A 72,089-nucleotide genomic window follows, 5' to 3' on the forward strand; every position below is an offset into this window, starting at 1 on the left:
ATTTAGAAACTTTGGTCTAGAAAAGCCATTGAGTGTTGAGAGCTCAGTGAACTGTTCTGTAGGAGCTTGAAAGATAAAAATATTTTAAAGTGGGGCAAACAATGGAGGCCTGATCTGTGAAGTTTAAGAAGGAAGCAAAGATTCTAGTAGGCCATTTGTGTGAAGAATCTCTGGCATCTGGTCCTTTGGAGCTGAAGAATTGACTGTGATCAACAAGAGACCAGAGCCACTAAAGCAAACCCTTTGCTTTTCTAGGACAATGGATGCTGCTCAGCTAGGGCTGAAGAATCAGCTATGTTTTAGAAGAGACCAGCATCATTGGCTGAAGTCTTGTGGGAAGTGCTTTCTCTTGGACAGCACACAGAGGTTGTGTCCTGGAAGCAGTCAAAATTGGACTGGCAGCCAAACTTAGTTGTATAAGAGTCATCCAGGTGATGCTGGCCTTGAGGGAGTAAAGGAGTCATGGAGAGCAATGGAGACTTGGCACTGTGAGAGGGTATTGGTGGAAGTGCAGCCCAGTTGCAGAGAAGACCTCATCATTCTGGAGATATTGGTACTATGGATGGGGTCATAAGTATTGTGTGTTCTGCAGAGGGCAAGGTTGGAGAAGTGACCTCAGCCCTTGGAGGAACCCAGAAAACCATGAATAAATCCCAGATATTGAACAACGAATAATTTACAATGTTAGGAGGGTGGTTTTGTTTTGTTCAGATTGTGACTGTGCCCTGGTTCTTCCTTCATAAAGTGAGAAAGTATTTAATGTATTTTTCTTTTTACTGAAGCCCGCAATTGAGACATGTTAAATTTTTAAAAGAAATTTGGGATCTTAAAAGAGACTATGGATTTTTACAGAGATGTAAATTTTTAACTGTTTGAATTGGTAAAGACTGTGGGACTTTTAAGTTTACAATGTTTTATATTTATGGTATTTATTAATCTGATATTTTGGGGATGAACCAAAAAAGGGAAAGATTATACCTTTAAAAAGCATTATGTGTCAAGTTGAGAAGAAGTCAATTGTGTTGGATAATTTTATGCTAATTTGACACAAGCTAGAATCGTCTAAGAGGAGGGAACCCCAGTTGAGAAAACACCTCCATAAGACTGGGCTGTAGGAAAACCTGTAGAGCATTTTCTTAATTAGTGATTGATGGCATAAGGTGGGTGGGGTCATCCCTGGGCTGGTGGTCCTGGTTTCCATAAGAAAACAGGCTGAGTTGGCCATAAGGAGAAAGATAGAACACAGGACACCTCTGTGGCCTCTGCTTCAGCTCCTGCCTCCAGGTTCCTGCCCTGTTTGAGATCTTGTCCTGACTTCCTTTGATGATGAACAGCAATATGGAAGCATAAGCCAAATAAACACTTACTTCCCCAAGTTGCTTTAGTCATGATATTTCATCACAACAATAACCTCAACTCATACAGGGACTTGTCTCAACTTCATTACTTGTGACAATACTGGCAATGAATTCTCTGAAGCTATTCTCTGAAGGTACTTTCTGTTTCCCAAGAGAAGCATTCTATGGGCCTTTGTGCAAATACTAGTCCTCTCTTGATTCGATTGATCACATACCAAGAAACCAGGCAAAGTTCTCTGTGTCTTGTGTTGTATTTCCGCAAGTATCATATGTCAATCATAAAATGACTGTCAACTCATATATTAATGGAGTAGGTTCTTGCAAAACTCTAATAATCATGGGCCAGTTTATCAACAGAATCTTTGAATATCTTGCGGGATCCATTCTTCCATTCTAAGATAATTTTGTAAATATTAATTTTAGATACAGTACCATTTCTTTCTTCTATCTTTTCTCCAATCTTTTCTCTCTTCCCTATATAATAACCTAACATCAGGGCTTGAAATAGGCAGGACAGACAAAAGTGAGGAAAAGAGGGATGGTACCTCATCCACAGAGGACAGAATGGGTAGTGATTAATTGCAATCAGTATTGATAGGATGTGACCAATGCTTGTCAAGAGGATGGGTTTAGTTCTTTTGAAATATCAAATGATGCCTTCACTTGGGTAAGAAAAAAGGGCAACACTGATGTCAAATTTCTCATAATGACAATTAATAATAGATCACTCAGGTTTGAGAAAAATCTCAGAGGACTGTTGTAAGTACAAATGTTAGCTAGCATTAGACGTTAACAGGGCAACCAAACTGCCCTCGCCTAGATGATTGGGTCAATTTTAGAATTAGCTGAGAAGTGAACTGGGCCTCCAGATAAATATCATAATGTCATATGTTATAGATATGTTTCAATCCATTATAGATGAGAAGGAACCGGGAAATTGAAAGTATTCACTAGGGATCGCCTTGAAAATTAGACATTACTTTGGATGCAAAGAAATACTTGAGAAACTGATTGAGAAGACAGGCCTGCTGTCACATGAACCTGCAAGACCAGATATCTGCCAAGCTGAGGCAGAAGCATGACATGTTCAAAGTTTGCCTGGGAAACATAGTGACTTAAGACAAGATTGCTTAATAATGTGAGATCTTGTCACATAATAAAAGGAACAGAAAGGCTAGGGGTATACTATCATAGTAGAACATCTATTTAGCATGAGCAAAACCCATGTTCAACCACTGCCTTACAACTGCAAAAAAAAAAAATCATTAGTATTCTACTGGTTTAGGTATGAAAGATTCAGTCAATCTAATGGACTGTTTTATTTCAATCTTCAAATTATAATCAGCAAAACTTTGAAGTATTTGAGGGAAGCAAATAACCAGTGAAAAAATGTAACTTTCCCAAGATCAGTGAGATTTTGTTTCGTAATGCTAGAATAACATCCCTCTGTGTGGTACAAATAGTTTCTTCCTTTCTAAGCCTCACGCCGCAGAAGGATAAGGCTATCCATTGATGTTTTAGGGTTCAGGAAACTATTAAGAACAGGGTATTTTTCTTTAAATGTGCCATTTCCTCTAACTATTCTGTCTAAAGTACATGCTATCTTCAGCATTACCATCTTAAAGACAAGCAAGAGACATGGTGATAGCCTGTAATATTTAGGAATCTCTTGGACTCTATTGATAAACAATTCAAAAGGTTTCTTAGGCCTGGCACTAAGGTTTTGTTGGATAGTCTATAGCTTTGAGAGGAACATTGTCGCTCCAAGTGGTATAATGGTGTAATTTGACTCTCTCTCTCTCTCTCTCTCTCTCTCTCTCTCTCTCTCTCTAAACATTAAATATTATTCCCAGTGACATCCTTATAGTTATTTATCACTCTTCTCTCCCTCTCTTCCCAAGAAAGGAGAGGTGGGGCAGGGGAGGTGATGTAAACGTAGTACTTACACAAAATTCTCCAAAAGGTCAATAAAAAATTTAAAAGTAACTTCCTTAATAACTAATTTATGGTGATAAGGGCTATTTTACCACAGCAATATATATGGGTCAGATAAGGAAGTAAGGGAGGCTTCTTGTATGATTTTTGTCAACTCAATACTGATTTCTTAACAATATTTTAATCTTAATATTCCATTTTAGTAATCACAGAGGTTAAAAAAAGTGACACATTTAGCATGATATTTTTGTAATTCTGGTCACACGTAACCATTTAACTCCAAAGCAAGTATTTTAATGACTTTTATGAACATGTAAAGAAAAGTTCTTTTGTGTGTGTGTGTGTGTGTTTGCAGCAATAAGGTCTAACCATTAAGTTGTGTTGGCAACCAAGAACAATGACAATACTTTGGGGAGTCTTTTGGACAACTCTGGTGAAAAAGTCTAGTGATGCAAAGGTTATAGGGGTAACCAGCTATTTTCTGATTGGATGTAAGGTTCACTCCATAGCAAAAATCAATGCCAGGTAAATCTGGATAGGAACCCATGGCTTAAGAACTCCCAAGCCTAAGGGAAAACCAACCACTACTATTTTGCAAAATGAATGTATCAAACTTCACTGAAAATCTTTATTTCTCTAGACATCATTAGTGCAGTTCTAAGATTCCATCAGAGAAGTTTCTTTATGGGGTGGATGTTGGTAAACACAAAAACTGGTCCAAGTGCAGAGATTCGGTGGTTGTGGAGTGGTCAGATACAAATGAGACATTTGTATCACTTTCCTTTGCTAGGGCTCAAGGACCATCCCAAATGATGGGAATGAAAGATTATAAGAATAAGAGGTCAGGAATGACCAGAGCAAAACAGCAACTCTGAACATGACAGAACTGTTTCACATAAACACACAACAGCTGTGGTTGCTTGTAAAAAGTCTACACAAAATCAAGCCATTTCAGCATGGAGGGAGGCATGCATGAGCCCACACCCCTAACTGAAGAACTATGGACAGCTGATACCTTATGTTGGAGAGGGAGTTGGGTTTTTTCTTAAGGATATGGCTTCTGGTAGGTCAACCATGCTCCGGCAAATGGCTTCACATCTAGGAGTATATGAGCAGAATGAATTAGAGATGTTGGGATATTAAATTAAAATTTCAATATTTTTTAAAGCTGTCACAAAGTTGGGGAGGTAGAGAGATAGGAATGGAGCTGGGAGGAATTAAGGGGAAGAGTAAGAATGAATGTGATTTTTTTAAAAAAAAGTTGTGTGGTATAAAAACAGTCAGGAGGGCCAATGGAAGCCAATCAAAGACCTGGATATCAATCCACACATCTATGAATACCTGATTTTTGACAAAGAAGCAACAAATTTAAAATGGAAAAAAAGAAAGCATATTCAACAAATAGTGCTGGAATAACTGGATATAAACATGTAGAAGAATGAAAACAGACCTATATATCTATCACCATGCACAAAACTCAAGTCTAAATCAAAGACCTCCACATAAAACCAACCAGCCTGAACCTCATAGAAGAGAAAGTGGGAAGTAAACTTGTTCATAGCAGCATTGTTTGCTATAGCCATAACCTGGAAACAACCTAAATGCCCCTAGACTGAATTGTGGATAAGGAAAATATGGTACATTTACACAATGGAGTACTACACAGCATAAAAAAATTACATCTTAAAGTTTGCAGGCAAATGGATGTATCTAAAAAAGATCATATTGAGTGAGGTAACCCAGACCCAGGAAGACAAATGCAATATGTAGTCACTCTTAAGTGGCTTTTAGACATAAAACAAAGAAAAATCAACCTACAATACACAACCTCTGAGAACCTAGAAAAAAAGGAGGTCCCTAAGAGAGACATGCACAGATCTAATCTACATGGAAAGTAGAAAAAGACAAGATCTCCTGAGTAAATTGGGAGTGTGCGGATCATAGGAGAGGGTAAAAGGGGAGAGGGAAGGAGGGGAAGGGAGCAGAGAAAAATATATATCTCAATAAAAAATTTTAAAGTTGTGTATAATTCTCAAAAAATTAATAAAAATATCTTTTTAATAATGTCTGTGACTCTGATGCAAATATATGATTGTAGACTCAGAATGTTTTGAAATTTTTGTTTGATTTACATGGTTATAATATTAATTCTAAGAATGGAAGTAATTCAGACAAATCCCTGAAGTATAATTAGGGAGCTTTTGGTTACACCAAGGTATGTATGCCATTAATGCATGTTGTAATATGAGCGGCGGGACTGCGTCCCGGCCGCCCGCATGGCTTATGCCCCAAAATAATTACACAGAAACTGTATTCTTTTAATCACTGCCTGGCCCATTAGTTCCAGCCTCTTATTGGCTAGCTCTTACATATTGATCTAACCCATTTCTAATATTCTGTGTAATACCACGAGCTGGCTTACCAGGAAAGATCTTAACCTGCGTCTGTCTGGAGTGGGAGAATCATGGCGACTCCTCACTCGGCTTCTTTCTCCCAGCATTCTCTTCTGTTTACTCCACCCACCTAAGGTTTGGCCTATCAAATGGGCTAAGGCAGTTTTCTTTATTAGTTAACCAATGAAAGCAACAGATAAAATACAAGAACCACCTCCATCATTTCCCCTTTTTCTGTTTAAACAAAAAAGAAAGGCTTTCACTTTAACATAGTAAGATTACATATAGCAAAACAGTTATCAAGCAAGAATTACAGTTATAATATTTATATCTATTTTATCTCTTATCATAACTAAGGAAAACTATAACTATCTATCCATTCTTCAACTCTATCAAAGACTCCAGAAGGATATAATATTACCTAAGTAAACAAGAGATCCAAAACTCTAGAAATGAAAGAGACATCTCATTGCCTGGACAGTCACCCAAAGTTCTTTTGTACTGTTGGGGCATCCATCTTCAACCTTCAGGCCCATAGTATCCAGCAGACATTTCCATGAAGCAGGAAAATTCAAAGATAGTTCAGTCACTTTTTGCTGTGTCTTGCAGAATGTCTCGCAGACTCATGAGTCAGGAACCCCGAAAGACCATCTCACCTTTAGGCAAGTTCAGCAGTCCTCTTTCTGTGGGTTCTCTGTGTCCAGTTTATGCAACAGTCCAGGCAAGAGCAGTTTCTTGCCCAAATGGCTAAACAACTCCATAAGGAGCCTCTTCAATGCCCATCTTCTTCTTGAAGTAGATTGGTGCTGCCAGGAGCAGACGTATCTCACTATCATGAACAGTCCTAAGTTATTGAAACATTTAAAGGCCATATTCTGTAGCCTTTGAAAGATATGAAGAATGCCTATCTAACTGAAATATATCTATACATATCTAGAAAATCTAACTAACATGACTACAAGCTTGACTATTATTGATGATTATCCATTAACAACCTATATACGTTACATTTTTAAATGAACTACACAATCACAATACCTTAATCAAGATCAGAAATACATATACATATAACAAAATTGACCTTAAAATCTATACAAATGCAAATTATTCATATCTATATCATATCCCCCTTTAAATGTAAAAGAATATTCATAAACAATATTTGGGAACATGGGCGCAGTTTTTTCTCTCCAAACTGCTTCCTGCTGAATGGGGGCGCTGTATTCAGATCTTTCATGGTGTAACCTGTGTGTCAGGGTCATCTCAGTCGGCAGTTGAGTGATGTAATTTTCTGAAGGTGTTCACAGCAACCGTTCAGGAGGGCGTGGTCTATCATACCATATTGGGATAGACGCAATCCACAGAGTCTTATCCTCTGTGAAAACAAAAGAAGACCCTCTCCAAAGCATCATATCCTTAGACCCATATTCTGAAATCATAATACCCTTATATCCATTCTGGTTTAGCTTGGCAGCCCATATAATGAAATGTCTCTCTGCAGTTAGCTCCTTTACTGTCAAAAATTTTAAAGAAAACACAATAATACAAAAAATCCAGACTCTCTGTGAATTTTCCATTTTTACATGGCTTATTTTTCTTTATTTCTTTTAATCTATAACTATCTGTAAACCATTAACTTTATTCTCTATATTTTTTTCTTCTTTCTCTCAGGCCTATGTACATTCATCCAACAGTGTCTGAATCTGTTCAATTGTGAATCTGTAATTTTTTTACTATCCAGGAGCATTTCTTAAAATATTAAGCATTTCTTAAAAACTTAAGTTGCACCATGTACAGATAATACGGTACCACCTGTGTCCTGCTCAGTCCAAACCTTAACTGCGCCATTATTATGGTAATTATGGTAGTTCCTGCCTGAGACCAGCACAGTTCAGCATGGCGGAGCTGAGCTGCTCCTGCATCAGAACCATTTGGTGCCCCTGAGTCACACACAGTTCCAGGCACACAGCAGTCCACATTGCCATCAAGCAAGCCGTAGCACTTCACTCCAAATGCTCCATTCAAAAACTCTGTCTCCTGCAGGAGCCAGACAGAGATCGCAATGGCGGCACAGCCCAGAAAGCCGGCATTTTAAAACAGCCAGTTTTTTCCTGTTGCTGAGTCAGGACAATTTCTTTGCCTCACGCAACCCACAAACAGCAAAAAGCTGTCTTATATTCTCTCTCTCTCTCCTTTTTAAGCCCTCTCAGGTTTTACGTGGAGTTCATTAGCACGCTGGGCGCCACTCTGTTGTAATATGAGCGGCGGGACTGCGTCCCGGCCGCCCGCATGGCTTATGCCCCAAAATAATTACACAGAAACTGTATTCTTTTAATCACTGCCTGGCCCATTAGTTCCAGCCTCTTATTGGCTAGCTCTTACATGTTGATCTAACCCATTTCTAATATTCTGTGTAATACCACGAGCTGGCTTACCAGGAAAGATCTTAACCTGCGTCTGTCTGGAGTGGGAGAATCATGGCGACTCCTCACTCGGCTTCTTTCTCCCAGCATTCTCTTCTGTTTACTCCACCCACCTAAGGTTTGGCCTATCAAATGGGCTAAGGCAGTTTTCTTTATTAGTTAACCAATGAAAGCAACAGATAAAATACAAGAACCACCTCCATCAAATGCACCCTTAGGGTTAGTTTGCCACACTAGCCATTGCTGTAGTTGATATGTATTATAGCTGGGTAGGTCTACAGGTTGCTTCTCTCCTTTAGAAGCTTGCATGTCACCTTGCATTACCATGAAAACTAGTTGTCAGGATGGAAACATTCAGGTCAGTTCCAGCTTGGTGCCCCAGGATGGAAGGGGGAAAGAAACTAGTGAAGGAAGGAAGGAGGGAGGGAGAGTGAGAAGGGAGGAAAGAGGAAGGTTGTGATGTGGGTAATTCCTGTCCACAGCAATTATAGATTTTTCTTATTTGGACCATGTGTATGAGACTTTACATTCATCAGCATCCTTTGATACCTATCAGACTTCTAAAATCAACCAATGCAATTGAAGGACAGCAGTTTATCATTGCTGCTTTAATTTGCATTTCTCTCATCAACATTGGACATCTTCCCATATTTTATTGATGTATCACCTATGGCAAGATTGTTCTTGCCTATTGTTCATCTTATCTATATATGATTTTTGTCATATCCTTGTTAATAGATTTCTCAAATGTACTTGCAGTATTATTATTTTCCAATTAAATGTGTGCATATATCTTCTTCAAGTTGCAACTTGTCTGTTTGGTTTTTGTCTGGGAAGCAACTGATCTTTATTTTACTTTGCCTATATAGGAATGTCCCTTTTAACAAACAAACCTTCCTTCTATAAATCTATTCTTTTAAGTTCTTTCATACATTTTCAGTTTTCCTTTTCATAACAAAATCTTAATTCTCCCTAGAATTGATTTGTTCATTTACTGAGGATAAAGTGAGCACACCACATCAAAAATGCAGAAATACAATTTCAATTTTCTTTTGTTGTCTGATAACTAATCCCCCAAGCACCATTCATTGAATATCTCATCATTAAAAAAAAATAACTAGCATTGTCAACTCCCATGATGCATCATGTTTCCATAAATATTTGGCTCTGGTTGTAAGTTCATTATTCTCTTTCTTAGCTGATTTTATTATGAAATCAATAGAGTGTATTAGTTACTAGAGAAATACACTTTGCTATCACGTAAACCAATGCATCATCTTTCACAAGAGCTACCTTAGATCTCTTTGAGTTTTCTCCTACCATAAAGAATACAAAATCAATCTAATATGAATTTTAACATTATCTTAGCTGACAACAGCAGTCAATAATAGCAGCAGCAAATAAATTAATGTTTTTCAACTAGAAGGCTTAAAGAATACAAGTATAAAATTCAAAATGGATTTATAACTTTCTCAGCTCTTTCATCAGCTACAATTTTAAAGATCATTTAATATTTTCTATGTAGAAAATCATATCACCTGAAAATAATTAACTTTTTCCTCTTGTGACAGTTTTATTGATAGTGTGAGGAATATTTTTGGAGGGTGTTTCTGAACTGGCCTCTAATTTTGTTGAGTTATAGCCAATCAGCCAAACACTTAATAGAACAAAAACTCCAGCATTCTTGAACAGAGGAGAATGTGTCATCACAAAACCATGTGACTTCATCTAGGCCACTGGCTCTCCTGGGTCCTTGATTGTATGAGTCACTAACTTCCTTCCCACTTGGTTCACTTTGAAGGCAAGGGCTAAACATCCTGTTGTTGGTTCAAGACTTCACCTAAGAAAGTGGTACAGATGTTTGCTGTCTGGCAACATCATCTTATTTGCATATAATACCCCTTACAGCTTTCATCTCTGTTTTAGCTTAATGTTTCACAAACACACACACACACACACACACACACACACACACACTTTGTTGGTTTTTAGTTTATTTTATAATCTTCAGATATCTCTCAATTAAACAATAATTTTAATTGCTATTTCTGAACAGTAATATTAAGCAAAATTCAACTCCTAGTTACAGAGTAAATGATACGCAGATAATATGCTAGAAGGGAAAGAAAAGCCAAAAAATTATTCAGGATCTTCTTTCTGCATGAATGCATGTTTGCTCTTTTGACATCATTAAAAAAGTAAACTTATCACAGTAGCTTTTAATAGTTCTGACATCAGACCTAGCTCTAGGGCCCAGATGTCATAGAATGCTCATTGGCTAGAGCCCTGTGTTCCTGAAACTTCTAAACCCAGGTCCCCTGGTAAGCAATGCAGAAAAGGGTCCTATATAGGCAGGATGAGTTGTTTGTGACTTTCATGTGCTTTGAGTTCACCAATTGTCTAATGATAGGTGCCCTCATAAATGTGTCCTTAACAAATGACTACCTGGAAAGACACTGTTTCTGAAACAGAGAAATAACTCTCAGGTTATGCCAGAATCCTTAAGAAACACAAAAGAAGAATTATGAACACACACATAAACCCAATGCACACATATATTTTTGTGTATACATATATGTGTGTACACGTGTGTGTTTTGTTAGCAATGAGAATGGAAGTTGTGATTAAATAGAAAAATATTCAACCTTGAAACAAGTACAGCTGAAGATGGCTGTTTCTGACATTCCATTTAAGTCTTACTAGATAAAACTTTGTTATTATAGCTCAACAAAGAGATATGGACCTAGATTTTTACAACTGGGAGAGTCACTGGCACAAGGTCCTGATAATGCAAGATTTCCACCTTTCTTTTCGTATTTCTTTGGACCAGAATCTAATCCCTTCCCACAATGAGAAATAATATAACTGAAAGAACCAGTGGTCTAATGCCCTTATCTCTTCAGAAATGTCCCACCTCCGCGAGCCTCGGGACAAATTCTCCTGGCCTGCTTCCCAATACTGAGGCCATGAACCCATGACCTGAGCACATCCTGGAATTTGTTTAGACATCAAACTGATGTGATTAGAGTTAAGCTGTGCATCCTCTTACCCATTTCTAAACTAGGTCACCTCATGTAGCTGCTGAACGTCAAGTTCCGCATGGCTCCTATGTTGTAGAATATACGTTAAAGACATGTTGCATTTGTTTATGCTGTGGAATATTTGTTCAATGATGCAAAAATGTGCCACATTCTTTTATGTTGCATTTGTTTAACTCTGTGAAGCTGTGTTACTTCACCTGCCTATTAGATACGATTGGTCGAATAAAAAGCTGAATGGCCAATAGCAAGGCAGGAGAAAGGATAGGTATGGTTGACAAGCAGAGAGAATAAATAGGAAGCGAAAAAGAGAGAAGGGAGATAGAGGAGCAAAAGGCAGAGAGGAGGATTCTGGGGACCAATGACCCAGCAATACGGCCAGTCACAGAATAAGAGAAGGAAAGAAAAGCTGTATAGAAATAGAGACAAGATAAATGGGGTAACTTAAGAAAGCTGGCTAGAAACAAGTCAAGCTAAGGCAGGGCATTCGTAAGAAAGAATAAGACTCTTTGGGAATTAATTTGGGATCTGGGTGGTGGGACCACTTCACTGCTAACCACTAGTCCTCCTCCCAAAAACTCTCACCCTAATCTCATACCATTTTTCTACTAGCATAATTGGCTGCCCAACCATCTCCTATCGCTGTTGCTTCTCTGCATGTCAGCTACACTGTCTTTGATCTGGCCTGGTCTTAAAGGTAGGCTGTTGCCTTTCTCAAGGTTCACTTTGTATGAAGAGTAAAGAGTGGCTCCAGCTCAGCATTCTTGAGCCCAAAGTGCTTTACTTGAGGACCCGCTTTGCCATACTCTGGTTTGTTCTACAGTCTTGGTGAGTGCCACCAGCACTTTCTCATCTAGGGCTGTGATCCCTAGCATAAAAACTTCGGTTCAGAGGCTGCAATGTTTCTACTAGAGACAGGCCAACCACACAGGACCTTGCTGCTACTTGGCGATTTCTTTCATTTCCAGAGAAAACTCTGAGTTTGACCACTTCCCTGCAGCTCCCAGCAGCATCACACAGTTTGTTCAGGAATGGGAACAGCTGCTGCTTTAGGCTACACTAGACTGACATCCTTTCCTCTGCCAATGTCCAGGGGCAAATTTAGGTACCAACTCTAGGTCCTACCTGCCTCCTGTCACTTGTTGCAATTGATAGGATTAAACTCAGTACATTTTTTTTTTTTACAATTTTATTTGTTTTTAAAGACAGGGTTTCTCTGTAGCTTTGGAGCCTGTCCTAGAGCTTGCTCTGTAGACTAGGATAGCCTCGAACTCACAGAGATTCGCCTGCCTCTGCCTCATTAATGCTGAGATTAAAAGCTTATGCCACAACTGCCCAATTTACACAGTAAATTTCACAGGATTTAAGTGTGCTTGATTCTTCCTTATATCTCCTTAATATTGTTTCTACTATTGCTATCAAGACTCAACTGAAGCTCTTTTTTCCATTTTGCTAACAGTTTCTAAGATAAAATTGACAATTAAAAAAAAAAAACACCTACAAGTTCTACTTATTTTCAGGTTAATATTTACCAAATACTGTTTAATCCTAGTCAGAATCGTGACGCTTGAGGCCCGCATCTTGCTCATCTTCTCTTCGAGTCTCTGAGATCTCTTGGATATTAAGAATTTTGCTTTCTAGGATGTGATCAAAACTGCTTGCCACCTGAAGAGAGGTATTTCTATGCAGTTCCACTTTCTCTAAACACAATGAGATCTCGGTGTGAAAATTCAGCCCCAGCGATTTTTAGACTCTGAGGAGAGAACATGAGTTTTGACGTAAACAGAAAGCAAATTGATTTCTGTCCAGGAGGGATGCGGCACGGATATCAGGCATAAGTGAAATATCTAGGAGAATACACTGTCAGCTGCCATCTGTTTGTCCTCATTAGAATGCCTTCAGGATGGCACCAGCTCAGTGCAGAGGCGGATGATGGATCTGCTTCCCTGCCTCCTCCTCAAGCACGCAGCACTACATGCTGCTTTGGGTCACGTGGGTAAAAAGCCCAGCTCTAACCTTTGGGAACAGATCTAGGCCTCCTGCACAGAAGTGGCCACAGCTAGCAACAGCACTATTCCCCTATCAAGGCTCCTCCCTCTTAGGAATCCAGTATTTTTTGGTTGTTCACCTAAGGCCAGCACATTGTAACACTCTTTGCAGGGACTTACCTGGTTTTGACTGACAAGACAACAAAACAGGGTGGGGGAAAAGCATGAATGGCTATATGAAAAAAAAGGGAGGAGAGAGGAAAGAGAGAGGGTAGGAGAGAGTGAGAATAGAGGGAGGGAGAGGGATGAGAGAGAAGGAGAGAGAAAGAGAGAGAGAGAATACAGAAGGGGAAATGGAAAAGGAAACAGAAAAGAGAAAAGAAGGACAGGAAGTAGAAAAGTTAAAATAAATAAATGTATGAAATACTGAGAAATTCAAGAATCCTACCAAGAGCTGGAAGCTGTGTTTGGTACCCTCTTGATGAGTAAGTTCCTAGTAAGCTTGCTGGCTTTTTCTTCTATTTCCAGGGATGAAGCTCAAAAATAGCTTTCTTAGTGCACAGGCCTGATGATGCTCTAGGGGGGTTCAAAGAAGGACAAAGCCAGTAGTTCTGCAGCCTCAAACTGTACTCTGACTTGTCCAGGCTTTCCCTACATCTCTGAATTGAGCTCTGTGATGTACAGCCTTCCTAAATGCCTGGGGGCTGGTTATCTGGTTCTTCATTCTCTTCCTTTCAGATACAGCCACAGCCCTACGGAATATGCCACACTATTTTGGGTCTAATGCCTTTAAGATTACATTTATCCTGTTGTAACAAATCCTTGAGTATTCTCCATTTTCTAAAACTGTCTTAAGCTAAGATTAGGTTTTTATTTATTCTGTATTTATGGATAAATTTTAGAGAGTCTTGATTCAGGGTTTGAATTTTCATTAATATTTCATTGTTGAGGATTAAGTAGAAGAGTGTCGATACTGTTATAACACAGAGTTACATGCTACATTGATCCACTACTCATGAAAAATTACTAATAACTTTTTATTTCTAATCTTTTATCCTGAAAACCAACTGGAGATTCTTATTAAGCATAGTGTTTCATCAGCACGGTTTAGGATTTTCTGTACATGAAATCATATCTATGGCAAATAACAATTTGGCTTCTCCCTTCTAAGTCTCGGATTTCATTCGTCTTACACAGCTGCAGTGGATGTGAGCTTCCATTCCCTTCCACAGGGATACAAGTTCTTCTTAAAGGTTATTAACAAAGGGGCCATTTTCTGTGTGTTTGTTTACTTGGAGAGAGACCTTTTTCATTGAGATAAAAAACATTCTTATGAGTTGGGGGAGGTTGCACACATCTTTAATCCCAGCACTCAGGAGGCAGAGGCAGGCAGAAATTTGAGTTTGCAGGCCAGCTTGGTCTACAGAGTGAGTTCCAGAACAGCCAGGGCTACATAGAGAATTCCTGTCTCCAGAGAGACAGAAAGAGAGGGTGGGGAGGGTGCAAGGAGATAGGAAGAGAGAGAAAGAATAAAGGGAGGGAGGGAGGGAGGGAGGGAGGGAGGGAGGGAGGGAGGGAGGGAGGGAGGGGGAGAGAGAGAGAGGTAGAACCATTTAAAAACACAAATCGCCTATAAAATAACTTTTCTATGACTTTTAGGAGGAACATGTAGTTTATTGGGGAGGTATTATGGAGTATTCTGGAGACCTGTAATTTTGGAAGTTCTGTTTACCTTTGTCTGTCTCAATATACATACTTTCTTATAATTGTATTCTCAAAATCTAGCTTCTTCTGATTGTTTCCTTGTTATGTATCATCAGTAATCTTATATAAAATCCATCTATGCTTGTAAGAGTCCAAAATATTGCAGTGTATGCAATGTGGGCCTCATTGCTTATGATAATGCAACAATTTCATTATAATTATTTTGAAAAGACATTAATTGGTTTAGCATATAGAATAATCACATGATGTAATGATTCTCTTTCTAGATATGTGCTCCAAAATAGACAAGACAGATACAAACAAAACTTTTGTGGATTCTCCAAGCAGCATATTTTATTAACAATCAAAATCTCCAAGACTTTAAATGAGCTATACTAATGTATACTGTTCTTTCGTGGTGACGGAATGGCTTAAATTTAGTTTTTGGTCCAATGTTAAAGCAGATATGAGTTTAGATATAAAATGTGCTGTACTCAGTTATGAGGGATCCCACTTGGCAATACAGATCAGATTTAAGACAGTGGAGGAAGCCAGTTGTGAAATCTGCCTGCTCTATAATCCCTCTCAAATCTGATGTGCAGAACAGAGAGGTCATAGAGACTGAAATGGCTATGGGGATGATGGAGGTCACTGGAGCAGGGACAGTAGTTACGAATAGTATACTGTTCTTCAGGGGTGACCGAATGATTTGGAATTAGGTTCTGGCAGAAGATGGTAACTACTTACCCTTAAAGCACTGAACTTAATTTTTAAAATGACTAAACTTTATATATGAATTATGCTACAATAATGTAGTTTGATAACCTGATTCTTTCTCTGGGATATTGCTAGCCTTTTTTATGTCACAAGTTGTGCTATGTCTAAACCTAGTAGTGATTAAGGTATATATTTTCCCATGATTAACATTTTAAACTCTTCTTAGGTCTCTGCTGGCCACTAGGATTAAATATATGCCTTTGTTTCTCTACAAGGTCTAATTGAGAGTGGTGTAGTCCATTTTCTGATAGCTATTGCTCTACATTTCAGCTATTAGGTCTGAAATCTGACAGCATGGATAAATGACAGGTTCACTGATGGAACTCTTGTGAACTGTCACTATAAACTACTGTGTACACAGACCCCAGACTGTGCCAAAAAAAGAGAAGTAATGAGCACCCATCACATAGTGATGGACTGTGGTTGAAATTTGATGAATATATTCCATGGGAATCCATCTGAAGGTGTGTATGTATATATGGTCGGTACTGGAAAGATAATAAAGCACATAGATTTGCTCCTGTAAGAGTGGGGGTGTAGAGGGAAGCAGATCTCCCTACAAACCTATAAATAATCAAAGTTTTGGATAGATATAAAGGAATACTTTGGGGGAGAAAAAGAAAACGATCTATAGTTGAGCCAACAAAATTTAATATTCATTTTTTATTTTAGAAAGAAATGTTTATTTATTTTTACATTTTAAATTAAAATACAACCATATCATTTCTCCCCTTCCCTTTCTTCCCTCCAGTCCCTACTAAGTCCCTTGCCTCTAACTCTCCGCATGCCTCCCCACTCTCAAATTGTTAATCATAATCGTACACAAGAAGGTTATTTTATTTTTCAGTCCAACATAAAGTGAAAATTTGGGATCAAGCTTCATTAGTAAATTGCTTGCTACACAAACACGAGGATGTGAGCTTGATTCTCAGAAAACTGAATGTAGTAGTATGTGCCTACTTGTAACTGCAGCAAATCCCAGAGCCTCTCTGGTGAGTCAGTTTAGCCTCATGAGTGAGGCCAAAACCAGTTGAAGATCTTGCTTCACAAAAAGAGGTGAATGGCAGCCCAAAGTTATGCTTTGATCTACACACACACGCACACACACACACACGCACACGCACACACACACCTATACACTAATGAATACATATGAACACACACAAAAGCTGATAGTGTGTGCATTATTGAATATAACATATATCATTTACAGGTAGACTTTGTGATGGTTTGAAAAATGTCCCCCATAGGATAATAAGAAATGGCACTACTAGGAGGTGTGGCCTTACTGGAGGAAGTGCATCACTGGTGGATGGGATCTAAGGTCTCAGATACTCAAGACAATGTCTCACTATCTTCCTGCTGCCTGCCAATATGTATGTAAAACACTCAGCTAGCTCTCTAGCACCATGTCTATTCTTCTTATTCATTACCCTCCCCAGGCCATCAATTTTTACTTCTGTAATTTTGATACCATTAAACAACTCAGCTATGAATTTTCTACATGCAGAAAGTTAATAATGTTGGACCGTGAAGCATTAGAGTTCAGAAGAGGGAGTTGGGGAAGAGAGAAGCAAGCAAAGGAAGTTAGGGGAGGAAAGAATGAAGGGGAAAAAAGAGCCTTAAACTCCAAGTGGTCCCATTCATTGCCTGAAACACATTACAGGAATGAATGGACTTTTTGCATGAACTCCATTCTAACTGATTTGTAATGGGATATCCCTCGATAATTCAACATCATAATTAGTCTTAAATATGTTCAGAGACTAGAAAAATATCAAGGGCTTTGATAATAGAGCATATTAGTTCAGATCTAGGCTATGTATCTTACAAGTTCTGTATCCTTTGGGCAAATAGTTTATTAACTTTTCAGCCTTCTAAGGTTTATCAGCAAGATGAAGTCAACAGCTGTCTCCACAGCTACAAAGTATAACCTAAAAAAGAAACTAGCAGTGCTATCAGGCACCTCTGTGCTCAGTAAAGAAAGCATCTGTGGTGTTAGGAATGAGGTTTAATGGGTAAATGGTTTGCTGCACAATAATGAGGACGTGAGTCAGATCTCAGCATCACTATAAAAGCCAGCACAGAGGCATATTGCTGTAACTTTGACACTGGGGAAAACAAATGGGAGAATCATGGGGGCTCAGTAACAAGCCAATCAGCTGGCATGCTGAACTTGATTTTCAGTAAGAAACTCTATCTCAAACAAACAAACAAACAAGTAAAGTGGAAAAGAGATTGATGAAAAAGCATCTGAATGTCAACCTCTGTCCTCACACAAAAATTCACACTTGCACATACCATACCCCATACATACATGAGTGTATGTTATAATTATTGAACACTCGACTTATGAATAGAGGACTTCCCACTATCTAATTGGGAACAAGTTTTTTTTGTTTGTTTGTTTGTTTTGTTTTGTTTTTTTGTGTTTTTTTTTTTTGGTGTGTGTGTGTGTCAATAATAAGCCGGGCGTGGTGGTGCACACCTTTATTCCCAACACTTGGGAGGCAGAGGCAGGCAGATCTCTGTGAGTTCAAGGCCAGCCTGGTCTATGCAGGAAGTGTCAGGACAGATTCCAAAGCTACACAGAGAAACCTTGTCTCAAAAAACAATACAGAAAAAAAAATAGCAAAGACCATTCAGGTAGACTGATAACTTAATCTAAAAAACGAAAAAAGCAAGAGATATAAATCTTCAACTCATTCCCGTGATGCAAAGATTTTCTACAGAAGAAAGACAGTTGACTTTGCCCTTTGTCCTTCCTCAAATTAAAAGGACCATTCAGTGCCTGAGACAATTCAAAGGTTGAATACGCTCAGTGGGTGTTGGTATCTGTGGTGGTATCCTTTGTCACTTTTTCACCTACATGTGTCAACTCTAAGCATGTCAGGAAGTTGGCTAATTGGGATATATATCATTCTGGAATGGATAGACTCCATAAAGAAAATCTTACATGCTCTAGCAAAGAACAGAAGGGAATAGTGTTCATTGAGAACACACATTCCTTTTCCAATAATTTAGAGGACCATGCAGCAGATGGCAAAGGGAGAACTATCAGATGCATGGTACAGAAATTGAATGCCTCTGAGGTCATATCCACCAAGAGTACATAGGAGGAAAACACCCAAGCAGCATATATGTAGGCAGAGGGTGACTGTGGGTGACCCACTCACTCTACATGTTGACAAATACCAAGGATAACTGCTGAGTCATGGGTTAAAAACAGAGGGGGGAAAAGATGAAGTACCATACAGGAGAAAAATATGCAGCAAGGGGGAAAGAAACACATCATAGAAATTCTGAGAAAGACACATGCCTGTGTACGATGTGCCAGAATTCAGGAGGAAACGTCAGGAATTTCTTTGCCATCTTCAACAAATAAAGGAACTACAGTTTCTGCAATAGAAGCATGAAGGAGAAGGGGTTACATAATGCTATTCAGGGCATCCTTCCATGAAGAGACAGAGGAAGCATGTTGGGTTTGGTCTTAAGTCTTAGTATTGAGCACAATACCAGGTAATGGATAGCCATGTCTTAAATATAGATGATGGTCGGTAACTATTACCTATGTTCTTCCCTAGGGATAAGGATTACCAATGATATTTTCTTCTTATGATTCGATAGGATATTCTTACAATAAGTTTGACATGTTTTTAGATAAAGGAAAATGCTTTGATGAGTGCTTCAGTCCTGTTAACCACTATTGGCATCAACTCTAAATAGCCTGCTGGGGAAAGGAAACTGACTGTGTTAAGATTTATTTCCCAACAAACTGAAGAGGTTTAGTGCCCTGTCTCCCACAGCCATGCTATAGGCATGGTCTAATCACATGGTCCACATGGTCCAATCACAATGCTGCCTGCTCGCTCCCCCCCCCCCCCCGTAATTCCTGGGAAATGTAAAAAGATTCCAATTTAGTGGGTCGCATTCTTCTGCCTTTTCTTTTAGCAATTTATTTTCACAATTTATCTCCCTTGCGTGCAGAAAACAACAAATCTGACTTATTTAACTATGAAAGACACACTTGTGTCCTGATCATGGCAATGACATGAAGGTCATTGATAGGAGCTGCACCTAACAGGTTGCATACAATTAGGAGAGGTGTTCAGAGACACAGGAAACTCAGTCTGTTCTATACCTGAGAATGATGTTTTGAGAACCTCCTGTCTCAGCCGTGTGTGTGTGATATAACATATATATAGGTATATGTATATACATGCATGTATATGCATATGTATGAATGTATATATGTGTGTATATAATATATTATATGTGTATAATGTATTATATCTATGTGTGTACATATCTATATATATAAAATACATGAAATCAAGGTTCAAATTCACTGAGACAGACATATTCATAAGGTATCTTCAAGTCCTATAGGATGAAACAGTCAAATCTGTAAGTGTATAAGCATCAGAGACTATGAAATGGTCCTAAATAAGATTTTCTTCTTATTTATTAAAGTCTGTCTATGTCCTGACTTTCATATTTTTAAGGAAATAATGCTTATTCTTAAGATCACTTCCCCAAGGGATCATTACATTCTATTTTGAAATCTCTTTTTTTCAGATATAACCAATAAAACTGTAGACTGAGTCAGATATTGAATCCTATTAAGAAATAGCAGGACTAGGGATACAGCTTTGTCGGTAAAGGGCTTTCTGCAAAAGCGTGAGCATCTGAGTTTGAATTCAGCACTCATGTGAAAACCAGGCGTGGCAGCACACTCCTGCAACCCCAGCATTGCAGAAGCAGACACTGGAGAATATCTAGAGCTCATTGGCCAGACAGTCTAGCCAACCATTGAGCTTTGGGTTCACAGAGGGAAAGAGCCTGCTCCAAAAATGAAGTTGGAGTGCCATTGAGAAAGATCAATATTGACCTTTCACCTCCACATACATATGTGTGTGCACACACAAAGGGACACACAAAGGCACACACACACACACACCTCTTTTTTTAAAAAGAAAGCAAATGAAAAGAGAGTACATTATTTGATAAAATGAGCAAATGACATTTTTATTTTTTTATTTATTTTTTTTTCAAATGACATTTTTAAAATCAAAGGCAAGACACGAGATCCTTTCCTCAGTCTTAACCTTGCATGCATGTTTTTCCAAGAGAGAACAGCATAGGAAATAATCTTCTTACTTAAGGCATTTCTCCAGAAATTAGTGATCAGTCACTCACTACGTAAATTTCTGGGTTAGTCAATATGAACTCAGGAACTAGGGGACCTTTCATTTGTTACTGGAAATGTAAGGTTAAGAAGAAACACAACTATATCATTGAATCCATGTGCACATTAAATAAAACAATAAACTTAAAAGGTAAAAATCCGAGGCTGGAAGGTGTCTGGGTGAGTAAGGTGTTTGCTATGAAAGCATAAAGACCCAAGTTCAGATCCTCAGTCCCCGTGTAAAAAGCTGGGTGTGTCAGTATGTCTTTTGCTCACTGGCCAACCCACCCATCTGAGCTGGTGATCCCCAAGTTCAGTGAAAAGTTGCTGTCTCTGTAAAATTAGAGAATCATAGAGGAAGAGAACCAACAGTGACCTCTGCTCTCCATTGCAAGAATGCACAAGAGTTCATGTTCTTGTACAAATAAATGCTATACACACACACACACACACACACAAAGTTAAAGCCATGATTTTCCTAGCAAACATAAGCTAAGCATGATTCAAAAAGTTAGCCAAAAAGACTGGCAAGATGTTAACAATCAGTTCAAAGAAATTCAAAGTAGCACAAAGAAATGTGTAATTTATATAAAAAAACAAATGTATTCATTCAGCATCAACATGTTAAAATGAATTAAAAGGCTGATGAAAATTGGCATTTCCAAGGATACACAGGGAGAAGTAAATTGTCCTTCCCACTGGACAAAACTTGCTTGTTTTTGCTTGAGCCTGGAGTGTCCTTTATTGAATCATGCTTTGAACACTTGGTGCCCAGCTTGTGTGCCTATTGTAATGCTTACAGCACCTTCGAAAGTGGACCTGGCTGGTAAAAAGAAGTCACTAAGGGCAGAACTTTAAGAGCACACCCACTGCTGCCTCCTTGTTGGTGGAGTTGTGACGCCTCCTATCACACGCTCTGGCAACCACAGACTGCCCTTCTCCTACCCACTCGTCGCACCTTCCCAGTCACACAGAATTAAGATCTCTTTGAAACAGACAAGTTTCTATCAGATATCTTCTTGCAGGGCAGGGACTCAGTCATTCACATTCTTATTAGCTATTCACAGCTTGCTAATAGCTCAAAGACAAGAGAGACAGAGAGGCTCAATGGAGTCATATAATTCAAAGAGGCATGCTTTTTTGGTTTAAATAAATTCACCCTGCAATATGTTTGGCGCAGAATCTTCCATGGATCCCTCTTTATCGGATTTTGAGCCAAATACTTTGGGCCAGCCTGAGGCTCTTCATGTGAGAACTTAAGTAGCTTCTACCTAGGTTCCTGACTCAGACACCCAAGTAACCCCCCTCACTTTCAAATTGTACCCGTTCAGCCGGGTGGTGGTGGCGCACGCCTTTAATCCCAGCACTCGGAAGGCAGAGGCAGGCGGATCTCTGTGAGTTCGAGGCCAGCCTGGTTTACAAGAGCTAGTTCCAGGAGAGGAACCAAAAAGCTACGGAGAAACCCTGTCTCGAAAATCAAAAAAAAAAAAAAAAAAAAAAATTGTACCCATTCTATTTAGCATCAACTTTCAATTTGACAGAATGTAATGTCACCTAAAGATGAGTCTCAGTTGGGTAATTGTCTTGATCACCTTGGTCTGTGGGCATATCTGGGGTGGTTTCTTGATTGATAATTGATGAATGAGAGTCCAGTCCAATATGGCTGGTTCAATTTTCTGAGCAGGTCATGCTGACTGTATAAGGAAGCTAGGGAGTAAGCCAGTAAGCCATGCTCTTCCATGATTCCTCCTTTGAACTCTTGCCCCAATCTCCCCAAAGGATGAATTGTGACCAGGATGTGTAAGCGAAATAAAACCTGTCTTCTCTGCCTTAGTTAGTGTTTCCAATGCTGTGATAAAACACCATGAACAGATACTTGTAGGATGAAGGGATTATTTTGGACTCACTGTTCCAGAGAATAAGAGTCTGTCACCATCACAGCAATGAGGCATGGCAGCCAGCACCAGGCACTGCAGCAGGAACAGCCAAGAGCTCACATCATGAGCTCCAGCAGAAAATAGAGAGCAAACACATGATCTTTGAAACATCAAAGCCTACCCCTGGTGACACATTTCCTTCACCAAGACCACACCTCCTAAACTTTTCCAAACTACCCCTGGTAACACATTTCCTCCACCAAGACCACACCTCCTAAACTTCTCCAAACAGTGCCATGGCTAAGAACCCTGACAAGATGAGGGCCATCTCATTGAAACCATCCCCCTCTCCAAGCTGCTAAGCACCTCATAAGCATCTTAGCGCAACAACAGAAAGCAGAGCCCTACCTCTTCCCTGTTGTAATGAGTCCACTTGTTCGTTTCCCGGCTGCCCAGACTCCCAAAATAATCACGCAAAAACCTTATTATTTAAATCACTGCTTGGCCCATTAGCTCTAGCTTCTTATTGCCTTATCAATGGATTATCTCCATTAATCTGTGCATCACCACAAGATCATGGCCTACCAGCAAAGTTTCAATGCATCTGTCTCTGGCGGGGGCTCCATGGCTTCTCCTCAACTCTGCCTTCTTCTTCCAAGCATTAGTTTAGTTTTTCCCACCTGGCTAAGTTCTGCCTTTTTATAGGTCCAAAGCAGTTTCTTTGTTAATCATTGACAATCACAGCCTACCACACTCAATTTGGCCTCAGACATAAGTCACTGACACTGGTATCCAGTTATTCTATCTCCTCACAGCTATTTCCCAAGGTCTTGTCTCCTTCTTATATAATTAATGATGTGTAAGTTCTAATTAGCATATGCATAATGCATGTGAAGAAAATATAAAGAGACATTATCATGGCCTCCACTCGTAGACTCAAGTGTCCTGGGGACATTTGTGGTTATCTTCTCTGAGCAACACCACTTTAGATTGAATACTGTCTTCTCTGTGCTCAACAAGGACCTCATTTACTCCTCCTATAGGGACCTTTGTTCTGACATTTTCCAGATTCACCATTGTAGACACCTGTCGTCCTGCATTGTAGAAGATGAGCCTTAAAAATTCTTGATAAAAGAGCAGACAGTTGGATTGAATTATGAAAGAACTTAGTGCGCACCATCAAATAACCCAGGATTCCAGTGAAAGACTTGACCTCACAGTGCTTCCTGCAATGGAAACTTCACTGAGCTGAGATGAAGGCAAAGGTAAAGTCAGAGTGCGGGGGCTCACAAAATGCCAGGATGTTGACCTGTTCCAGTGGCTGTCCTGCTTCCAACAGCATGAGAACATCCCATGAAAGCAACCCCACTCACTGACAAGGCTGAGCCCACCTGAGTCCACATACAATCTCAGCGTTGGGCTTTTTCATTTATATTATTTTCTTTTACTTGGTACCCCGTATTTATGCAGACTACTTGGACACACCCAGATACAAGACGCCTTTGAAAAACTCATGACTTCGTACATCTCTGTCAAGCGTTCACTTTGCTATTTCGAGACTGCCAGTCACGTGTTTTATGAAACTCCTAGAAGTACATTAAGATAGCCGACCATACTCACTCCTCTGTACCCTTCTACTGATACCAGTCAGATCCAGGGAGCTCCATCATCACACGTTGGAATTTACTTCCTCCAGCTAACCAGAAAACACAGACATTTCTGAAGTTGGTTACCGTGGCCCACTTGAGAGAGAGTTCTTATATGTAATTTCTTCCCTTGAGAGAGAATTCTTACATGTAATTTCCCCAGCTTCTTTTTCTATATCCTCTCCCCTCACCGCAAGGAAGAGAAATGACATAATTGGAGATTTAGCAGAAAAAAAATGGCAGTGAGAATTTCTTTCCATCAGTTCTGTTCCTTCTTGTCCTTGGGATCTTATCCTTTCGACAACACCTAATCCACCCTTCTCTGAGAAACCAGTTTTATAGAGTCTAAGGCCCAATGTCAGGAATCTGGGGACCGCCCTTGTGGTCCAGAGTTCATGATAAATGATAGCATGCCTGAGTCTTATGCTCCTATAGAAGCTTAATTTTTGTAGTGAAAATGGTACCCTGCTTTCTGTCTCAATGTCAGAGAAGTGTGTTCCTACTTAGGGGCCTGTGCCCTCTCCAGAACTTTTCTGTGTGGTAGAAGCCATATTCCCAGCTCCGGTGTAATTGGGGGCTTGGTCTTGCACTAGGCTCTCGGGTGCTGGAGGAGAAGTATGGGAGGTGGGAGCTGAGAGGTTTTGGAAGGAAGAGGATTGAACAGAGAGGTAAGTCGTATTTGACAGCCAGAAATTTCGAAGTTTCTTCTCAGCAGGATGCTTCTTCCTCCATGGAAACTCACCGGAAGTGCATTACTTACCCTGCTCCGTTTGTTTCTAGAAGCCACTAAGTGGAGGTAACATTTTACCCTGCTGGTTTGATTTCTTACCTAGCCTGGCCTCCATCAGGGCTCACAAAGGCTGCCCTACAATTACAGCAATCTGACAGGCACTTCACAATTTCCCCCAGCTCTTGCGTGGGTTTGTGTTCTCTCTCCTTTCATTTTCCGAAGAGTAATTGGAGTGAGTCAGCCTCGCGTATCTCCTCCTATGTACAGAGCACCCTCCTTAAGGAGGGCCAGGGCAGGTATGACTCCAGCCTCCTTACCAATTTGCAGTTGGGGACTAACAGGCAAGCGTTGTGGTTTTGACCTTTAAGGCTTCTATTTTGCTCTAAGTCACTCAGCACTGGCTTATGAGATTTAAGAGTTTACTCTGCTGATCAAAGTCTTCCTTGTTCATCCTAGTTCATGCAAGACTGGCGCTGATACCAGTTTTCCTGCTCAGGCCAGTGTTTCATCCCACAAAATCCTGCGACCTCTTACATAAGCAATGTATTTTCATGGCTCTCAAAAACCTCTCAGGTTCTTTTCTCTATAACTTTTGTTACACAGTTATCCTTTAAAAACATTTCTTTCATCCAGGAATATTGGCACTTGGGAGACCGAGACAAGAAAATGGTTTTGAGTTTGAAGTCAGCCTTGGTTTCATAGAGAGTTCCAGGATAGCCTTGGTTGCAAAGCATGACCCTGCATCAGAAAACCAGAAGAAAGATGACATGACCCTGAAGACTAATGTATAGAGCTTGGTACATGCCACAGGCAGGAGGGGCATGAAGGGAGGGTTGTAATTTGTAGTTAGTTTGGATTGCCATGATCAAATACTCTAGAGAATGTTCTTTTTTAGATAGATCACAGGTCTACACCTGGCTAACCAAGCAAACACAGACTACCGTGTGCTTGGCTATTTCTCTAGGTGATTACTTCCCTATATAGGGCTTTCCTCGGTGAAGTTATCTATTCCAGAAAGAACCAAAGCCTCAAGTCACCATGCATATGTCCTTCAGAGCAGAGGCCTATAGTGGGCACAGGATCAGTCTAGTCATACTCAAGATGCCGAGTCCCCATACAGACGCTTTGCCTTGTCCCCTTGTTCTTTCCCAGCAGGAAGACAACTGTACAGGAAGTAGGAAAACACTGTCTGCATGTCACCCTTGCGATGTGTTTTCATAACGTCAAGTACTTGTGGGAGAGAATTACAAAGACAATGTAATGAATCTCATGCTCAAATGAGGTTTCATGAAGTGGGACACTGTGCAACCAATGTACGACCCTCTGTGACACTCCCTGACTAGTTGCCTCCACTCCTTCCCCTAGTGTGATGGTAACTGGAAAGTCTCATCTGGCACTGCCCTGCTTTGCTTTACATGTCTGCCCTGGCATGGATATTCTTGAACAAGGTGTTATTGTATTTTCATGTTCTTTTAACTTCAGACAGATCCACTTTCTGTGCAGTCTTTAAAGATGCTCCTGTTAGCGAGTAATCTGTTTCTGAGGCTCAACCAGCCATACTGATTTGCTTCCACGGCACTGCGCTGTCAATCAGGTATCAGTCTCCCTGGGTATAATTGTCTATCACTCTGACAGCCATCAGACTGGGCTCCTTTGACTACCACACTGATGCTGCTTGGCCCAACCTTCCATAAGTCTCTCAGTGGATTTTCAGTTACGTGCTTCTGTGATCTTGATACTAGGAATGTAAATGTCCATTGCAGAGATCATCTTTTTTTTTTTAATTTTTAGAGACATTTTTATTTATCTAGTCATCTTTTTATGACTCATATATGTGAGTGTCTACATATGTATTTGCATACCACATGTGTATCTGCTACTCATGGAGGTCAGAAGAAAGTCTCAGGCCCATTGGATCTGCAGCTACAAGCAATGGTTATCTGCCAAGTGACCGCTGGGAATGGAACCCAAGTCCTTTGCAAGAGGTAGAAAGTGCTTTTAATTACTGTGCCATCTCTCCAGCCCAAGAAGTTTGACATGGTATTTGAAGGGTCAGAAGAACATCAATTTACACACATGTACTCACACACTTGTACATCTATGCATGGTGTGGGACAATTGTCAATATTCTGTCAATTATGTTTTAAATAAATGTTGATTGGCCAGTAGCCAGGCAAGAAGTATAGGTGGGATAACCAGACAGGAAGTTGAGGTGAGTAGAGAACAGGAGAATTCTGGGAAGGAGGAAGCCCATTGTTCCCCAGTCCTTCCCAGACACAGAAGAAGGAAGATGTGATCTGCCCTGCTGAAAAAGGTACCAATCCATATGGCTAACATATACCAAAATAATGGGTTAATATAAGTTATAAGAGTTAATAAGAAGCCCGAGCTAATGGGCCAATCAGGCTGTCATTAATATAGACCTCTGTGTGATTTCTTTGGGGCTAAATGGCTGTGGGACCTGGTGGGAGGACAGAAACCAGGCAGGACAGAGAACCCCAACAACATAGGCACACATACCACACCCATGTACAAAGTAAAGTAAATCTCATCCAGGGAAACATTAAGGTAGGCATAGAATATTTACACTCTTGTAAACATAGAGATATGACAAGGCAAAAGAAGTATTAGAAAATGGGCCATGTATCATCAGCATTTAATATCAACTCTGCCTTTCTTACATATCAAGAAGATCAATACATGTACAGGACTGCATATATTCATTACACATATTGTTGTAGTACACTATTGTCCTCTTAACAGTTATCATATGTATAGGCACTGTTTGTTAATATATTTGTAATTTACATGCACTAGTATAGAAAATGTGCATACACACATGTATGTGCTCATCTAAATATACATAAGTAAACTAAGTGATTAATTTATACAAAATGCTTAAGTAGACTTAAATACAAAAAAAAAAAAAAAAAAAAAAAAAGAAGATCAAGAACCAGTAGCAAGTCAAAGCTTCTAGGGATCAATGAAATTATAGACAGGCATAATCCCAAATGTTGATGTTGACAACAACACACGTGCTTGTGTTGCTATCATGCCCAAGTAGAGAAGCCATAGAAAGGCTTAATATTTATTACTGCAAACTATGATAGATATTAGTGTGGAAACTGGACTTTGGCATTTCCACCAGCGGGGAATCGTTGTGTAGGATTTGGTTCTGTCTCTCTAAGGTTCTTAGACTGAAGTACTAACTCTTGGGGCCTCATTGGATGAACTTATTTGGAGAAAAGATCCTTGCAGATAGAATCTAGTAAATTGTGATAAGGTTATATGGAGGCAAGAGTCCCCCAATCCAGTACTTGCATAAGGGAAAAAATTGCCTGTGTGTGCACATGCACATGCACCACATATACAGAGACATATGCATGCACACATGCCATACACATGCTTACACACACACAGAGGAAAAATCTCTTCTGAAAAAAAGATTATGATGTTGCTTTTATAAGCCATATACTACTAAAATAAAAAAAAAAAAAGGTGACCTAAATTCCATTCTCAGCATCCACGTGGCAGCCCACAACTGTAACTTCAGTTCCAGGAAATACAACAGCCTCACAGACATACCTGCAGGCAAAACACCAATGGACATAAACTAAATATAAATTTTAAATAAAAAAAAAACCCTAAACTCAGTACTTGGGAAAGAGGTACAGAATAGAATTTCCCTAATAGCCTTTATCTGGAAGCAACCCTGACATCTTGATCCTGGGGTGCTCAGTATTCTACAAACTGTGGTTTGGGGCATTTTGTTATAGCAACCATAGAAAACAACACACACTTGTCATTCTTATCGTATTACATTATTAAGAGAAATTGTATCTGTATTTGGTTGGATTTATAAACCCCTTTCATGGCTACAGAATAATCATCACTAGTAATGTCAGGGAGTTGTTATAATGCATATGTAAAATATGTTGTCAGCATTGAAAACCTAACCTCATTTGTGTGCAAATGAATTTTGATTCTCTATACTTAGTAGCACTGAGAACTCAGTGACATATCTGTTCTTATTGCCTATTTGGTGATCAGAAATATGAAGAGTCTTTCTTCAAATCAAGTTGGAAAATATATTACAAACCATAAACTATGTCTTTGATTGAAATTTAGATATGGAATTGTTATTTATTTTATATTACTTTTGTAAAAATAATACTTGTTTCATTATTCATTTGTATGCGTGTGTATACATGTGTGTGCATGTATGCATATAGATACCCATGGAGACCAGAAGGGGGCATTAGATCCCTAGACCTGTAGTTACAGGCATTTGTAAACCGCTCAACAATATGGAGCCTGGAAATTGAACTCTGGTCCTCTGAAAGAGCTGCAGATGTTCTTAACTACTGATCTGTCTCTCCAACCTTCCAATATTACTTCTCTTAGTATCAGAATGGGGACATCTAAGTTCTCCTATAACATGGGAATATTTTAGTCAATCATAACACATTATATTTTTTAAAAGAATACCTGAAATATGCCATTAACTTACAAAATGAAACTAGGGTCTCAAAACCCTAGTACAGAGTCTCTTGGGGTTCTCAAGACTCTTTCCAGGAATCAGTGAAATTCAAGTCACTTTTGTGATCAAAGGAACACACCGTTAGCTGAGAAAGATTCATTCTTGCATTTGTGTACAGTGGGTGTTTTCAGAAACTATTGGCCATTCTGTGAGTGTCTGACGGGGTTATTTTCCTTTCCAGTTGCACATTCACAGGAGATTGTATTTTTTTCTATATACCTCAGCTAGAACAGTGTGCCCCAAAATCATTGAATGCAAAATCACCTGTGAGAATCCAGCTGATTGTAACTATCAGATATTAAAAATATTTGTAATACCATGCCACTGTGTTCACTAAACTTTTATTGACTTGAAAATTGAAAGTTATTATGACTAAAATTTATCCACGAGATCAATGAGTGCAGTGAGCCCACTATACAATTTTTCAATACGCATTTTTCTTTCAGTTTCATATATAAAGTACATAAGGAGGACTCTGCAGCCCTCCACAGTATTTGAGCTGTGAAGAAGTATTGATTCCAAAACATTAAGACTGATGGAGTATGTGTTTTCTCGCCTCAGTAAGCAAAAACAGGAAGTGAGACTCTAACACACTGGGTGGATGCTGAGTCACTGGGACTGATTGCCTGGGATTGATGAGTTTAAAGGTTTTCAATATTTTAACATCTTTTAAACATCTTGTCTGTGTTTCTAAAATTTTCCACTTCAGAACATATTTCTTTGGCATTCATCGAGAGGTAATTTGTTTCCATTTGCACTCTGGTGTTTCACTTTGAAAACAGAATATCTCCCTGCCCTTAAGCCATTGTTTAGGACCTAAAGTTGCAAAGTGTCTCTTAATTATATTTTCATGAGTCTCAGCTCATAAAATTCTGCCAGATTTAAGGTCTACAGGCAAATTACCCATAAGCTATTTGGAGGTAGAATTTATCAAAGTAATTTGTGTTGCACCAGCAGTTTGGAGAGAAATGGCCCTGAAAAACACCACCATACAGAAGGACCCATTTTCCAGGGACTACTCACACAAAGGCTAAGATGAACATTAATTTGTATTTAATTATTCATAGGTCCCATTACCACAAAATGTTAATATTGTCAATGATATATCCCAAAGATTTTGACTAACACATTCTTATGTGGCTCTGATTGTTCCTTTGCTTGGTTTTGTTTTGAAGTCAAGCTGAGCCAGGCATCAGTATCTACAAATAAGTACTCAGTGTGTGACATTGAGCTAGGAACATAGGTCACACATCGTGTTCTTAATACATTGTGGGATCGGTGGCATATGTCCTCACAGAGCTGCTATGAGCGTTATATATTATAATACTTGAAAATAATCCCAGCAGGGCCTAATTGATGAACTAGTATTGCAAAACACCCAAGGCTATTTTTAGTTTTCTAAATGCTTCCAAATTTGTATTGGAATCAGCAAAATGGCTCCTGCACTTTCTTAGGAATAGTCTTTCTTCCAGTGATCATTCTTACCATCTTCTCTAGTGTCCAGAAACGTTCCCCAGCCTGCCCAAGATGCCTCTCTTCAGACTATCAAGAAGGTACATCACCTGGAGCATTTTCAGTTCTCCTTCTCTACCACAAGCAGGATCATCCGCTTCTGGTATCTTCCACGTGATGCCCTGTACTGCTCTCTATGAGATCATACATCTCTCTCCTAGGTTGTTCAACATTTGTTCTCTGCAAGTCATGGATTACAATAGTCTCCTTGCTTTCTCCTTTGTGATGGCCATTAGACTCGATCAAACTCCCACACTCTGCATTTATCATTATTACCTCAGGAATAATTGCAATCCAAAGAGAACTCTTCAGCAGGATGCTGACACAGGTAAATAGATGAGCCTTGGTTAGCCTTTTTGTCTTGTCTTTCTATCTCCTTCAAGATTGGGAAATGTCTTAGATTGCTTCTCACACAGAAAGTTTTCCACAAATCTAAACTCTCATGTCTCAAAAGCTCTCCAAACCTTTTATCGTTAATTTTAGTTTTCTGCCAGCAAAAGCCTGGAATTGCTCACAGCAGAGAAGAGTGAGGATCATTCAGCAAGAAAGCATTACTGGTGTATCTGTATCTGATACAGAGAACTGAGAAATTCCAAAAAGACCTGGGTTTTTGCAACAGCACCCCATGCCAAAACCCCAAATTCCACAGATACAAATATCCTCAGTGAAATCCTATAGCTCACTCTCTAGGTGGTCTAACCGAGGGCCCATTTGTTTTAAAATGAAAAAAGAATATCTGTCATTCATATGATGACTGTAAGGCACACACACAAAAATCCTCCTTTCCATATTACCTTAAAGAGTGCAGAGTTTAGGAGGAGAGGAGCCAACTTGAAATTCTACTTATTTATACTGAATTCTGTTTAAATAGGAATTCTCCTTCAGTGTGTAAATTAAATCTGAACGGTGTCAGGATGTCACGTGTGAGAGCTCCCTGAACCATGCTAGATGTACTGTGTGCTCAACATTAATGTTTTCAGTCACATTTGCTTCCCCCATTTTCTACATACATGTTATGCAAAGTCTGGAATATTTTTAGGACTCTAGACTACAGTAGAGAACTTGGCAACTACTTTTAACAAGGGAAAAAACCTGTCAGTCATCCTCTTTGAAGCAAATCACTCTCCCACATTTACTCATCAGAATGGGAGCTGCAGGATGACAGTCAAAGCTGTTGCTGTTGACATGTACTTCATCACTGCTAGTGACTTTAATATTTTTTGAAGTGTTGGGAAGACTCATTCTCTAAGCTTGATTTTTGCTGCACCCTTGCCTTGTATTGTCACCAACATGCACCTTCTTTGTCTTCTCCATTTTCATGAGTAAGAACAGAGCGGTATCATCATGATCCAACACATTCTCCACCCCATAGCCTCATTAGTCAAAGCTAAGCCAAAAAAAATTGCTTCAAATTCTTCTCCATATGCTCCTAACAAGCCCCTTATGGTCTTAACAAACCTTCTATCAATCTGTTTGATAATCCCTTTGCAGTTATAGTACTTACACAATTTTAATGCATCTATCTTTGCTTACATGTATGTAGGTGAATTCAAAATTATGCATATGAGTTTCATCTGCAGTGTTGTAAAGTAATGTGTGTAGATTGCATATGTATATAGGTGCGCATATGAACAAAGGCCCATGGGTGTCGGGCAGGGCGTGCATATGTTCCTGTGGGCTGTCATACAAATGATAGATATTTGAGTTCCCTTCTCTTTGGAAACTGAGAGAACTCAACATTTTAACCTGTTCGTTCTTATGTAAGCTGGGTTAATTGAAACGCTGTGGGCTTACCAGGAGGAAATAGCTTTCGCAGGCTCTCACTGTCTCTGTTATTTCCCCCTACCCGGTAGACAGGCTCTACTGACATGAGTGCTTGCGATGAATCATCCTTCTGATAAAAGTAGGGACGAGACGCTGTTTAATGAAGTAACTTTAAAAGAGTCTATCTATTTGACTGTGCTGAGAATTATTGATAAACTTATATATATGCTCTTTTCATCTCTCCGTCCTGTGTGAATTTGCTCACGCTCATCGGTTTCATCCTTGGAAACTATTAAATTCCATGCCTAGCTGAGCGCACGCGGAATAAAAACCTTCCCTTGGCTATGCTAAAATGAAAGAGAACAAGGATCCTGGCAGGTTGTGTGGTTCCCCTGGGGGTCAGCAACTGTCTGCCCTGATTTGGGGTAGTAAAATCCAATTTCTGTTCAGCCTGCATGGCCTGGGAAGCAGCAGGTGACCCCAGTGGCTTACAGAATTTGGGCTCCTTCATTTCGGAAACCGCACCAAACACATCAATTTCAGTGGCAGGCAAGAGATTAGGAGAGTATCAGATGGACATGAACAAATTGCAATCATTAAACACAAACCATCACTAACTCAGTAGATCAGAACCAGAGACATACTCCAGGTTAGATACCCAGGATGAAAACACAGCATGGCAGGAAGAAGCGATGCCGGGGGCCATCCCCGCACCAATTGCAGAGGCTTCTGGAACAGTTTGTACGCGGGCACAGCTGTGCAGCTACCTTCAGGGACTCTGCTCCATTGTCCATGGAATGAAATTTAAACTTTATTTTGAGGTTTGATGCCCATCACCATTGAGCTTCACAAGTCTTTGCAGTGGGGTTGCCTGACCTCCAAATGACTCATCATTTCCCACACAGATCCAGACCCCTGGAGCTACCTATATGAAATGCTTTATCAGGTTTCTCCTTTAATGCCAGAACTAGGCTGTGAAAATCCAGTCTCTTGCCTCTTGCTCTTTCTTTAAAAATTATTTTTATTGAGCTATACATTTTTCTCTGCTCCCCTTGCTTCCTCCCCTCTCCATTTCTATCCTCTCCTGTGAGCCTCATGCTTCCAATTTACTCAGGAGAGCTTGTCTTTTTCTCCTTCCTATGTAGATCCATGTATGTCTCTCTTAGGTTCCTCTTTGTTGTCTAGGTTCTCTGGGGTTGTGGACTGTAGGCTGGTTTTTCTTTGCTTCATGTCTAAAAACCACTTATGAGTGACTACATATTGCATTTGTCTTCCTGGGTCTGGGTTACCTCACTCAATATGATTTTTTTCTAGATCCATCCACTTGCCTACAAATTTCAAGGTGTCATTTTTTTTTACCACTGTGTAGCACTCCATTTTGTAAATGTACCACATTTTCTTTATCCATTCTTCAGTTCAGGGGCATCTAGTTTGTTTCCAAGTTCTGACTATTATGCATATTGCTGCTATGAACATAGTTAAGCACATGTCCTTGTTGTATGATTGAGCGTCCTTTGGGTATATACCCAAAAATGGTATTACTGGGTCTCTTGATAGATTGTTTTCTAATTTTCTGAGAAATCACCATACTGATTTCCAAAGCATCTGTACAAGTTTACACTCCCACAAGGAATAGAGTAGTGTTCCCTTTACCACACATCCTCTCCAGCATAAACTGTCTCAGAGTTGTTTCGATTTTCATTTCTCTAATGGCTAAGGATGTTGAGCATTTCCTTAAGTGTCTTTCAGCCATTTGAGATTAATATGTTGAGAGTTCTCTGTTTAGGTCTGTACCCCATTTTTTTAAAAATTGGATTGTTATTTTGATGTCAAGTTTCTTGAATTCCTTATATATTTTGGAGATCAGCCCTCTGTTCAATGTGGGGTTTGTGAAGATCTTTTCCCATTCTATATGCTGCCACCATTTTGTCTTGTTGACCATGTCCTTTGCTTTACAAAAGGTCCCATTTATTAATTGTTGCTCTCAATGTCTGTGATTCTGGGGTTATATTTAGGAAGTAGTCTCCTGTGCCAGTGTGTTTAAGTGTACTTCCCACTTTCTCTTCTTTGAGGTTCAGTGTGATTATTTTTATGTTGAGGTTTTTGATCTATTTGGACTTGAGTTTTAGGCATGGTGATAGATATGGATATTTTCATTCTTCTACATGTTAATATCTAGTTATGCCAGCACTATTTGCTGAGTATGCTTTCTTTTTTTATTTTATATTTATAGCTTATTTAGGTGTTCATAGGTGTGTGGATTGATATCTGGGTTTTCAATTCAGCTCCTTTAGTACTCCTGTTTGTTTTTCCTGTTTGTTTTTATGCCAATACCAGGCTGTTTTCATTACTGTAGCTCCGTAGTAGAGTTTGAAGTCAGGATTGGTGATGCCTCCAGAAGTTCCTTTATTATACAGGATTGTTTTCGCTATCCTGGGTTTTTTGATTTTCCATATGAAGTTCAGTACTGTTATTTTGAGGTCTGTGAAGAATTTTGCTGGACATTGAATCTGTAGATTGTGTTTGATAAGACTGCCATTTTTACTATGTTAATTCTACCTACCCAAGAGCATGGGAGATCTTTCCATTTTCTGGTGTCTTATTCAATTTATTTCTTCAAAGATTTAAAAATCTTGTCTTAAAAGTCTGTCACTTCTTTGGTTAGAGTTACTCCATGATATTTTATATTATTTTATTTGTGTCTATTGTGAAGGGTGATGTTCCTCTGATTTCTTTCTCAGTCCATTTATCATCTTTATAACATAGGACCACTGATTCTTTTTTTAAAGTTAATTTTAAAGTTACCTGCTATATTACTGTAGGTTTTTATGAGTTGTAGGAGTTCCCTGGTAGAATTGGGGTAACTTATGTAAACTATTATATCACCATAAGTAGTGAGAATTTGACTTCTTCTTTTCTGATTTATATCTCCTTGTTCTCCTTTTGTTGTCTTATCGCTCTAGCTAGGATTTCAAGTACTACATTGAATAGATATGAAGAGAGAGGGCAATCTTGTCTAGTTCCTGATTTCAGTAGGATCTTTTTGAGTTTCTCTCCATTTAGTTTGATGTTGGCTGTTGGCTTGCTGTATATTGCCTTTATTATGTTTCAGTATGTTCCTTGTATACCTGATCTCTCCCAGATTTATGTCATGATGGGTGCTGAATTTTGTCAAAGGCTTTTTTAGCATCTCATGAGATGATCATGTTTTTTTTTTCTTTCAGTTTTTTTTTTAATACGGTGAATTACATTGATAGATGTATGTTGAACAATCCTTGCATCTCTGGGATGAAGCCTACTTGGTCATGGTGGATGATTTTTCTGATGTGTTCTTGGATTGTTTGCCAGTATTTCATTAAGAATTTTTGCATCAGTGTTTATGAGTGAGATTGGTCTGTAATTATCTTTCTTAACAGTGTCATGTAGTTTGGTTATCAAGGTAACTGTAGCCTTAAAAAGAAGAGTTTGGCAGTGTTTCTTCTGTTTCTATTGTGTAGATCAATTCTAGGAGTATTGGTATTATTTCTTCTTTGAAAATCTTTTACCTGGCTTAGTGGTTAAGAGCACTGACGGCTCTTCCAGAGGACCCAGGTTCAATTCCCAGCACCCACATGGCAGCTACAACTTTCTGCAACTCCAGTTTCAGGGGATCTGACACCCTCATACAGACATACACACAGGCAAAACACCAATAAACATAAAATAAAAATAAATAATTGTTTTTAAAAGAAAATCTTTTAGAATTCTGTGCTGAAACCATCTGGTGGTCCTGAGTTGTTGTTGTTGGTGGTGGTGGTGATGGTGGTTTTTTTTTTTTTTGGTTGGAAGACTTTTTGATGCCTGTTTCTATTTCCTTAGCAGTTATAAGTATTTAATTTGCTTCTCTTGTCTTGATTTATTTTTGGTAAGTGATATTTATCCAGAAAATTGTTCATTTCCCTTAAGTTTTTCAATTTTGTGGGGTACAAAATATGACCTGATGTTCCTCTGTATTCCTCCATGTCTGGTGTTACACCCCCCCTTTCCATTCTGATTTTGTTAATTGGATATTCTCTTTCTGCCTTTTGGTTAGTTAGGATAGAGGTTTGTCTATTTTGTTGATTTTTCTCGAAGAAGGAATTCTTTTTATCATTGATTGTTTGTAGTGTTTTCTTTGTTTCCATTTTGTTGATTTCAGCTCTCCATTTGATTGTTTCCTGCTGTCTAATACTCCAGGGTGGGGCTGATTCTTTTTGTTTTAGAATTTTCAGGTGTTCTGTTAACTCACTAGTGTGAGATTTTTCAGTTTCTTTGTGTAGGCTCTTAGTGCTATAAACTTTCCTCCTAACACTGCTTTCATTGAGTCTCATAAGTGTGAAAATGTTATGTGGTTTTCTATTGAATTTTAGAAAGTTTTTAACTTCTTTATTTATTCCTTGACCCATTGGTGATTTGGGTTAGCAGTGTTCAATTTCCATGTGTTTGTTGGCTTTCTGAAATTAGTATTGTTATTGAATTCTAACTGTAAGCCATGGTGATATAAGATATATAGGGCTACTCCATTTTTTTTTTATCTGTTGAGGTTTGCTTTGTTACTGAGTATGTGGTCAATTTTTGAGAAGATTCCATGAGGTGCTAAGAAAAAAGTATATTCTTTAAAGTTTGGATGGAATGTCCTATAATAGTCTGTTAAGTCTATTTGAGTCATAACATCTGTTATTCCTTTTATTTCTCTCTTAAGTTTCTGTCTGACACACGTGCCCAGTTGTGAGAGTGGGTGTTAAAGTCTCCCACTATTAGTGTGTAGGGTTTAATGTGTAATTTAAGCTTTAATAATATTTCTTTTACAGATGAGGGTGACCTTCTATTTGAGGTCTAGATGTTCAGAACTGAAATTTCCTCTTGATGGATTTTTCCTGTGGCTAATATGAAATGTGCTTCTTTGCCTCTTTTGATTGATTTTAGCTTAAAGTCTATTTTGTTAGATATTAGGATAGTTACACCAGCTTGTTTCTTAGGTCCATTTGATTGGAAAATTTTTTTCCAACCCTTTACTCAGATATGATGTCTGTCTTTGAGGTTGAGGTGTGTTTCTTATATGCAGAAGGATGGATTCTGTTTTCATTTCCAATCTGTTAGCCTATGTCTTTTTATAGGTGATTGAGTCCATTTATATTAAGAGATATTAATGACCAGTTATTGCTAGTTTCCCTTATTTTAGTTTTGTTGGTGGTGATGTTATTGTGTATGCTTTTCCCTTCTTTGGGATTTGCTGCTGTGAGATCATCTATTGTTTGTGGTTTTGTGGGTGTAGCTGACTTACTTGAGTTGTACTTTTCCTTCTAGTATTTTGTGTAGGACTGGATTTGTGACTAGGTATTGTTTACATCTGTTTCTGTCATGGAATATCTTGTTTTCTCTGTCTATGGTGATTGAAAGTTTTGCTGGGCAAAGTAGTTTGGGATAGCATCTGTGGTCTCTTAATGTCTGCATTACACTTGACCAGGAAGGACCTTCTGGTTTTCATTGAGAAGCCAGGTATAATTCTGATACCTTTATATGTTACTTGTCCTTTTCCTTTTGCAGCTCTTAATATTCTTTATTTATTCCATCTGCTTAGTATTTTGATTATTATATGGCAAGGGGACTTTCTTTCTTTCTTCTTTCTTTTTTTTTCTTTCTTTTTTTGGTCCAGTCTATTTGGTGTTATGTAACCTTCTTATATTTTGATAGGCATGCCCGTCTTTAGGTTAGAAAAGTTTTCTTTTATGATTTTGTTGAATATATTTCCTGGGCCTTTGAGTTGGACTTCTTCTATACCTATTATTCTTAAGTCTGGTCTTTTTATGGTGTCCCATATTTCCTGGATGTTTTATGTTAATCTTTTGTTAGATTTAACATTTTCTTTGACCAATTAATCTATTTCCTCTATCATATCTCCATCGCCTGAGATTCTCTCTTTCATCTCTTGTATCCTGCTGTTTATGCCTGCATTTGTGATTCCTGATCATTTACCCATACTTTCTGTTTCTAGAATTCCCTTGGTTTGTGTTTCTTTTATTGTCTCTATTTTGGTTTTCAAGCCTTCAATCATTTTTTTTTCACCTGTTTGATTACTTTTCCTTGGTTTCTTTAAGGGATTTTGATTTTTTCCAATTTTTTGTTTGTCTTTTCTTCCACTTCTTTGAGGGAATTTTTCATTTCCTCTTTAAGGGTCTCAATCATTTTCCAAAAGTTATTTTTAAGGTCATTTTTTTTCTGTTTAATCTGTATTGGAATGTTCAAGTCTTGATGTTGTAGAGTCACTAGTTTTTGGTGGTACTGTGTTGGTCTTTGTGTTGTTGGATGTGTTCTTATCTTGTTGTCTACCCATCTTTTTTCCAATTGGTGTAGTTATGGCTGTATCTCCAGTGATCACTCCTCCAGGTGCCAGTGGATCCAAGGCTCAGATGGTTGCTCCTTGAGGTGAAGTCAGGGCTCTGCACTGCTGGAGGTTCACTTGACACTCCTGGAGGTTGCTCAGGCATGCCTGCTCCTGGATGTTACTCTGGCCTGCTGCCTCTTGCCCTTGATTTCCCTCTCCTACTCTTTCACTTCATTCTCTCTCTCTCTCTCTCTCTCTCTCTCTCTCTCTCTCTCTCTCCCTCCCTCCCTCCCTCTCTCTCTCTCCCTCTCTCTCTCCCTCTCTTTCTCCCTTCCTCCTTCTCTCTATTTCTCTCTCTCATGCTTTTATTTTTCCGGTGGTAGTGGTCAGTTTCTACTCCAACTAATACAGCTAATATTGTATATCTGCACACTTTGTATCTTTAAGAACTGGGTCTTCATCAAACTTGCATGCTCTCATTGCTTTAGAGTCCTTTGCATGTATACAATATGTGAAAAGCATATTATTTGAATAAGTTTGTGAATATATGGGAGGCATTCAACAGCAATATAAACTGTATATTATAACCACTTACATACATGCACATGAACAGTGAGCAATTAGAAATATATTATTATTTTGTAAGCCAAATATAACCAAACCCAGACTATTTTACAAGCAAATCTCACCCAGCTTTAACTATCTGGTTGTTCTGGTCTTACTCCCAGTGATCTAGAATAAGGAGCATTCATTGTAGATATTCATCACCCCTATTTTTACTTGCTAGATGTCAGTACCATCTGTGCTTGAGTTATGAGACATCCCAACACTTCAGAATGTCCCCTGGGGGCAAAGTCATTGATCTAGAAAGTAAAAGGAAGAAAATGGTTTCAAACATGACAATTACAAGAAATAGAAGGAAAATCACAGGCACTGACTATCCATCCATGTAGTCGAAAACTCAGAAGCGAAGAGTAACAAGTCAAACTCACATATATGTAAGAAGAAATGTATTGAGTTGAGTTTTTTCTAATTTAAATAATAGATGAAATATATTATCTATTTCCTATCTCATGAACAGATTGAAGGAGAAAACAATGTGATTATTTCATTCGATTCAATTTTGGGATTTTATGAAACCCAGTGACTCTTGGTCAAAACAGGCCGACAACAGCAACAAAACAACTCAGTAAACTGGGCACAGAAGTATTCCACGCCTGTTAAGGGTTATATGATTTTAAAAGATAGTATATAATATTTTCAGTAGTAAAACACCAAAAAGATTTCCATGGTTATCAGAAGTCATGCAAGAATGGCTTCCTATATTGAGGACAGTTTATCTCCTCTCCAATCTAACTATAATCTATCACTGTGTCTTATTAAAACAACCAGAATTCTAGTCCATGCACAAGCCATTTATTCAATATAGTATGTGTGTATGGTGTGAGTGTGGAGTGTGAGGGTGTGTGAGTGCTGGCACATATATGGAGACTGGAGAACATCTTGAGTGTTGGTCCTCACCTCACCTTTAACCTTGTTTGAGATGGCTGCATCTCTTGCACAATGCTGTGTGTGCCAGGCTGACTGGCCCATGAGCTCCTGAGAATCCCTCTGTCCCCTCTATCCATCTCAGTACAAATATTCTGCAGCTACAGATCTACTTCCTCATCCAATATTTTCGATAAATTTTCATTTTTAACCAAGTGTATATGTATAGGGGTATGTGTGGGACTGTGACCATGAAAGCAGGTTCTCTCTGAGGCCAGAAGGGATTGTTGGAGTCACTGGAACCAGAGTCACAGGTGACTGTGAGTTACCCAAGGTGAGTTCTGGAAACTGAACTTGGGTCCTTTGGGAGAACAGTATGAGCCCTTAACCATCTTTCCAATCTCCTCACCCAACATTTTCTACCAGTTCTGTGGACCTGAACTCTTATCTTCTAAAACACTTCTCCAACTGCTGACCTTAAAATTTCAAGAAGAACTAAGTGGTGTGATTTCATTCTGTATATAAGGGGACAAAATAAAAGATAATAATAAAAAATTAACAAGGGAAGAAAATTCAGAGGAGGAAAAATCAAAACAGATATAGAGCAAAACAGAAAAAGATCAATAATTTTGATCTTTTTGTGATTTTCCAACCACTGCGTGTTTGTTCTCCTGAAGAACAACAGAACAGTTCTGCCCAGACCAAATCATTAGCTTTATAGCCAAAGCATTCCCATAACCCCAGAAACCATGGAAATAACATAATAAATGATTTGTATTGATAGAGAAAAGCTCCAGGTTTTTTTAAAAAAAATAAAGATAATCTTAATTTTATATTCATTTTTTCTCTCAAGGTGTTGAATTAAGAAAAAATAAAATATGAACTGTCTGAAAGAAAAATGTCCCCATACTGACCTCAACAAAGTGGGTTATTTCCCCCTTTCGGATTTTGGGTCTGAAATGGTTCACAGTCTACATGGTAAGGCATTGCTTTCAAATATATTTTCTAATAGTGAAGGGTTAAAGATTTCACACTTGAAAGTTACCAAGCTCTCTTTTGACAGTTTTGGGATGAGGTCGAAGCTCTGAGACCATCAGGTCAGATACAAAACACAACTTATTACTTGATGCGGTGCCAGTATCTATGATGTCATTACTTTCTTGGCCAGTTCCCAATTCAAACTCTCACAGGGTGATGTGAAAAGCTCCAGGTGATGTCTCTTTGCATTTGTTGCTGTTGCGTTATATAAATTTTGAGCCTGAGAAATGTCAATCCCTTCAAATAACTTCCATGCAAACGTACTTGGCATTTCCTCTACTATGAGAGACACTTGCTTTACAAATGAGATGGGAAATGTGGTTCAAAACAAACATCATCAAAACCACTGTTTGCAAGATAAGTCAAAATGCAGAAGACCCATAGAGAGTTGTGTTGCAGCAAAGTCTGCCTCCCTTCATTTCAAGCACCTTGGTTTGTGCCTAATTTCATGACTTCATTCATCACTATGTAGCCACCCCAAATAATCTGACTGATGGGCACTTTAACCAACTGCATTCAGTTTATCTCATACAACATTCAATTAAGACTACTATGAATACTTCAATCAACAAGACAAAGTCAATTTGGAGTATTAACCTTTTCCCTTCTTTCTCTTTCCTTGGAGTCTAGGATTAAGACCACTACAGTCTATCTTTAAAACCTTTTTTTCCCTTAAATTTTCATATTTTTCTTTCTACTTAGCCTAGGTATCAATGAAGGCTGTGTTAATGACATTCTGTTTTAATTAGCCAGCTGGAGATTTAACTCAATTCTAATATCCACTCTTTACCATTAGTTGAGACTGACTTGAATGTCTCTCCAGTTCAAATTTTGTCTTCACTATCTTCATTTAATATCAAAAACAAATTTCATATCAAGTTTTCTAGTGGATGGTTGCTACTGCAAAAAAATATACCTGTTTTTCAGCATATACAAATATAAATTGTTTCTTTCTTGATGAGGCCTAGCAAGTAATTAGAGATATCTAAAATCACGTATGGTTTGAATGAATTTTTTTGATGATTGATGATATTAGTCTTGATCTCTAAGGATCCATCATTTTGCATTTTATTATTTCTGGGCTTCCAGGCAAAAAGTATCATCTCAAGGGTGGGCCTAGTATCACCACAAAAAAATGATGGAGGAGTTAGTGGTGTGAATGAATATCTGTATGTTTACACAAATTTCAATGAACATAAATTTACATCTTTTCAACACTTTCATCTTGATCATGAACACAAGTCAGTCTAGAGAAAGTTACATTTCTATGGACAGCCATATTCAATAGACAAACTGCCTCCCTCAGATGTGTGGACCCCATGAAGCTGAGAAAGGGAGACTTCAAAATGTTGAATCAGTATTTGAGGACTCGCTTCTAACACCAATACTATTGGGTTGGATTATTAACTCTAGATGGGAAAGACCATGGAAGTTCCATGAAGTAACTTGACTTTCTGTAGGTTTGGAGATAAAGCTGAATTGCTAATGGACAAACAGCAGCTCAATACTTGGCTGTAGTAGTATGACTAATTCTGACATCAATCATAAAAGCCTTAATGCGTAGACTGGCATTTACTAAGGGAAAAGACAAGATTCTCTTCCACCTAAAATCACACAGACAGAGGTAAGGCACCAGCAATAACCTTGAAGGACCAAAAGTTCTAACACTGCCACTCAGCAAGGAGCAAGGAAGACAGTTGCTACCTTGCATGAGATAATTAGGTATGGGGTAGTTATCATCTTTGAGGAAACCTACTGTTGTTGCTTTTCTAACTGCTACACACACACATACACCACAATACAGGGGTGAAAATTAGAGAGTGACTTGCTAGAGTCTGTTCCCTCCTTCTACTGCACAGGTCTCAGGGGCTGAGCTAAGTCATTGTGCTTGGTGGCAAGTGCCTTCTACTGCAGAGTCATCCCACAAAACCAGATGCTTGTTTTTTAAGCAAAACTTTTTTACTCTTTTCTTTGAAGTTTGCTATGGCCGTTTCATTAGACTTTTGAGTATTTTAAGTCACCGTTTCTGCTTCCTGCTACAAAACTTGTGTGTACTCCAACTTTAAGATACTCCCACCAGTGCCACAAGTAAATGTATCATCTATTCATCTGTACAAAAGAAGGAAACCTTAAATGTCATATTTAAGCCTCCTATCTCCATATCACAAACTGACTTATGTCATGACAAGATACAAAATGATATGTTGTTTTTCTGAAATATTTCTCTCCTATCTTTTGCTATGGATTGAAAACTAGGTTCCATTTTCTTTAATGATGTAGTCACAGGTTTTATATGATCTTGTAAACAGCCCCTCACCCATTGTTTCAGCTGCTTTTCTATTGCTGTGATGAGACACCATGATTGGGGCAGCTTATCAAAGAAAGTGTTTAATTTGCACTATGGTTTCAGAGGGTTAGAGTCCATGATAGTGGAACGAAGGCATGATGGCATGAATAGCTGAGAGCTCGCATCTTGATTCATATGATGGAGCAAAGAGAACTAACTGGGAATGGCAAAATTCTTTTAAAACCTAAAAGCCCACCCCCAATGACACATCCCCTAATGCCTCACAAACAGTTCCACCTAGTACACACCAAGTATCCAAACATATGAGCTTATGGGGACCATCATAATTCAAACCACCATACCTATGCTTCTGCATGTGATCCTAATTAAACTCTTAGTTCACAAAAGAGAAAGGAGCAGGCTAGGAAGCAAGAAGAGATCTATGAGAGTTGGATGGAGGTAAGAGAGGGTAGTGAGTGGTAAATATGATAAAAAAACATTGCATACATGTTTGAAACGTTGTAAAGAAAACCACTATTATATAAATTAATACATAATAACAAAAACTTAAAAATTAAGTACTTTTATTAATTTCTTTTATAATACTCAATTCAATTAATACCTATGAACCCTTCTTCTATGCCTGGCACTTTGCTGTATAGTAGTAATGCAAAAAATATGCATACACACTTATGTGTGCTTGTATGTATATATAATATGTTATGTATATGACATCTATATAACACATATGATATGATGTATATTATTGCTATGCTTTTAAAAGACTTTGGATACTGGGGAAGAAAATTATTTTACCCAGCTATAAACCCTTTGAGCTACAATAGGGACTGGCCTGGCAAGATATACCAACTGTTGTAACAATGGCATGAATATGGCTCTCACTCCAGTAACCAACCACTTTCCACTTGAACATAAAGCCTACCCCACAAGATGGGACTCACACTTGGTCCTATTAAGTAGGCTAAAAAGTCATTGCTAGTTTGTCTTAGATGCCAGGGGAGAACCTTATATTCTTATATTATTAATAGTAATAAATATCATTGAGAAAGAGTAGAAAATTATAAGAGTCAGAAGTCATGAATGTCTGCACTGAAACAGGGGTTTCTGGACATGACAACACCATTGCACACTTGAACTCATAGATGCTATGGCTGCACACACAATATCTATGCGAGATCAAGGCAGCCAAAATCCCAGCAGAGATTGAAGAGGAGCTGTGAACTCCCTTCGCTAGCTGATGGCTCCTTAGAGAGGGAGAGACGATTCTCTACAGGGATGTGACTCCTGAGTGGTTACCCCTACTCTTTGCAGATGGTCCTACATCCCTGCCCATTAAGGAAGCATTGTATTTTTTAAGGATTACATAAAATTAGGAGAGAAAGGGTGTGGGAGGAATGGGGAGCAGTAGAGAGGAAAGAACAGAAAGTGGGTTTTATTAATACATTTACATGCGGGTATCAAAGTCCCCAACAATAAAAAAGAAACTAAAATAGTTTTTAAAAGAGCCAAGCTAATCATCTCTGCGTGATCTGTGTGACAGTGGGAATATCCACGGGCTTCAAGTGCAGAGAAGTAGGTGGCTATCTTTCCCTGGCTAATAGACAGAGTATGAAAACTTCCTGAAACCTACCTTGAATAGAATTTAAAACATTAAGGGACAATTGACAGGCAGAAGCACAGAGGGAGATACACTAAGAGAGAACAAATAGGAAAGAAAGCAGAGATAGGATGAACAGTGCTTGGCAGACTGCAATGTGCCCAGTTGAGCATGAGTGAGCACAAAGGGAAATGCAATGAAAAAGGAAATCAAAACATAACAATATGGGCGACTGGTAAAGGACTTTGACATGTTTTCATTTTGAAGAGGCCTCACCACGCAGCCCAGATCAAACTTGAACTCGGATTAATCCTCCTGCCTCTGACTGCTAAATGCTAGGATTCCATGCACGACTCGCCACACCCCGACACGCAGCTCTATTTTGCATCCATGGGCTCTTTTTCTGGTCTTGAGTATGTATTAAAGGTGTAACAGGAGAATTATACATCAGGTTTGAACCAAATAAAGAAATCCTCCAAATCACTTTACATGGGTAATTATAATAACTCAAAACAGGCTAAGTTCTGGACAGAGACCCAGTTAGCAACACATGTAATTTTATACATTGGGCCTTAAAGGGGGTGAACTCAGGCCATACTCAGGTGGTGAAATTGGCGGCCTCTAACAAAGGGAATAAGGAAGCATGAAGAAACAATCATTATGGTCCATTTTTGGCTACTATAATAAAATATCTGTTATATAATAACTTTACAAAGAAAGGAGTTTTTTGCTCACCATTCCAAAGGCTATCAGCCTTGTTTTGGTTCCAGTAAGAACCTTATGAGTTGGCAGGAGAGTGAATAGGAGAACACCCCACAAACAGGAAGCTGTGGAGGCTAGTGTTTCTTATCTCTTTCAAGGGCAAACTTCAATTGACGTAAGGAATTCTCCTCTCTTAACGTTTTGACAACATTGCCCTATACCACTATTCTGGGGACCAGGCTTCAAACACTCAAGTCTTTGTGGGGGACACTCAAACCAGAACAGACACAATCCCACAATTCTAATCACACATTTCAAAGTGGCCGACAGGTTCAGATGAACACGACAAGGGTGAGTTTCCTCGGAAGAGTATGTCAATTAGGACTTCATCCACAGATACTTAAACTAAATCCCTTGAACTATGTGTGACTGTCTAGCTAAAATAATTAGAAAGGTCTGGTGGGAAGAACCCTGAGAAGAAATATGTCATGGACTGGAGTGGCAGTGGGAAATTAATAAAGTGGACTAGAGGGGGCATGAGGAACCCCAAAAGGAGTGGGAGATTGGGAAGAGGAAAAGGAGTGGGTCCTGGGGTTAGAAAGATAAGGATGAGAAGACAAAAATACTCATTTGGAAAGGATAAGAGATACCAAGTGCAAGAAACTGTCGGTGATGCAGAGGTGAAGACAGGAGGATCCTCGAGGCAAATTGCCAGCCAGTCTAGACAGCTGATGCGAGGTTCATGGAGAGAACCTGTCCGTGAGAATGAGGTGGACAGCTATGGAGGAAAACTCTGATGACAGCCTTCAGCTTCTATGTGCATTTGTACAGCGTGTGCATGGGCAAACACGTGCATGCACATGCAGACAACATACCACACAGAGAGAGAGAGAGAGAGAGAGAGAGAGAGAGAGAGAGAACCCAAACTAAGAATTCCTTTGTCTGTACATATTACACACATGCTTGGCATGGTACAGCATGCTAAGAGAAAGATCATGTAGAGCATGCCCTGACAGAAGTAAGAAGATGGCCTCTAGCAAGGTGGTTGAAATTGTGGGCATCTTCTGCCAAAAGATCATGTGGTTTCATTAAGGAGGAGAAAGGAAATGGCCTGAGAGTACTTCTAAAATTGTACCCTAGAGTCAGGATAACACACCTCATGACCCACAGACAAACCACAGCCACAGTTCCAAAACTCTCACATCAACTATTTTCTTCTGTGTGCATGCCCCAGAAAGTATCACTGGAAGGAAATAGTTGTGCTCAGTTCTGCTGAAGATGAGCTGAGAGGAAGAGATGGAAAAAAAGAAAAATAGACTCAAATAACTAAGAAAGAAAAATAGACTCAAATAACTAAGTTTGTAGCTACAGGTCAGGCAGCAACATCTATTAGCCCACTGTCTGCTCTGTCGATCAAGTGTGATAGGGCACGCCTTCATCATGTGACTAAGAGCATGACAAGAGAACAGGCAGCAACAAGACCTGATGTCCCTCAGTGCACTTCCCAGCAGGCGGTTCTCTGCCAGAGCCGCCTCAACACCCAGGATGTATTAGTTCTGTGTTGCTCAGCAAATCGGTTGCTTCTCCAGATGCCGTGAGGTTCCTTCATATTGTGTTGCGTTTCCCTTGTTAAAAGAAGTTAAAAGTGCATTGCTTTCTAAAATACTGAGAGGGTTAAATTGCGCTTCAGGATATTCAAAAGGGCTTACAAAGTGCTTGGCCCAAGAGTAATAAGCAAACCCTTCCTGTGTTTCTTTTCTCCTGCCTGCCTCCCTCTTTCCCTTCCCACAATCTTCCCAGGAGACATCTGCACCTTCAGATAAAAATCCTCAAGTCTTAGAGCAGAAGTGTCAGTTTTCTAAAACTTTAAATTATTTTCGTGCTAATAAGCTCCCCCAAATTGGGAAAGTTAATTTGAAAGTGTCCCTAGAGGCAGGAAGGCCTTCAAAGGCCCAGGAGTTCTCCTCAGTTCGTTGACCTTCACCAGAGACTTGGATGCAGCAATAAACACTCCCAAGTTACTGTATGACTCAGCCTCTGCCGGGGCTATATGCACACTTTTCCGTCTCATTAACAAAATGCTTATTCTTCATAAAACCTTGAAGAAAAATCAATTCTCTCGCCCCAAAAACAATCTCTCAATTCCCAGCTCTAAAGCTGGATTAACCCTCACAATACAAAAAGGAAAATCCTTTTCTTTTTTCAGTAAAAATGACTCTCCTCTCCAGACTCAGCGAGAGATAGTGTCTTTTTTGTTCTCCTGAACTATATGGTTCTTTTTGACATAGACGTACAAGCTATTGTTTTGAGTCACACGCAGATGTCCAAAAACACCAGCGAAGAGGGCTAACCAGAAGTCTGGCAAGGGAAGATACATTCCCAGATCTTTTTACTACACAAGGAAGAACCTTCCCATTCCTTGTGAATGGAGCTATTCCCTTAGTGTACATATAGGCTTAAAACAACATTAAAGATCATTTAAATTCATGATTGATAAGCTAAATAATTGAAGTAAAAAGAGAAGGCACAGGAATATGCTAAAGCCAAGAAAAGTGAGCTAATATTTATAAACAATGGGATAAATATAGGAAATATAAGACACCAAATGCCATCGCAGTTAAGAAGCATTGTGTGCTGAGGGACACTGCAGAGGCAGTGCCCTTTAGGTCACCGCTGCACAGAGCAGTGAGGAAGGGAACCTGATCCGCGAGTCTCCTGTGCTTTACAAGTGTTTCCATCCCAAACTGACACCACCAATGGTGGATCTGACTTGTAAGTTTCAAGTTCTTGGAATTTCATTCATATAAATTAGATCCATCTACAATAATGAGAAAGGGCATGAGAGCTTCAGTAGGAATTGACATACTTACAAGTCACTGGGATAGTATATGACAGCAAACTTATGTCAAATGGTGTCATCATCCCCTGAAAAAAAATGTATTCCTCCCTATGTAGGTTAACAACCCTGTTGCTGTTAGAAAAGAGACAGGAAATCTCAATTTTCATGGCTTTAAACCAGTTTTATATGAATATTCTAGATGTAAGAGCAAAGGAGACCATCAGCAAGCCATTCTCCAGGTACCTGCTAAATACTGTAATCCAGTTTCCCTGAGCCTCTTTCATCTTCACCATCCTGGGTCACTCCCACACACCACAGAAGGACCAGAAGCTGTGTCTCTGATGACTGAATGAATTGTGGAGTCTATAAATACTGGCTTGACAAAACAGCAAGTCCGTATTTTGCCAGGATCTCAATCACAATTCCTGTCAAACCAGACGCTGCCATTCAAATCTGCTTCTCGTGGCTGAGACTGACCTGCAAATTAGATACCACGGTACCAGTCAGCCTTTGGCATCGGTGACCAAGCTGGTAACTGAATTCTACCAAGCAGGAAAGAAAGAAATGAAATGATTAATGGCGAGACTAATTAATAACTTGCATGAAGTACTGTGGCTCTAAAATTTATAGTGATTTGGAACTAGAAGCATCAGAAAACTCTGCGGCTTTACTCTTGAACACACCCTCTCATCTGATCTTAGAACTCAAGCAAGTTTGGTCCTGGCTGGCATTTCGATGGGAGAAATACCAGAAAGCTATGGAAAGCAGTAAGCTGGAAATACCAGAAGGTGCAGGCTCTTCAGTGTTGTCCCTAATCCCACTGGAAAACAGCAGAGCTGGGCAATCTCATTGTAATTTTGATTTTTTAAATTTTACTTCATGGCTCATGATAGCAAGTTTTTCCATGAATGTGTTCACCGTTTGAGTTCTCGTCAGACGTGTCTATATCAAGTCATAGCTTCTAAACTGGATTGTTTGGCTTGTTTTCTCTTTTGTAATATTGGACATTTAAATTCCCAGTGCACCCTGGCTATCATTCTTTCATTAAATGAACACTGCAATGGTTTTCTCCCATCCTGTCAATATGCTGCTGTACAGAGAATGCTTCCTAGTTTGATTTTCTCGGATTTGCTTAAATGTACTCTTCTTGCTTGTGCTTTTGGGATCTAAACCCCCCAAATCACTGCCTATTGCTAATGTCTTAAAACTGGCCCCCACACACACATTTGGAGCCTCCTGTCCTGAGGAGCATTCACCTGAGACTCTATAAACAAGGACTGTGTTTTCCTGTGTGGTTCTGACCTTGTGTGATAGGATGCAAGTCATGTATTAAAGACAAAAGAAGTGTTAGAAGATAAAAAAAAGAGGGGATTAAGGGTATGCCTGACCATGCTTATCTTGAGAATTCCTAAGCTATTTCTGGACTTAATGGTTTACAGAGGTTGATGTGCAGTTCATGAGGATGAAGAGCTCTGCCATTCTAAATATGCCCATGAGAGCTGTTACCTTGTAGTTATGTGCTGTATTTACATCTGTACTTGACGCGCCAGTAACTGATCCACACCAACGTGTCCACCACGTGCAGCTAGCAGCTGCAGAGTGTTCGTTCCCCTTCCTGCCATCCACATCAACATGAGTTCCCCAAAAAAGAGTGACGTGGACAGAAATGAATTTGCAATGATACATTGCTGTAGAAAATCCTTCAGCCTTTAAGTTACCCGCCCACTTGGGCGTGAACTTTTATACTATAAATGCCAGTGTCAAGCATGCGCTTGCTCTCTTCTGGCTGCTGGATTAGGTTGCTGTTCCCCACTGGAGTAGAGGACTGTGATCTGTGAGTTTACCCCTAAATAAATAACCCTGTATTGTTCTCAATTCTGAGCTAGTGTTGGATTTCTTTTTAACGTCTGTCTTCAATAAATGAATTGCAGCAATAAAGATGGCAATAAAGATCAACCATTGTAAAAACTGAAAGGGGAAAATAATACTCAAGGACATGTGACTCTTTTGCTAAGAATCATATTTCAGAGGATTTCTAACCATCAAATTAAATATTCATATGTTCAATATGTGCTTTTCTTGTTTTAAAAATAACTGCATAACTCTTGAGTATCAAATATACTCTCCAGATATCACATAGCCAACACATTGCATAAATAGTATCTTGGAGACCAACCACATCTTATGAGCCAGTATTATCCACCCCAGATGATTTGTATTCATGTATCTACAGTATGTAGTTAGAGAAAACTATCGCGTTAGCATTCAGTTCATCTCAAAGGAAGCAAGAAAACTCATCAGCACAATAATTGTCAATCATAACTAAGAATAGTCAGAACCAAATAATATTGCTCAGGATGTCATGCAAAAATCTTTAAGATTTTTTAAAAGCACAAAAGTAAAAAGAAAAAAAAAACTAGAAGCATTTTTCTGGGAAACTGGCAGCCAACTTCCAAGAGGCTGGAAGGAGCAGCTACCCTTAGACTCTGCCTGATAACTCAACAATTACTGTCCACCTAAAGCCTAAAGACAGAAATCATTCTCATGTTGTATTGAGAGAAATCAGGACATGCAGCAGGGGGTTGGGGAGAAGAGTAGCTTAAGAAGTCATTACTTTGGATTTTTTTTAACCTAGTAGCACTGCCCAGAGAATGGTAGGATTTGCAGTTAACACAAAAAATATGTCGATAACATATCCGCCAGTGAGAAGCCCACAGAATGTACAACATCCTTTATCTAGAGCTAGGGTTAACCCTGTGTCTCTTGACGAGGGCACTGGAGTGGTATCAACATCAGCATCTCTGTAGAGCCATTTAATAGATAAAAACAGACTGAGAGCGAGACCAGAGGTAGATGAAATGTTAAAGACTCTGAGGCGGCAATATGGCAGAGGTTTTACAGATTCTTATATTTCAGTACTGATGTTTGCTTGAGCTACAGCTTCTTATATTAAAACACCATTAATTCTACATAGAATCAGCAGAATTGTGAAAAGAATTTGAATAAGATCCAAGTTTGTTATTGTGAATGGCACTACATAAATATAAATGTTGCCTGGTCTTCCAAAATAGCACATTGTTTTCAGCCAGTAATCTGTCATTAATACCTTTAACAATATATTGCCAAGCTATTTTCATGAGTCAACAAAGAATTGTGTGTGCATGTGTATGTAGGAATGTATGTATATGTGTACTTATGTATATATGTGTATGTGTGAGGATAAATAATAAAATCATAAACTCTTAAATAAACATCCTTTTTCTCTTTTTCTTAAAAAAATCTTTCCTGAGTTTTCTTCTAGTGGCTTCATAATGCAGATCTTGCAATAGGTACTGATTCAGTTTCGATTGATCTTTATATTGGATGAGGGAAAAAGATCGTTTCTGTTTTATTCATTTGACTATCTATTGAAGACCATTTATTGAAGAGTTACACTTTCTTTAATGCATCATTTTGTCTCTTTTTATCAGGGATCACTTAGGTATAAACACATGAACTTACTTCTAGGCACTCCGTTCTCTTCCTTTGGTCTGGGTGCCAATTTTTTAAATCGGTGCTATGTTGTTTAAGTCATTATAGCTTTGTAGTATATTTTATCACTATACATAAAAATGCATTTCATTATAATAATTTCATACATATATTTTATTTATTTATTCATTTATTTATTTATGATCCATCAAGCTTAGGGTGGATTTCAGGATCCTGGGTGAGGGATTTTTTACTTGCTAAAGGAAGGAGACATTTTCCTTAGTGGGTGCCTACTAAGGAAATTGCCCCTTCTCCTGTAAATGACCATGGGTGATCCTAATGTGATTTAAATGAAAAATTAACCATTCATATTTACTACAGATATTGATATGGTTCATAGCTGCAACCTGCTTTGGTTTTTCATCTCTTTCTTTTGGTCATTCCCATCTCCTTGAAATAAAATCTTTCCTTTTTTTCAGTATTGTCTTTTATTTTCTACATTGGCCTTTTTCCTACTCTCTTTTCCTCTTTCTCTCTTGAGCTAATAATGCACATTGTTTCCCTACCAAAGCCATTTTAGAATCAACACTCTACATCTCTTTCTTGTGGCCTTTTATACACACCACTTTCTAATACCTATGTCTTACTTTATATCTAATGTTTCCCATTCCTTAAAATAAAATTTCTTTAGAAAACCTTTCATTCCGTATTTTGAAGGTTATATATTTTTAATGTTTTGAAGCTAAATTTTTATTTTGGAGATTATGATGGACTTACAACATTGCTCCCTTCCCGCTCTTCCCTTGAAACCCTCCCATATCCCCCTCCCCACTCACTTTCAAGTTCATGGCCTCTTCTTTTACTAATTGCCTTTGCATGCGTACATGGATATTCATATGTATTCCTAAATATAACCTGTTCAGTCTGTATATTGTTACTTGTATGTATGTTTTCAGGACTGAACACTGGGCACTGAACCACCAATTACTGTGGTCTTCCCTGGGGAAGAGCACTTCTTCTACTCCCGGCTTTCCTCTCTTGCCTATAGTCCTTTGTGTAGGGTTGAGGCCTTATGGGATTTTTTCATCCACATTAGCATGTCTGCTGGTGTCATCTGTGATCAACTCAGATTAGGCAGTCATGTTGGGGTGAGTTTAGGGGTGATGTTTCTATCATAACTTAGTAGTGAAGTCCTTGCATGAGGACCTCAATTCAGTCCTCAGAACCCATGGAACTAAAAAGTTGGGTATGATGGCTTTCAGGTGTCCTCTTAACGTGGGAGGCTGAGATACAGACTTTGGACTCAGTGGTCACCCAACTTAACCAAATAAGTGAGCACCAGGTCAGTGAGAGACACGGTCTCAAGGTTTATAGCTGCTGAGAAGCAATTCTAAGGTTGACTTCGGTCTTCCACACTCATGTGTGCACATGTTCACACACATCTGAACACACACACACACACACACACTAGCTGATGGTCATCTCACTACACCTCAATGCTTCCAAAATCCAGTCTTTGTCTTTTTTCTAAAAGTGCACTTTCCTTGTATGCTTGTTTCCTTTTCATCATCGGGCCTTCATCTTTGCTGAAGGAGAAAAAGCAAAATCAATTTTCTATTAAGATTCTGTTTCCCACTGCTGAATTACTTGATCAAATCATCATTTGCACTGTGTCTGGTCAGTAGGCAATGTTTTATGTGTCTGGAGAGAAATAATAGAGAGGAAGACAAATCTGCCCTGATGATGATGTCATTTGGTCGAAGCCTGCTCTAACAGCTCTCCAGTTTTTAAGAGGCAGGGTAACTCTTGGGTCTCTGGGTAGATAATGAAGTGGTTTATTTTTTAATGGGAATTTCCAAATCACCCTACCATTATGTTACACAGCAGCTAAACTAGGTTCAGAAACATATTGTGAAGGAGGTAATTTTACTCTGAGAATAATTCACATTGCCGACAAGTACTAAGTTGGACTCTGGGTGTTTTTTTAAGTATCAACCAGCTAGGACTATGCTCAAGAAATAGAAGCTGGAAGGATGATAGAGAAGTTAAGAGGTCCTTATTCTTACAGAGAACCCAATTTTGGCTCTAATCACCTAAATCAGGCAGCTTGCAATAACCTGCCGCTCCAGTTCCAGGGTTCTGGTGTCCTCTGGCCCTATAGGCGGTACACACCTGCAGTGGACATAAACACACCATGGATTAAAAGCTACAAATCTTTAAAAAAAATGCCTGGTATGAAGTCACAAGAAACTGTCATAATGAGAATAAAATTCATAACAGCAAGGTTATCTGACCACAGTTAAAATTAGGAACTAAGCTTGACATAATAGAGGTAAAATTAAAGGCCCAGACTAATGAAAGCCCTGTACTCTCTGTACCAGCAAGCACATGATTTTTTTTCCAGAATGTATGTAGAACATTGTGTATTCATAAATTATTATTATCATCATTATTATTTCCTTTGGAAAAATTATGACAAAGGAGGTGCTTATGCCAGGAATTTTCTGGATACTAGAGAACTAAGACCCCAATCAAATAGAATTCACATTCCAGAAAAGGAAAGATGCACAGTGTGGGAAAAAAAACAAGCATATGAATGTATACATATTTCCACAAGTATCCTGAAGAAAGCAACAATAAGATTAGCTTTGTTTGGGGTAGGCTCTTTTCCATGGAATGGTTAGCAGAGTCTCTACCTGGGGAAACCAGAACCTTCAATGGAATAAGGCATCCAGCCCTGCAAACCTTAAGGAGAGCATCCCAGGAACAGATAACAGGGAATGCAAAGGTTCTGAGACAGAAGCCAACATGGCCCATTCAAGGTATGAGAGGGAGACCAGTGGTAAGTGCTGGACAGAGACAAGAGATGACATGAGTCAGTTCACACAAGCAGACAAGCCTTAGGACATACGCACAGGACCTGAATCTTAATCTGTGTTGGACTCCTTTGATGGGGGACTTTGAATGATGAGGTGCACATCCTTTAATTTCAACTTTGGAAAAACAAATTAATTTGCTATCTATGTGGAAAACTAGTACTGGGGAGCGGGGTTAAGAGTAGACACCACTATAGCATCACTGCTAGGAAAATCGACAAGAGATGGTGGTGGATGCCACAGAGACAGCGATAGAGATGCAGAGTGGGCAATGGCTACAGAACATATTTTTTGAAAATTGTTTTCCAGGAAGATGACAATGGCGTAATCAAGGATGGAACCAGGGACCTTTGCCTAGTGAATTTGCTAATGGTGATGGTACTTCCCAAGACAGGGGAATCTCAGGGAAGGGAAGACAGTTGGGTACTGGCAGCAGTATAATCACCAGTTCTATTTATTAAACAAAATAAAGCTGAGATGTACACGAGAAATCTAAGCAAAAATGTCAAACAGGGCATTGAGAATTAGAGATCTTAGAGGTAAATTTGAAACTGGATTTGATCATGTGGGACCTTTGAAAATAAAAGGGAAAGGAAGGGGGGGAAGAGGACGGAGAAGCAGAGGAAAGAGGAAGGGAGGAGGGAAGAACAAGGAAAAGCAGAGAGCTATAATCACAGTGTGCAAAGAGCATAGTACCTCTAATGGAGAGAGGAGCTAATTTAAGGCTCAAATCTGGGCTGCGCAGAGGGCTCAACAGGTAACATACCTGCAGTAGAAGTGTAAGGACAGAGTTCAAATACCAAGCAACCTCATAAGAAGCTAGGCATGGCTTAGTATGTGCCAATAACTCCAGAGCTGTGGGGGATGAAACCAAGAAGATACTGAGCTTGTCAATTAAGCTCCAGGTTCAGCAAAAGATCCCGATCCACCAAATGAACAAGGCACACATCACATGCATATGTGCGCACACACACACACACACACACACACACACACCAGAAAAATAGATATAAATTTAAAGCTCAGATTTTACAAAGAAAAGAGAAAACAAAAGAATATGCCTAACCTACCTCTAGACATTCTGGGCTGTACATATTTGTTTGCTTGCTTTTTATGGAATTGCGGAATGTTCTTGTACAATTTGTCCATTACTCTCTTATCAGATAAAGGGCTTAAAGTATTTTCTGCTCAGTAGATTTTCTTCCTATTGATATTTTTCCCTTTGTTATTCCAGCACAATCTTAGTTTAATATGATCCCACTTATCTATTTTTGCTCTACTTTAGTAGCATATCTGGATGATTATTAGAAAAATAAGTCACTTTTCTCTGCACTAACAAAAGAGCAATTGAAAAAGTCGATTAAGAAAACAATCTCGTTCACAATTGCCCCCAAAAGAACAAAATAGTATGTTTGTTCTTAGTCACACAAGTAAAAGACTTTTATATTGAAAACTATAAAAAAATGCTGAAAGATATTAAGACAAAAACAATAGACATTTCTTGATCATGGATTGAAAGACTTTATGTTGTTAAAATTCACACTACCCAAAGACAGACAGATAGATAATATAGATAGATTCTACATAATTGTATGCAAGATAGATAGATAGATAGATAGATGATAGATAGATAGATAGATAGATGACAGATAGATAGATAGATAGATAGATAGATAGATAGATAGATAGATAGATAGATGCAATCCCAATGCCCTTTTTATGGAGAGAAAATTTTTTTAATTAATTATGCCGGATACGGTGTCCAAAATCTGTAATCTCCACACTCAGGATGTTGAGGCAGGAAAGTTGACAAATTTGAGGCCAGATTGAGCTACATAGTAGGTTCCAGGCCAGTCTTGTTTACAGAATGACTCACAATTCATTGCGTTGCCTTTGGTTCACTTATAAAAGCTGGGTTCTTCCCCGTATTTGGAGGGGCCTGATCTACTAATGTCTGTTAGGAATATTTCCTAACGCGAGCCCTCTGCCGACACAAATTACCAATCAAGCCAAATCAAAACAAGCCAAATCAAGAGATACCCAGGTTTAATGCGAGTTCTGCGCTCTTGGGTGGCCCCGAGGGGAAACCTGGAAGCCGCACGAACACGACCACTGGGAGGAAGAAATTGAGACCACAGACCATGTGTTTCGCTTTTGGGAGTTCACGTAAATATTCTTAGGTGGGGTCCTGACCTCCCCCCAGGGAGGGGTCAGGACCTGGCCTGCTGGGATTTGGAGTCCAGAGTACTAACTCTCAGGGTTAGGGGGCTAGGATAGATGCCAGGGGCTGGGGCCTGAGCTCCAAACTTAACACTGTCTGCTAAAACCTTTGTTCTATTGCTCTTGATCTGCTGAGTTCTTTATCTCATGATAGCTTAAAACGATGTTATTAACACTCAAATTATATTGGCAATTAGACAACAAGGTTGGAAAGCAGCATTTATCAACTCATCCTCCTTCTTGTCCACAGCTGGTCTGTCATCAATTCTCCTTTGTCTCGTGTTCCCAACATCTCTGAGGTCCAGCTATTTTGTCCTTATGCCCACTTTTCACTAGCTAATTCTTTTTACTTTCCATCCCCTATTCCTTAAACTGCTCCTAGTATCTCCTATCAGCTTCCAGCATCAGAATATCCCCCTCCTGGTGCTCGAAAATGTTGCCTTTCTCCCTCCCATCCACCTCCCAAGCCTCACTTGCTTCCTCTTGCCTATGGATTGTTCTTTTTTTTTTTTTTAACATCTCTATTTATTTATTTATTTATTTATTTATTTATTTATTTATTAAAGATTTCAGCCTCCTCCCCACCACCACCTCCCATTTCCTACCCCTCCCCCAATCAAGTCCCCCTCCCTCGTCAGCCCTAAGAGCAATCAGGGTTCCCTGCCCTGTGGGAAGTCCAAGGACCACCCACCTCCATCCAGGTCTAGTAAGGTGAGCATCCAAACTGCCTAGGCTCCCACAAAGCCAGTACGTGCAGTAGGATCAAAAACCCATTGCCATTGTGTTGTAATAGGAGCGGCGGGTCTGCGTCCCGGCACCCGGCCGCCCGCATGGCTTATGCTCCGAAATAATTACACGGAAACTGTATTCTTTTGATCACTGCCTGGCCCATTAGCTCCAGCCTCTTATTGGCTAGCTCTTACATATTGATCTAACCCATTTCTAATATTCTGTGTAGTACCACGAGCTGGCTTACCAGGAAAGATCTTAACCTGCGTCTGTCTGGAGTGGGAGAATCATGGCGACTCCCTAATCGGCTTCTTTCTCCCAGCATCCTGTCTGTTTACTCCACCCACCTAAGGGCTGGCCTATAAATGGGCCAAGGCAGTTCCTTTATTAGTTAACCAATGACCTTCTTCCATCATTTCCCCTTTTTCTGTTTAAACAAAAAAGAAAGGCTTTAACTTTAACATAGTAAAATTACATATAGCAAAACAGTTATCAAGCAAGAATTACAGTTACAATATTTATATCTATTTTATCTTTATCATAACTAAGGAAAACTATAACTATCTATCCATTCTTCAACTCCATCAAAGACTCCAGAAGGATATAATATTACCTAAGTAAACAAGAAATAAGAAAACTCTAGAAATGACAGAGACATCTCATTGCCTGGACAGTCAGCCAAAGTTCTTTTGTACTGTTGGGGCATCCATCTTCAGCCTTCAGGCCCATAGTATCCAGCAGACATTTTCATCAAGCAGGAAATTCCAAAGACAGTTCAGTCACTTTTTGCTGTGTCCTGCAGAATGTCTCGCAGACTCTTTCATGAGTCAGGAACCCCGAAAGACCATCTCACCTTTAGGCAAGTTCAGCAGTCCTCTTTCTGCGGGTTCTCTGTGTCCAGTTTATGTAACAGTCCAGGCAAGAGCAGTTTCTTGCCCAAATGGCTATCAAACTCCTTAAGGAGCCTCTTCGGTGCCCATCTTCCTCTTGAAGTAGATTGGTGCTGCCAGGAGCAAACGTATCTCATTATCATGAAAAGCCCTAAGTTATTAAAACATTAAATGCCATATTCTGCAGTCTTTGAAAGATATGAAGAATGCCTATCTAGCTGAAATATATCTATGCACATCTAGAAAATCTAAGTAACATGACTAAAAGCTTGACAATTATCGATGATTATCCATTAACAACCTATATACATTACATTTTTAAATGAACTATACAATCACAATACCTTAATCAAGATTAGAAATATGCATATACATATAACAAAATTGACTTTCAAATCCACACCAATGCAAATTATTTATATCATATCCCCCTTTAAATGTAAAAGAACATTTATAAACAATATTTGGGAACATGGGCGCAGCTTTTCTCTCCAAACTGCTTCCTGCTGAATGGGGGCGTCGTTAATTAGGTCTTTCATGGTGTAACCTGTGTGCCAGGGTCATCTCAGTTGGCAGTTGAGTGAAGTAATTTTCTGAAGGTGTTCACAGCAACCTTTCAGGAGGGCGCGGTCTATCATACCATATTGGGATAGACGCAATCCACAGAATCTCATCCTCTGTGAAAACAAAAGAACCCTCTCCAAAGCATCATATCCTTAGACCCATATTCTGAAATCATAATACCCTTATATCCATTTTGGTTTAGCTTGGCAGCCCATATAATGAAATGTCTCTCTGCATTTAGCTCCTTCACAGTCAAAAATTTTAAAGAAAACACAATAATACAAAGTATCCAGACTCTTTGTGAATTTTCCATTTTTACGTGGCTTATTTTTCTTTATTTCTTTTAATATATAACTATCTGTACTCTGTCTCTTTAAAGACTTTACCTTTTTTTAAGACATTAAATTTATTTTTTATATATATATTTTTCTCTCTCTCAAGCCTACGTACATTCATCCAACAGTGTCTGAATCAGTTCTATTGTGAATCTGTAATTTTTTTTTTATTATCCAGGAGCATTTCTTAAAATGTTAAGCACTTCTTAAAAACTTAAGTTGCACCATATACAGATAATACGGTACCGCCTGTGTCCTGCCCAGTCGAAACCTTAACTGCGCTGTTATTACAGTAATTACGGTAGTTCCTGCCTGAGACCCGCACAGTTCAGCATGGCAGAGCTCCGCTCCAGCCTCAGAGCCATTTGGTGCCCCTGAGCCACACACAGTTCCAGGCACACAGCAGTCCACATTGCCATCAAGCAAGTCGTAGCACTTTACTCCAAATGCTCCATTCAAAAGCTCTGTCTCCCGCAGGAGCCAGACAGAGATCGCAATGGCGGCACAGCCCAGAAAGCCGGCATTTTAAAACAGCCAGTTTTTTCCTGTTGCTGAGTCAGGACAATTTCTTTGCCGCACGCAACCCACAAACAGCAAAAGGCTGTCTTAAATTCTCTCTCTCTCCTTTTTAAGCCCTCTCAGGTTTTACGTGGAGTTCATTAGCACGTTGGGTGCCACTCTGTTGTAATAAGAGCGGCAGGGCTGCGTCCCCGGCACCCGGCCACCCGCATGGCTTATGCTCCGAAATAATTACACGGAAACTGTATTCTTTTGATCACTGCCTGGCCCATTAGCTCCAGCCTCTTATTGGCTAGCTCCTACATATTGATCTAACCCATTTCTAATATTCTGTGTAGTACCACGAGCTGGCTTACCAGGAAAGATCTTAACCTGCGTCTGTCTGGAGTGGGAGAATCATGGCGACTCCCTAATCGGCTTCTTTCTCCCAGCATCCTGTCTGTTTACTCCACCCACCTAAGGGCTGGCCTATAAATGGGCCAAGGCAGTTCCTTTATTAGTTAACCAATGACCTTCTTCCATCACCATTGTTCTTGAGTTCTCAGTAGTCCTCTTGTCCGCTATGTTCAACGAGTCCGGTTATATCCCATGCTTTTTCAGACCCAGGCCAGCTGGCCTTGGTGAGTTCCCTATAGAACATCCCCATTGTCTGAGTGTGTGGGTGCACCCCTCGCAGTCCTGAGTTTCTTGCTCATGTTCTCTCTCCTTCTGCTCCTGATTTGGACCTTGAGATTTCAGTCCGGTGCTCCAATGTGGGTCTCTGTCTCTGTCTCCTTTCATCACCTGATGAAGCTTAATATTCAGGAGGATGCCTATATGTTTTTCTTTGGGTTCACCTTCTTATTTAGCTTCTCTAGGATCACGAATTATAAGCTCAATGTCCTTTGTTTATGGCTAGAAATCAAATATGAGTGAGTACATCCCATGTTCCTCTTTTTGGGTCTGGCTTACCTCACTCAGGATAGTGTTTTCTATTTCCGTCCATTTGCATGCAAAATTCAAGAAGTCATTGTTTTTTACTGCTGAGTAGTACTCTAATATGTATATATTCCATACTTTCTTCATCCATTCTTCCATTGAAGGGCATCTAGGTTGTTTCCAGGTTCTGGCTATTACAAACAAGGCTGCTATGAACATAGTTGAGCATATACTTTTGTTGTATGATAAGGCATCTCTTGGGTATATTCCCAAGAGTGGTATTGCTGGGTCCAGAGGTAGGTTGATCCCGAATTTCCTGAGAAACCGCCACACTGCTTTCCAAAGTGGTTGCACAAGTTTGCATTCCCACCAGCAATGGATGAGTGTGTCCCTTTCTCCACAACCTCTCCAGCAAAGGCTATCATTGGTGTTTTTTATTTTAGCCATTCTGACAGGTGTAAGATGGTATCTTAAAGTTGTCTTGATTTGCATTGTTCTTTTGATGCTATCATGATCCCAGAAGTCTCTCCCTGTCTTTATCACTCCGACTCTGTCATCTGGCTTCCCGACAATGCCTGCCCACACCATGCCTGCCACCACTTCTCTTCCATGATCTGGGGCTACAGGTGTGCACCCCCAGACCTGGCTTTTTTATTTTTATCTTTTTTTGATTTTTATTGAGTTCTACATTTTTCTCTACTCCCCTCCCTGCCTCTCCCCTTCTCCTTTAACCCTCCCTAAGGTCCCCATGCTCCCAATTTACTCAGGAGATCTTGTCTTTTTCTACTTCCCATATAGATTAGATCTATGTAAATCTCTTTTAGGGTCCTCATTGTTGTCTAAATTCTCTGGGATTGTGGTTTGTAGGCTGGATTTTTTTTTTTGCTTTATGTTTAAAAACCACCTATGAGTGAGTACATGTGGTAATTATCTTTCTGTGTCTGGGTTACCTCACTCAAAATAATGTTTTCCCGCTCCATCAATTCTCCTGCAAAATTCAAGATGTCGTTATTTTTTTCTGTTGTGTAGTACTCCATTGTGTAAATGTACCACATTTTCCTTATCCATTCTTCAGAAAAGGAGCATTTAGGTTGTTTCCAGGTTCTGATTATGACAAACAATGCTGCTATGAACATAGTTGAGCACTTGTCCTTGTGGCACGATTGAGCATCCTTTGGATATATGCCCCAAAGTGGTATTACTGGGTCTTCAGGAAGGTTGTTTCCTAATTTTCTGAGAAATCACCACACTGACATCCAAAGGGGCTGTACCAGCTTGCATTCCCACCAGCAATGCAGAAGTGTTCACTTTTCCTCACAGCCTCTCCAGCATAAGTTGTCATCAGTGTTTTTGATCTTGGTAATTTTTACAGGTATAAAATGGAATCTAAGAGTTGTTTTGATTTGCATTTCTCTGATGACTAAGGATATTGAACATTTCCTTAAGTGTCTTTCAGCCACTTTAGATTCCTATGTTAAGAGTTCTCTGTTTAGGTCTGTACTTCATTTTTTTTATCCATATGTTCTTTATTTAATAAAACACATTCATGACATTCTTATGTCCATAAAAATTTGGTGTAGTTAATCATTTAAGAGGAGTACATTTTATCTTTGTTTAAATATATATAAAATAGAAAACACAATTCATATATAGATGAGATACATCAAAATGCTACTTTGTATACATGGCACATACCATGCTACTTTGTATATATGACATATAACATGCTACTTTGTATATATTCAGGAAATATGGGACACAATAAAAAGTAGCATGTTGATGTGTACTTCATTTTTTTAATTGGATTATGTGTTCTTTTGATGACCAATTTCTTGAGTTCTTTGTATATTTTGGAGATCAGACCTCTTTCTGATGTGGGGTTAGTGAAGATCTTTTCCCATTCTGTAGGCTGTGGTTTTGGCTTGTTGACCACGTCCTTTGCTTTACAGAAGCTTTTCAGTTTCAGGAGGTCCCATTTATTAATTGTTTCTCTCAGTGTCTGTATAGCTGGGGTTATATTTAGGAAGTGGTCTCCTGCTCCAATGCATTCAAGTGTACTTCCCACTTTCTCTTTCATAAGGTTCAGTGTGGCTGGCTTTATGTTGAGGTCTTTGATCTATTTGGACTTGAGTTTTGTCCATGGTGATAGATATGGGTCTATTTTCATTCTACATGTTGATATTCAGTTATGCCAGCACTATTTGTTAAATATGCTTTCTTTTTCCATTTGATATTTTTTGCTTCTTTGTCAAAAATCAGGTGTTCAAAGGAGTGCAAATTAATAGCTGGTCTTCTATTCAGTTCCATTGGTCCTCCTGTCTGTTTTTATGCCAATACCGGGTTGTTTTCAGTATGGTAGCTCTGTAATAGAGTTTGAAGTCAGGGATTATGATGCATCCAGAAGTTCTTTAATTGTAGAGGATTGTTTTGGACCTCAAGAACTATATTGAGAGCCGGGCGGTGGTGGCGCACGCCTTTGATCCCAGCACTCGGGAGGCAGAGGCAGGCAGATCTCTGTGAGTTCGAGGCCAGCCTGGACTACAAGAGCTAGTTCCAGGACAGGAACCAAAAAGCTACGGAGAAACCCTGTCTCGAAAAATCCAAAAAAAAAAAAAAAAAGAACTATATTGAATATATTGAATATATATGGAGAGAGTGGACAACCTTGTCTTGTTCCTGATTTCATTGGAATCACTGAGAAACTCCCAGCGATTCCACTGAAATCATATACTGCACTCTTAATGAGTCCATCTGAGATGAGGATTTTAATTATCGAATGAGTGAATAATTGAGAGACACAACAAGAAGGTTTAGAAATGGAAAGATTTTCAGAAGTGGAATCTGAAGCTGTGCCAGTCTGATTGTGTCCCTGCCTTTTACCACAAAAGAAGCTGATTGCAACAGCGAAGTGGCAAAGGTTATTTCTTCAACTTGAGCAAGACACATACTGCGGTGAAAATACATCGCAATGAAAGAATTTGATCAGAAGAGCTGGGAGACAGGAGGCTTTCATTAAGAACTGCCCACTTGACAGTAGCAATTTTAATCACAGTGTTTGCGGACCCAGAGACACATCTAACCGTTCTTTTGTGCGGTTGTGTTTTCTTCTTCCCAGTTGGAAGAACTTGACTTTTAAAGGTCTTTACTTCTCGCAAAGAAACTCCGAAAGCTAGAACCCATTATATATTGACTTTTTTCCTTCCAATGGAGTTTTTAATTCAACCCCTACAGGCGAATTTATTGGACTTCGTTTCTCAGGCTCAGTGCAATGCTCAGCAATTTTTCTTCATTTGAGCCCCACACTCCATTAAGTCCACAGCTGTTTGAGAGTAGGAAGGAAGCTAAATTTCACTTCCTTTATGAAGGCTTATTAAGCTATGAATAATAAAAGGTTGATAGTAAAAGGCAGACCTCAGATGTGATCAAAGGTCTCTAATAGGAGGCAGGAGGTGCACTCCCCCAGAGATTGATGGAAATGGGAAGCAGTTCCTTTCTCACTCATTGGACTTCACGGGTTCATGAGTAGGCAGTCTATCACACAATCAGACTAACAAGAGACTATTATCCACCTGTGTATAAGATTTGCATAACGTTCAAATAACCTGTGTTTTTATGTGGTAAATTTGGTGTGGTTTTTATTGTAATCTTGATGGTCTAGAATCATATAGGATTACCTTGGTTAGCCTTGGTTACCTTAATTGAGATAGGAAGACTCGCCCGCTGTTTGAGGAACCATTCACTGGTTAGGATTCTGGACTGGTTAAATGAAGGAGAGAAGTTGAGCCGTGTGTGAGCAAGCAAGCATAGCATTACTTTTTCTGTGTCCTGAGCGTGGAGATGATGTGACCAGCTACTTTGAACCCTTATTGCCTTGACATCCTCACCTCCAACTGTAAGCTGAAATAGACCCAGCCTCCATTAAATGTCTTTGCTAGAGTGGTTTAATCACAGCAAAAGAAAAACATCTAGGATATTTGGTGAAGTAGTTGGTTGTGAAATCTGAGTGTGTCTAGTGTGACCAGGAGGCACTGGTGACTCTCCTAGCTATCAGACCATGGAAACCATGACACCAATGAACTAAAATGCCCTCCAAGATGCACATGCTAGGGCAAGGGAACTGTTAAAACCTTGTGCCAATGAGAGCAAGAGGCTTTCTTGGTTCCTCCTCACAGGAAGAGACTTCTAACAGTTCCCATGGTTTAAATTCATATATGAAGACTTCCTGTATTTTATTTCTTCTCTTCTGTGCACTCTGTAACACTGCAATGGGGAAGGCAGAGGAAGTTGGAAGTGGTTTACTCCCCAATTTGGTCACACTGAAAATTCCATTTACCTTTACCAGTTTCTGTTTCCTAATATTTTTGAGATATAAAACAAGCATGAGGTGGGTGTATTAATCTAAGTGCCCAGCAACTGAATGAGATTTGATCTAATGATGTTAGGGACTTAGCAAGACCTCATGTTTAGATTTTGCCTAGACTCCCTTGACTTGAGCGATAAGGATGTTCCTTTCCACTAGATATAGTAGACACTTCTTGCATGACAGTTTTATGATGAGACAAAAATATAAACAGAGATGATGCATAAATGAAAGACACAGTCAGTCTCTGTGGGCTGATTTTAATGAGTACTGAACAATTAACATTAACCAATTAACATGAATTCTGAGCAGAGCACAGTTAGCCCAAATAGAAAGTTTGAGACATTGTAAACTTTCTACTGTTTCAGCGTTTAGGTGTCCAGCATCCTAACGGGCCCATATTTGTCTACCTGGCACTTAATGGTTACTTGATGAATATTTATAGGGGGAAAGGAAGCAAAGCTAACAGTCTGTAGACTGCTCACCACCCCAGCAGCGATAAATGATAAAATATGTATTCAGTAGTGTCCTGTGGCATGTTTATTTGCTGATTTTATATAAGTAAACTACTACTCATTAAATTATGCTGTTTTATATAGTACATAAACGATTTCCTTGAGCACAATTTTTTTTATTTTATTTATTTATTTATTAAAGATTTCTGCCTCCTCCCTGCCACCACCTCCCATTTCCATCTCCCTCCCCCAATCAACTCCCCATTCCTCAGTAGCCCGAAGAGCAGTCAGGGTTCCCTGCCTTGTGGGAAGTCCAAGGATCTCCCACCTCCTTCCAGGTCTAGTAAGGTGAGCATCCAAACAGCCTAGGCTCCCACAAAGCCAGTACGTTGAGCACAATATTTTACAGTCATTCTCTATTTGCTGCCACAGCAACTCTCTGATGGTGTAGAAGGCAATTATCTTTTCTCTTCTACATGTTTATTCTATGCTATCCACAAGCCCAAGGTTGCAAGGGAACAAGTCTGAACTGAGATTGGAAACAAATTATTTTTGCCTCCAAATATTGGACTCTGTTTACTGTGTAACTCTACCCAAGCTTAAGATGTTCAAACATCCATAATAGGCAGATGCTTTCCTATTTAATGCTCTTCTTTTGAGTTTTGCACAGAAAACAGTTTTGCATCATAACGCATGCCTAATCCTCCAAAGCTGGCAAAATAGCCTTGCATTTTTATTCATTAGTTCATGTCACTCAAAGAGAAGCTTCACTGGGATTTAGTCTCTTTCTCTGGAAGGTTACAAGCAAGGAGTTGCTGGTTGTTTCATAACTAAGGTACCTCAAACCCTCACCCCATCCTTATCCCAAGAGACTGAACAGCAACTGGCTGCTGAGCAATGGTCAACAACAATGAGCACATTCTAGAGTGACCATTAGCATGCCACGGGGCCTTGGTAGGGTCTATTTTCTCAAAACATCTACATTCCTCTTCATTCTCTGGGATACCAGCTAGACCCTGGGAAGGGAGAAGCAGCAGACTGTGTCTACAAAGATACATCAAGCATGAAAGGCACATTAGAAATAAATCGCTGATCAGTTGATAAGCCATACATGCCACAGTAGAGTTGAGAATTTGCCCACTCAGTCCAGTCCCCTTGATGCCATGTGAACAGAATTGTGCAAATCCACACTATTTTTACAGTTAACCAATATTTCCTGGTGCAAAAAAAATGAGACATGGGTGTGGTACCAAGATCTGCCTCTGACCTCCCCTCAGCTACCCATGCCTTTTGATCTCTGACAAATTAATTCATAAATGAATAGAGTAAGCTCAGACTTTGTTGTTTGACAGACCTTTGTCTAAATCAGTAACTACAGTTTGAGTTACTTTTGCACGACTGTTTACCCCCATAGGAATTGCTCAAGGGCTAACTAGTATTGCTACTAACACACTGTGAACTCTTGAGGGCACTGATTCATTTGTTCAAATCTTCCCCACCTCTCTGTGTCTACATTTAATCCATTTCTCATGCACCTACTGAACATATCCCATGTCCACAAAAATGCCTACTTCTCTCCCAGATTAAAATAAATTTCCTACAATCGGTGACCTTATATGCTCCCATTTTCAATTCCCTTACAGTAGTTTTCCTGTGACAGCTGGTACCACAGTGGTAACCTTATAGAGCATGCTCTATTTTCCTTCGTGCCTGACACATAACTAGTTCCTAGCTCATATTACTTTGTTTTAACTGAATGACTTACAAATTTAAAAGATAATTTTAAAATAGGCTACAAAGTCAAAGGTATGAATTTAAAAACAAAACATTGTAAGTCTGAAGTACTGGCATAGTTTCTACTCACTTCTGCGAGGTATCTCCAGCTCATTTTATATCTGTATTCTGTCGCTTCAGCTACAGGTGGGACTAGAAAGAGAAGGACACATCTTCAAATGATGAAACATCATCTAAAAATGTGACCAGTCTTTGTGGTACCCAGTTCAAGTGAAGTGTTCATTCTTTTCAGAAAGTCTCTGGAGCATAGTCATTGATTAAGTTATCACCCCTGACACTGATCATGGAATATGAAAGGTGTTATTCATTATTGCCTTTTTATAATGATTGTTAAGGGCATGATATGTGTGTGGTAAAGAAGGAAATAACTCATGAAGTCAAGCACTCTAAGTTCCAGTGTTTCTGGATTTGTTTTACTTCTAATAATAAAAAAATGAAGTGTCTTCAGGTAAGGCTGTCCTTTCTTCCAGACACTTTTCACCCATTCATCCATCCATCTGTCCATCCACATAATGGATAAGAAGGACAGAATACCTGCTGTATTTGGGTTACATGATGTGTGGAGAATCACTGTGCTGGTTTCTCTAATTTGACTATGTTTGTAAATTTTGTTAATAAAGTGTGAAAACTAGAGTTGGAGAGATGGCTCCGTGGTTAAGAGCACTGTCTGCCATTCCAAAGGTCAAAAGTTTGATTCCTGGCAACCACATAATAAAGTGTGAAAACAAAATTGATTGTTCCTTGAAAAGACAAGCTTAAAGGACACAAGTTGGAAGTATACGCTAAACAGAGAGTTTAAAGAAGAGGACACTGTGAGTCCCATAGCAGAGCAGCAGAGGAGAAATGGCCTCTGTACAAGACCAAGTAGGACAAAGGAAGAGACAGTACATGACACTGTAACAGGATGGTGACTACCCAGAGTGACTTGTACAACATCAAGGTTTCCAGTGGATCAGAATACATGAAAGACCTCATAGCCTTCATTCAGCTTCTCAGCTTTATGAAGTAGGATGTGGTTACTGCATCTCTGGAGGTGATAGATATGTTAGGGATGAAAGCCTGACCCAGAAGCATCAGAGGGCGACACCATCCTCTCTTCTGCAGCTTTGGCTGTGGAAACAATAAGAAGTAGAGGGCATAGGATAAGCAGAAGGAGGGGGAAGTCCATGGACAAAGGGGATCCAACTGGCCAGATCTTGTGTGCTGAAGAGCTTATGAAGACGATGGAGATGAAACACTCAAAACACTAACACATACAGTGACATTATGGACACCAAGGTGCAGCAGGCAGAAGACAGAAGATGGTCAGGAATTGCTCCATCTGCTCCTGAGTCATCAGCACCTGGTGAAGTCTGCTAAGGAGAGGGCCATGACTTCTGGAGTTTGCTTAAGGAGAACATGCTGGGGTGATCTGGGACATAGTGAGGACTGGGAATTGCTCCCATTTGATTTCATGTCCTCTCTGTCCCTCACAGTCCTACGACCTCAGCTCCCAAAGTAATTCTCTTTCCACGTCGGCCAAATCAGGGTGTGGGTGCATACTTTGATAGTGTTGAGTTGACTAAGCATGACAACATGATCAGTGCCAACAAGTGCATGGCACATACAGAGCCCTGGGCAAAGGACTAAAATTAATAATGACATAGGAAGAACCCTGACCAACCCGTGCAGGTACAGTAGACTTAATTAAGCTGAAAGATGGGAAGAAAGTTCCTCAAAAACTTGGTGTCACATGGAAATAGAACCCTGAGCACACAGGGGATTCGGGAGGAGCCACTTGGAGAGAAATAGTTACAGATTTCCTTTCCTATACCAACTTCTGCCTGCTGAGACTCTGGACACAGACCTCGGCCATCCCTCTCCCACCACTGAGGACTATACCTTCCTGCACATCTAAGAAAAACAGATCACCCAGGTCTGAACAGTGTTGTGAATAAACTTCACCCTTCCCTACTCTGTGTCATGCCCCAAGACACTGTGATTCTAAGAAAGGAACCGCCCTGCTATAGTTAGAAAATGATAAAGTAGAATTGGAGCGTCTGAATTCTATTTCTGTTTTTATTAATGGAGATGTTGGCTAGAGTATAATTTATTTTAGAGGCATAACTAATATATTTTAAATAATGGAATACTTAAATAAAACAGAGTTCAGGACTATCTAAATCCTAACTGCATGACCCATTACCCTGGCTGCTGCAGAGGCTTTTGGTAAAATCAGTTTTTCTGGGAGCAAATTGGATAAAATATAGCAAAGGAGGAGATGGAGGAAGGAATGAAAGAGGGAAGAAAAAAGAGCAGCTGGGAAGTGGAAAGAGGATTAGCTGCCTCTAAATAAGGTGCCTGCGCTGAGATATTAGAGATTGCCAGCAGGAGAGTTCACAGGAAGCCAGCAATGCCTCTGGCCTTGTGTTGGCTTTGCAATCTGATTTCACCTTCTGCACGCATGTTTTCTGCCTTCAGCTCTGTCAGTGGAATCTAGAATATGTTTTTACCTCTTCCTGCCCTTGGCACAAGTTGTACCACTTGCAGTGTCAATGTGGATTCTGACCAGTTGATCTTCATTTCTCATTTTGAGCATCTTAAATGCACTGTACACCCCTGGGGACCCTTCTTCAGCACTTGGTAGTTTTCACATTGAAGTACAGTGATCAAGTAAGTGCTTGTCTCTTTCATCACTAACCCCTGAGCCTCTGGGATGAAGGGGTGAGTCTTACCATCTTTATTTTCCCGGGGCCTGCCCCTTAAAAAGGAAACCCACTTTTGCTTCTAGCGAACCAGGCATGAAGCAACTCTTACCTCTGGCATGTTCTTACTGAAGCATGTTGATGCCTGCACAGCCCCTTTACACATGACGTAGCACCTGTACTCTGTGAAGTGCTGACCCCAGAAAGCCTCTCCACCAACGTTATTCTCTTCCATCAAAGGGTTCTTATAAATGGCTAGTGAATGGCATTCAGAATACTGTCACTGTGAAGGTTTGTGGAGTACAGGGTTGTATGTGATGTAGGAGGTATTGAAAGGTAAGGTGAGAGCCATGAATGGTGGCACATGGTGGCCTTTAATCTCAGTACTCAAGAGACAGAAGCAGGCAGATCTCTGTGAGTTCAAGACCAGCCTGGACTATATAGACAGCTCCAGAACAGCCAGGGCTATGTAGAGAGAGCTCTCAGAAGGAAAGGCAAGTGTGACAACCATAAATACTTCATGAGAAGATTCTTGTTCTCCTTCATAGACACTTCCTTCTCAGTCTTTTTCTTGAGGTCTCTCTTTTTCCCTTTCTCTCTCTCTCTCTCCCTCCACTACTCCTTCATCTTCTCTTCTCTCCTCCTCTTAGTCTCTCTCTTTCCCACCTGTTTCCATATTTCCCGCATCCATCCTGGAAGCCAGGACTACAGTAGTAGCTAATGTACAAGAAAGGGTGTGATTCTCTTTCCATTGGGCATGTCTGGATCACAGAGTGAGCCTCTGAGACAGACACCTGAGCTCTGGGCTCTAACTCAAAGGTACTTTCATAATTGCTCTATGACTGACCCTTGAGGCCCAGGAAGAATGGGCCAGGTAGAAAGAAGCTGTCCACAGCCCAGAGCAGTTATGAAGGGGTTATTGTCAGGAGCCGCGTTTTTGGGATGACTTCTGCTGCAATTCTGGTTGCAGCAGGTTTGCAGGGTAGGGGTATGAGGATTAGAAAAGTTAGGTGGGAGGAACAGAGATAAGAAAGAATCACAGAGACACAGGATAGTGTCAGGATGGCAACTCAGTATCTCCTGCAT

Source organism: Chionomys nivalis, chromosome 1 (assembly GCF_950005125.1).
Source record: "Chionomys nivalis chromosome 1, mChiNiv1.1, whole genome shotgun sequence".
NCBI lineage: Eukaryota > Metazoa > Chordata > Mammalia > Rodentia > Cricetidae > Chionomys > Chionomys nivalis.